This window comes from Neltuma alba, unplaced genomic scaffold, assembly GCF_004799145.2.
Source record: "Neltuma alba isolate B1F8T4 unplaced genomic scaffold, ASM479914v2 tig00011897_pilon, whole genome shotgun sequence".
Taxonomy (NCBI): Eukaryota; Viridiplantae; Streptophyta; class Magnoliopsida; order Fabales; family Fabaceae; genus Neltuma; species Neltuma alba.
In genome coordinates, this window is record NW_021636495.1 from 155,322 (window position 1) to 227,410 (window position 72,089).

At 34.7% G+C, this 72,089-nt stretch overlaps 6 protein-coding genes across 6 annotated transcripts in view; 2 read left to right on the forward strand and 4 right to left on the reverse strand.

Moving 5' to 3' along the window:
• Positions 1-8,168: 8,168 nt before the first annotated feature.
• Positions 8,169-9,701, forward strand: LOC114719186 (cyclin-dependent kinase inhibitor 7-like). The gene is made up of 4 exons (XM_028904646.1): positions 8,169-8,587; positions 8,776-8,825; positions 9,020-9,166; positions 9,301-9,701. The coding sequence occupies exons 1-4, from the start codon at positions 8,243-8,245 to the stop codon at positions 9,368-9,370; spliced, it is 612 nt and encodes a 203-aa protein (XP_028760479.1). The 5' UTR covers positions 8,169-8,242; the 3' UTR covers positions 9,371-9,701.
• Positions 9,702-18,091: 8,390 nt separating this feature from the next.
• LOC114719198 (uncharacterized) lies at positions 18,092-19,040 on the reverse strand. The gene is made up of 2 exons (XM_028904655.1): positions 18,451-19,040; positions 18,092-18,365 (listed from the first exon to the last, which is right to left on the reverse strand). The coding sequence occupies exons 1-2, from the start codon at positions 18,946-18,948 to the stop codon at positions 18,324-18,326; spliced, it is 540 nt and encodes a 179-aa protein (XP_028760488.1). The 5' UTR covers positions 18,949-19,040; the 3' UTR covers positions 18,092-18,323.
• Positions 19,041-23,546: 4,506 nt separating this feature from the next.
• On the reverse strand, positions 23,547-26,434 carry LOC114719192 (caltractin). The gene is made up of 7 exons (XM_028904651.1): positions 26,310-26,434; positions 25,469-25,589; positions 25,344-25,380; positions 25,233-25,260; positions 24,980-25,132; positions 24,795-24,897; positions 23,547-23,783 (listed from the first exon to the last, which is right to left on the reverse strand). The coding sequence occupies exons 1-7, from the start codon at positions 26,310-26,312 to the stop codon at positions 23,719-23,721; spliced, it is 510 nt and encodes a 169-aa protein (XP_028760484.1). The 5' UTR covers positions 26,313-26,434; the 3' UTR covers positions 23,547-23,718.
• Positions 26,435-30,790: 4,356 nt separating this feature from the next.
• Positions 30,791-33,907, reverse strand: LOC114719189 (heat shock factor protein HSF24). The gene is made up of 2 exons (XM_028904649.1): positions 33,299-33,907; positions 30,791-31,743 (listed from the first exon to the last, which is right to left on the reverse strand). Exons 1-2 carry the CDS (start codon positions 33,500-33,502, stop codon positions 31,045-31,047), a joined length of 903 nt encoding a protein of 300 aa, XP_028760482.1. The 5' UTR covers positions 33,503-33,907; the 3' UTR covers positions 30,791-31,044.
• Positions 33,908-38,960: 5,053 nt separating this feature from the next.
• LOC114719188 (uncharacterized) lies at positions 38,961-53,195 on the reverse strand. The gene is made up of 3 exons (XM_028904648.1): positions 53,144-53,195; positions 39,765-40,223; positions 38,961-39,711 (listed from the first exon to the last, which is right to left on the reverse strand). The coding sequence occupies exons 1-3, from the start codon at positions 53,193-53,195 to the stop codon at positions 39,566-39,568; spliced, it is 657 nt and encodes a 218-aa protein (XP_028760481.1). The 3' UTR covers positions 38,961-39,565.
• A 17,947-nt stretch (positions 53,196-71,142) lies between these two features.
• LOC114719191 (uncharacterized) overlaps positions 71,143-72,089 on the forward strand; it is a 1,624-nt gene continuing 677 nt past the window's right edge. Inside the window, exon 1 of the mRNA XM_028904650.1 lies at positions 71,143-72,089. This exon is cut by the window's right edge and continues 677 nt beyond it. Coding sequence (XP_028760483.1) covers positions 71,351-72,089 — 739 coding nt within the window. The 5' untranslated portion in view covers positions 71,143-71,350.

Here is a 72,089-nt window from a genome sequence, read left to right on the forward strand (position 1 = left end):
GGTAGCCGGGCCAGGGCTCAACCTTCAACCCCTCTTTAGGCTTTCCATTAGCCTAAACTCCTAAAGCCAACTTAGTGAAGGAAGTAATATTAGATTGGAATTGGAACATCTCCCCGGGCATGGTGATTCTATTAGTTTGAAATAGAGTACTCTTCTAACTCTTAATATAGAATCTATTTAAATAATTTGATTAGATTAAAGAAGTTAGGTGAGTTAATTAATTACAAGAAACATGATATGTTTTTCCTAAAACACCATAATCATCTTTTTTAATATCCTTCCTCCCTCATTTACTTGATTATGGTTGTGGGAGTATTTATAAGAGTAATTTAGAATTGATAAATATGAAAAATAAGTCTTATATTTAGGATAAAAATTAACTTAGTAATTATACCTTATATTAAGGACTGGAGGAGTATGATATTATTAATTACTTTTACAAGGATTTCGTTATTTCTCATTAGATTTCTTTTTCCTCATGCAATGCACCCGAAAGAATAGCTCGATAGAAATTTTTTTACTAAGCATTGATTTGATCATAATTTTGGCGAAAATTTCAAAATTCAAATGGTAGAAAATAAAATAAAAAACAGCTAGATGTTTCTTCTTTGTAATACATAAGAAACGTAAAATAACTTAAGAAGTTAAAGACCGTACTAGTTCCTCCTTTTGGTAATACTCCTCCGGTTCTAATTATAAGACCCAATTGACTTATTTAAGGAGATTAAGGAAGTAAGTTAAGTTGGTTATTTATAATAAATAAGTGTTGTCATTCCTAAAATATCCTTACTAATTAAGTATATTGGCTAAAACTATCATTATTAGAAGGATTATCTTGGAAAAAAATGCATAAATATAAGAGACAAAATGGATTGGATCTTATAATTAGGACCAAATAAAAAGTCAAATTGGGTCTTATAATAAGGACCGGAGGAGTATTATATTTACATTAATAATTTATATTAATCGATATTGATAATCATATCCTACAAAAAAGGCACCAAATTCAATAAAATTACATTGTATGAAAATATAGCACTATTTATGACTTAGGAATAGTATCACTTAGAAAGTACTTGACGTGAAATGCGAAACTCATAATAAAACTACTTCCTCTCTAACCTTATATAAAAGGTTTTTTTTTTTTAAAAAAAAAAGGGAGATTGAAGATCCATTTACAAGTCACTTTATATAAAATGATCCACTCTTGATTACTTTCTTTCATTTTTTTTGTTGTTGCAATTTTCATCGGATAGTATAAAATGCGGCATATGAAAGAGATAAATGTTTTCAAAAAATAATACATTTGAAGGAAAGTTAAAAAAATTAGACAATATCAATCATTTAATCATCTCTTTCAGTAAAATAGTTATAAATAACTTGGTTGGAGGACAGGGGGAGTGCATCATAGCACAATGGTGGAGATGGGCAATAGTTATGATCCTCAAATATGCATGAGGCATACGAGCTATTTAAAGAAAGATGCTTTTGTCCAATCGCCTAAGAGTTTGTTTGGATTCACGATTAATATATAAGCATGTTCACATAAATCGAGATAAAACTCCTTTTACATGTTTAACTCGTATTCTGTAAATTACAATTGAAAAACTGTTTATAAATTATAAGTACATATAAATAGTTCACGTAAGTCAAGATAAAACTCTCATCATATATTTACCTTGTATTTTGTAAATCACAATTGAAAAGCTGCTTATAAACTATTCTAGATAAACCCTAAGTGCAATATTGTAAATTCGATTTTATTTATGATTTCAAACAATTACTGAGTATTTTTTATTTTTTGAAAAAAAAAAACAAAGAGATGCTTTTGGAAAGTCCAAAACGATGGATAATGGTTTGACTTGTACAACAGCCGACTAGAGATTCTGAACTTGCTTTTGCAAATATAATTCACTTTCCTTTATGCATGTTTCCCTCGCTTTCTCTCTGATCTCTTCTAATTTCTCATTAACAGTAATATAACAAGCAAAGTCTTTGAAGCATCACAAGCTGATGAGAGGGCACCACACTTTAATTGAAGTCGGTAGGGCTTGACCCATTTTGATTGCGACAATGCTAAAGTGTTCGTCAATTAATCTTTTCAGTATATTTGGTTTTCTTTTCCCATTACGTTGTTGGATCCAATCCACTTACCATCCATTTGATGCTAACTAAAGTTGCGGGTTTTCGCCTAAATCCAAGAGCCATCCATTCCTCATTGATTTCCTCGAAATATTCCTCTAATCATATCTTTACATTATTGTCGCATCCCCCCTCCTCAACCCCACTCCTCCTGCTTATTCAAATTAAGCCTCTAGGTCTTTTGATCATACAAAAGTGCAGAACAGAAAATTATATTTATGTATATATATTAAATGCTCTGAACTGAATTAATACTTTGAAACCAAACTATTAAATTAATAAACCAACCAAATTAGAATAATTAAGATCACTGAACTTGCAAAGTAAAAGAGATCATATATATTCTCTCATCTATAAATGCTAGACAATATAATACTCCCTCCGTTCCTTATTATAAGAGACAAATAACCAAATTACGTTGATAAAAAAACAGTTAAAATTAGTTGAGGACAATTAATATGTAAAAAGTATAATGTTTTTTTTCCAACAATGCCCCCATTAATAAGGAGAGAGAGTATGAGAGAGAACAATTAAATTATTAAAAGAAAAAGAAGTGGAAGGGAGAGAGAGTATAAGTTGGAGACAAAATAAATAGGGATAAAATAGGAAATCAATATAAAAAAATAGAGACAGCTTTTAAGTGTTTTTTATATATGGGAACATGCCATAGCATTAAATATCTCTTATGATAAGGAACGGAGGGAGTACTATCTCTATCTCTAAATTTAAATATAAAATTTAATTTGTAGTACAATTTACAATACAAATTAGATATTATATTTACGAGAAACAGACGTAAGAAACATTTACGATGAATCATATATCATCATTAATAAGAATATATCTGCGCACACTTATTTGCCTCCATGAACATGTGCCATCTTAGTTTTCCAACTTATTCACATCATTAGCATCATTTCACATGTTCATGACACTAGTAACCTATATATACTTTGTTTTTTTTGGCGTCTCTAATGCGACATATAACACAAAATTTGTTACATATTAATATTCTATTCATAACACGAATATATATTATTATCTAATTCATTAGTTCCAAACGCTTTGCAAAGCATACGTTTTCATCAAAGCTGTGACTTTGACATATAGTTTCCTCTTAATGAAGAGCTCCATTGTGTCAGAAGTCAGAAATAGTGCCATTTGCCGTTGCTGCTACGCTTGTATATATAATTATATACATGTATTATTCACTCTCTTTGGGAACCTCTCAAAAACAAGACAGTAGTGTTTTTAAAATAGACATCACTCTCTCTCTCTCTCTCTCTCTCTCTCTGTATATATATATATATATGTATATTAAAAGGGAGGCTAAAGAATCTTACTGTTCATTCACATCACTTTGCCCGCCAAACAGCCGCATAAGTGGCTTTCATGTTGGACTTCGTGTCTTTTCTTTTGTTTCTTTAATCTGTTTTTGTTTTCATACACAGCTCACTTTTGGCTTTTGGGATAAACACTAGCGATTTCTGCCATTATGATTATTTTAATTACACATCGAGAAAAGAATATATCTTTTGAGGTTTGCACGATAAACAATTTAACTATGCATGTTAGGAGTGTTATTGTCTAGCTTATTATGGATTTTAGATGTGTGCTACTTTAATTATTTTTACATTTAGTTGTTTTAACTAAAACTGAGTACTGAACTATTCATTATATTCATATGGTAAAGTAGATATATGTTCTTTTCGAAATTTAAATGGAGATAAAAGTAGAAACACTTAAAGTTCTTTTTTGTGTGTATAAAGTTCTTTGATTGATGCTATACCTTTATTTTGCCAAAAATTTATGTTGATGTATTCAAAGGAATAAATAAATTTTAAATATTTGATGTATATCTGATAGTATATAGATCAACCATTTACAAACTACTCGTTCATTATTTATAAATGAACAATGTGAAGCGGCAGAAAAAGAAACTAATTCCCTGCGAACCGGACACACTCTGGTTATCGCAAAAGGGACTGAAATTGTAAAGAAAAACCAGTAAAGAATGCAAAAGCGCGGGGCACTAAAAGCCTGCAGGAAAAATGGCATTTCTTTTGTTGGAAAATATTTATTTTTCCTTTTTTAAAAAAATTAATAATATTGAATCCAAAAAATTATATTAAAAATATTAATTTCAATAGCTGATAAAAATCACGAGATTTTGATTTAAAGTTTTCATTTTCTAACCTTCTGAATTGAATATTTTGATTTTTTAGCGACATGAATATTTTTAGTTATGAAAATATTGGATAATTAAGAATGCAATTTTTTTTCAAGACTTAAAATAACGAACTGGCACTAGGGTGGCTTCAATCATTCAACCACTTTCTTTCGTGATTATAGAAGCACACAAGAGCTCAAGTAGTAAAGTGTAACAAAAGCATCACTTGGCCATAATGACTATAATAGTGACTACTTACCCAAAAACCCGAGCCTCGTTCTGTGCCAAAATTCCGATCTAGTTTTCTGTGTCCAATCTTTATATTAAAACTAAGGTTGGTTACTCATGACATGCACGTACCCCTTTTTCTTTAAATTCATTTTACTTTCATCGATCCTCATGGGAATATTTACTTTCCCCTTTTTACTCAGATTTGATTTAAAGGCTTTGTAACCATGTCGTCATGTCACCTTTAGTTTTTGAACCAAAATTGTACTATAACATTCACTAAAGCTGTTGTATATATAAAGTTAATAACTTGTCCCCTCTCACCTGGGAATTGATCAAAGTGAGATGATTCCTCTTTCTCTTTTACCAATTCCTTGTTTGGATATAATATTTGAAATTCACTACTCCTTTACTAGGTCCTAAGGGATCAACCAAATAACTATTCAGCGTTATACGTACACACACATAAAAGTTCATATGGGTTGGATTTTGCAGCACATGTCAAGACCGTAATACATTTTATGACTACAACAAGTGCTTATAAAATCAGATCAAGCGGCGGCATTCAACATTCTAATGTTATTTTTCATATGTATCTAACACACTAATTTTATTTATGATGTTTTTAGCACCTTCATGCCTAATATTATTTATAATGCATATGGCACTCTAAATCGTAAATTCAATAATATCATGGAACATCAGATGGTGTTGGTGTTCGCACCGCAAGTGCATAGATCGTGACAAGTAATAAAATGATGAGTAAAGTATTATTTCCATAAGGTTTTGGTTTCAAAACCCGGTCAAATATTAATTATCATACTTTCGCTTAATTTGAGTAATACAAATATCAAGAGTGAAAGCAACTATTTATAAAATTAGAAATTAATAAAAAAAAAAGTGATTCTTCAATTCCAAAGATTCAAAGGGACCTAGGATTATTTATCCCTCTTATATTTCAAAGGTACTCAATTAAATCCCCATTGTATTTGCTTCTTAATTATAGATTATGCTAGCTAAGGAAACTAAATTACCTATAAGTGCTCTTTCAACTCTTCCAACAAGTGTTCAACTCAATTAATTCCTTAATCTCTTAGTTAATTAATTATACCGTTAATAAGTATATCTCTGTCTTATTAACAAAACCATCCATTCAACTTGCAAACTTCAAGTTCTCACACAATTTTACTCAAGTTCTACACTCAACCTAACCCTCTCAAGCATTAATAAAGTGAACTCAATAATCTCATTGGTGGCCAATCCACAAGAAGCATCAAGCATAGAGCAAAATCAACATATATAGGGAAAATGAGTATTTAATCTATACAAGAGTTCAAAACAATCCTAGAATCAAAGTATTTAGCCACATCATACACTCAAAAAATCCATATAAGAATATATATCTATGTCAGGACAAAATGGAACAAGAGTAGAGAAAGCAAAATGGAGAGGAAAAACCAAGGAAATAAGCCCAAATCTCTTCAAAACTCCAACTCCTCTAAGAAGCAAGCCCTAGAATAGCCTAATGCTCCAAAGAACCACCCAGAACCGAAGAATGGCGACCAAGGTCGAGTTGAGACCTTAAAACCTAGAATTTTCTGACTCAGTACTGCTGTGAGTTTTACTATTAGTGACTTTGTTGCAGCCCAAAATTTTGCTTTGCAGCCTAGTTTGCCTCTATTTAAGTTGGGCTACGGTCAGGACAGAGTGCACTGTAGCTCAATTTGCCTCTGAAAAATTTTGTTCTTCTAACTCAATTGAGGAGTTTTACCCATAATTTGGAGTCTATTTATTCTTCTTTAATCACCATAGTGTGATTCTAAAGCAACCTTGATTCTCAAATACTTCCAAAAGCTTTCGAAGTGGCTTGACATAATTAATCTTAATGCCAAAATATACCTTGCGAAAGTAACAAACTTTATAAGCTCAAAAATAACAAGGATAAAAGTCAAAAGATAAACAAATACATCTAAAAGTGCATAAAACTAAAGAAAAAAGTGCTAAAATGGCATCAAATTCTAGTGATTAACATTTGGATATATCATAAATAAGATTATAGTATTGGATATATACATATGAAAAATAACATCAAGGTTACGATGCTGAATGCTATTTACCTTGTAAAAGCTCTTACAAATTATCAACGAAATGAAAGTGTCATATTATGCTCAGATACAAATATTTGATCAGATGATTCGAACTTACACTCTAGCGGATGGCTTCTCTCATTTTAACCAACTAGATGGATATAATATTTGTTGATAGATTCGGATGCTTTTAATACTGATTAAATGATAATAAGGTATCTTGTCTCGCTCAATTAATAACATGCAAAACAAATCTCGCATTGAAGGTTGCATGCACAACATGGTAATCTGTGCTTGTCCACACAAGAGAATACAAACAATGGAATGCAGCATTAAACAACTAAAACAAGGTTCACGTGAAAGCTTTTAGGGAATACATTAACCACAAATATACAGATGACACTAAATTATCATTAAAATCTATGTGGAAAATTAAAACAACACATCAATTGTGCTATATATAAAGGTAATAAAATTATTACAGTCTCTTCCCAATCAGGAAAAAAAATTAACCGCAGCTTCAGTATTATTTGAGCGAGCTTGCATGAAACGTGTAAAGAAAGTACGTGGGGGGTGTTCATAACATAACTGAGAAACAAACCGTGACTTTAATGGAAGGGGTCCGTATATTGTCTATGTATGGATTAATCCCAAACCCCACGTGTAATCTTATATATATAAAAATATGTCAGATTCGTGTAACTTTGTTTTCTACATTTATTTCCTCCACTTACCTAACAGTTAAGTCGTTATGACCCCATTTTCAATGATCATGTTCCCTCTCCTACCCCTATACTTAGCTTAATTCTTTTCATAATATTCCATTTCATCCTTTCTAAATTCAAACCTCTTTAAGTTTTTCAACTAATAAAAGTATCAATTGCAAGCACCATGCAAGGGAAACACACACACGCACACGTATTTTAATTCACAAATAATTTTATTTTTCAAAATTATAATTTAAGATTGTAGGAAAAGAATTCGACGAAATCCGTTGAATATAGTTGGGAGGATGGAAAAAGTCTCCGGGGGTGAAGTGATGACTGACTGATGATGATGAAACGCCAAACACTCGTGGGCTTCGTGGCAATCATGTAGCAAGGTGATATGGGGCTTTGATGAAGGGTATATTAGTAATTACGCAGTTGGTTTACGGAAGACCAGTTCTTTCCCGAACGGAATTCCAATCCCTAAAATAGGATTCTTTCGATTCCGCTTCTATTAATCAGCGTCACTTGTGGTGTAATCCCTTCGCAAATCGTTTTCCGTTTGAAATTTCTCCCGTAAGCGCCCGAGTCACTAAACCGTTTGTTTGCACATGTGGCAATCGTCCATTGGTCTACGGTTCGGCGCAGCTCTCAATTACCCGATCTGCATAACGGCGCCGTCAATTTGCCCGTTTTCAGATTCCCCCGTCACTGTTAACGGATCCAGGACCACTACCCCTCACCAGCCACACCACTATTACCCTATCTCAACCGTTGAAATGTTTCGTCATGATCACAATTTCTTCGTGCCACTTACACGCGCCCACAAATATACGCCTCCTCTCTCTCTCTCTTCTTACAGTGACAAAATCAGAAGAGCGCACTGCACCTGAATCTTGAAGGGAGAGATGGTGAGCAAGTGCAGAAGAATTGCAGAGGTTGTTGCAGTAATGGAAATGGCTCAGGTTGGCGTCACGACAAGAGCTCGAGCAGCGTTGGCCATGGGAGGAGCTGCTGCAGCAGCTTCAGCCGAAAGAAAACCCAAGAGACGGAGGATCAACAACGAAGAACTCAAATTCTCAGCATCTTCATCTCTCGTTCAGATTAAGGGAATAAGGCGGCCTGATGTCATTCGACCGGAGGCGCAGGAACGATGCTCTAGTCCTCCCTCCGATGAACTCCCCTCCTCATGTTGTTCCAGCAATGGATCCATCGGACTTGATGAAGAGAGAATCGAATTCGTAGATCTGGAGGTATAATTGTGTTCACAAATTTCGTAAAAAATTCGTATACATCGCGGAACCTGAAATCAAATATATTAATTGTCTCTCGGAGAGCTTTGGTTAAGTTTGATCTCTTTGAATATTCCTCGTCATCGTGTTTTATATTCTTATTTTTTTTCCCCACTGAATTTAAGGCTTTGTGTTGAACATGCTTACAGGTAGATAGCGCGCAAGTTGAAACATCGACGTGTAACTGCGGTGACGAAAGGTTATAACTCCCCCTCTCTTTTCAAATTTTCAAAAAACGGAATCAGCATTTGAGTTCGAAAAAAGTATGAAATAAATGATCCGTCATAATTTCTTCCCTTTAAAATCCCAAGTAATTCAAAAGCACACAAACTCTTGCTCTCTTGCGGATACTTTCTTAAATTCTGAACTGTGTTGGCCCTTGTCGCGCTGTAGAGAGATGAGGCCAAATTCAGAAGAAGCGAGACCAACGGAGGCCAACAGTCGTTGTATATCAACAGTGCAAAAGATGCCGACGGAGCAAGAGCTCGAAGAATTCTTTGCTGCTGCGGAGAGTGACATTCAGAAACGCTTCGCAGAGAAGTAAGCAAATCTTAATTAAGGCCTACCGAATTATATCCAACTCCTTTTGATGTGAAAATTGGCATGTATCGCCTATTTTCTGATACCACCTTCCAATTTCTGGGTAACCAAGCGCTGCGGGTAATTATCTGCAGATATAGTTACGACATCGTGAAGGACGTGCCGTTGGAAGGACGTTACGAGTGGGTTCAAATAAAGCCATGAACCCCCCTTTCCTCCCAAGCCAATCTGCTTCAAGAATTAAAGAAGAAAACGACCTGAACATGCGTTCCGGTCATTGGGATTATCGGTGGGTTTAGCTAAGGTAATTCAATTCTCTTGCATTCTCTTTATGCAGGAGTCTTTTGTATGATGTATAGCATTCTTTATCGTTCACGAAAGGGAGAAATTAGCAGCGTTTGTTCTTTGTACGGGTTAATCCTACCGAGAAGCCAGTGGATAAATATGTATGTTAATTACTAAGTTGTTGAACAAACGGCTCAAATAACGTAAATTTAGTGGCACCCGAAATTTCGCGTTTGTTTCTCTGTTGTTATTTTGCAGGGTCCTTTTGAGTTTTACTTCTACCTGGACTGTGCCTGGGTACAGGCAGCGCCAGTGTCTGTATCTTCTTTTATTTCTTCTGCTTTCCCTTCTTTTTTTTTTTTTTGGGGGCATTGGTTATTATTGCATGACGTTAATTGCCTTTCTCATCCATGTCCTTCTCTTCCCTTTACGCTATGTTTGGCTCGACGGAGGGAAGGGGAGGGGAGGGATTTTAATCAAAGGAAGGGGAGGGGAGGAAAGGGGAGGGTAACTACAAAGGGAAGGGGAGGGAGGGGGAGGGGAGGGGAGGGGAGGGATTTCAATGATCTCCTGTTTGGATTGATTGGAGGGGAAGGGAGGAAGCAATTTTAATAATACCTTATTTTGTTCTAATAAAAAATTGACTACTTTAGCCTCATAAAATTTAAATTAATTTTCTCACTTTTTATTTTGTTAAGATATAACTATATATATAATACAATTCACTAATTTTGATTTACAAGATACAGTCACACACTTATAGAATATCAAGACAAAAACTCACAAGTGATAGATTTCAATAAGAGAAAAGACCTTGAAGGTGAAAGAAAATACCAACGGCCTCTTAGAATTAGAAGAAGAGAAAAAAGTTTACAAATGCTTATTAATTTTGGAGATAATTATCTTAATAACCTCTTATTAGATGCTCGAAAAAACTCTCTTATGTAGAAATGTTTATGACTGATTAGAAGTTAACAAATCAAAAGGGCATATAAGGAATTAAAATATCATCTCTCGTCTCCCCTCCAAAAAACCCCACTTTTGGAGGGGAGGCTAGAAGGGAAGGGGAGGGGAGAAAAACCCCTCCCCTCTTTAAAAAACATCTTAACCAAACGAGGGGAGGGGAGGAGCTCCCCTTCCCTTGTAAAAAATTATACCAGCCAAACAAGGGGAGGGGAGCAACTTCCCTCCCCTCCCTTCCGAAAACCCCGTACCAAACATAGCGTTAGGGTGTGTTTGGTTGGAGGGGAGGGGAGGGGAGGGAAAATGAGCCCCTCCCCTCATTTGGTTGAAAATTTTGGAGGGGAGAGGAGCTAAAATGTCCCCTCCCCTCCCCTCCCTCCCCCCATTTTGGCTCCCCTCCAAATTGGGGGTTTTTGAAGGGGAGCCAAAATTTTGGACCATTATACCCTTATGGTTTTTTTAATATTCCACTTCTACCCATAAAATATATTATTATAATATTTATTTCAAATAAAAATATATTATCCTAAGTAAAAAAAATAAAAAATATATACATTATTATAATTAAAAATATATTATAAAAATTATTTAAAAATAAAAAATTATTTAAATAAAAATTATAATATTATAAAATTAATTGTTTTTTAAATATATTATTTATTAAATATATTTTAAAGCTGGAAAAAAAGATAGCCTAAAGAAAATAAATTTCATTTTTCTTAGAGTATATAAAATTTGTTAATTTAATTATTTTAAATATATTATTATATTAATTAGAATAAAAAATTACTATACCAATTTTTTAATACACATATTAATATGATAAGACTGAATTTTTATTAAATTATATAATTTAAATTAAGATGTAAATTAATTTATATAATATATCAATAAAAAACATAAACTAATATGTAAGGATAAAATGGTAAATTGATTATTACTATCCCTCCCATCCCCTCCCCTCCTTGAACCAAACAAGGGATCATTAAATACCCTCCCCTCCCCTCCTTTTTAATCAAACCAAACAAGGTAAGGATGAAACCTCCCCTCCCCCTCCCTACCCCTCCCTCCCCTTCCCTCCCCTCAAACCAAACAGGCCCTTAAATTCTGAAATGACTTTTCCTTATTTCAAGTTTTAACTGTAGAAAATCTGTTCCTTTTCTTCCGAACTTTTATGATGATCTGGGTATACGTCGATTGTGAAATTTGGATGAGAGGTATAATGACGGAGGACGAGGAAGTGTCGGTCACATTTAGTATTCAATAGAAGATTATTTATGCTCGATTAAAAAAAAAAGAAAAAAGAGCAGCTGTGGTTTTTTTAAATTTTTTTTTGACATATTTATATTTATGTTAAAAAATAGTATTCTCGACCTTTTTAATTTTGAAATATTTAAATTATGCTTCTTCTTTTTAAAGAAAAGAAGCTCTCATGTACCATCGGAGGGGTCGGTGGAGTACCATAGCGTGCAAGCCACGGACTCGGGTTAGATGGGTGAAGAAGCTGATGTGAGCTTAGCATCCATGTGAGACGGGTTTTGCAGCATTCATTTAAACCTAATCCAATATCCTTTGCCCAAGGACAGCAAAATTTTTACTCCCATAACTGTTAACAGTCTTTGTTTTTTCCAGAAAAACAAAAACTAAACTTGCAGAAATTTTCAAATTGTGTGGAACTGCTCTTATGTATCAAAATTTTGTGCTTGATTAATAAATCATACTACTCATAATTAAACCATAATCAATTATATGACCCATCCCTCAACTTATAGAACATGGAAGACACTAGTTAAATGGAAAAGTAATAGGACAGTAATAATGTAAGGATGTTTAAACATGTGTGATGGAGAAATAATGTAGCGGCCAACACAAGCATTTTTTTTTTATTTGGTTCAATTAATAATAACCTTTTTTTAAACTTAAATAAGAATAAGAATTTTGTTCATGTATCTCACAAAAGTGAGCTTACATTTTATTATTCATGGCAGGCTTTAATCAATGGATAATATATAATCAAGAGCGTGTGTGACTCGTTATTCGCTTGTCTTGTTCGTCGTGTTTTATGCTCAAGCTTAAAAATATGAGAATGAATTAAAGAAACGAGAATAAATGTTGTATTTCTTAAAATGTGCTTATTAATCAAGTGTATTGATTAGAATTATCATTATTACAAGAACTACTTTGAAGAAAAAAGAATAAATATATCATAAGTAAAGTGGATTGGAATCTTATATTTAGAATCAAAATAAAAGTCAACGAGCTCTTATATTAAGGACCGAAAATAGTATATACACCGATATGAACATCTTTTTCCGTGGCACATCACAGGTGAATGATGCCAAATTTCAGAGAGGGAATATTAGACTAGGGAAAAAAATTTTGTGGCGTTTCTCTACCAAAGGCTGCAACACGTACACATCTATCCATATAAAATAACCGAGATTCGCATGCACGCACAGGCAGTGCTTAATTTTCAATTTGAACATTTCAGCCCCCCAAACCAATTATCATGATGTAGTGATCAAAATGGGGTGACCAAAATGGGCATAATGAAATTAATTAATTATACTATTGGGGGAGGGGATAATAAAAAACAAGTAGAAAACATAGGATCCTATATAGATTTGGTTTAATTTAATGAATAATAATAAGTACGAATGAGATTGAAAGTCGAAACTGAAGAGAAGAATGGGGTGGTGGTAGGACCAGAACAGTAAAAGCAAATGTTAAAAATGGTAATCGTACCTAAAACCAAAACCCACGTACAAGTGCGTCCACCATGCCATATAAGTGAAGAAAATAAAAAAGCAAATCAAACTTCAACTAATATACTCTGTATCATTAATGACAGATCGGTGCCACTTTGATTTTGTGGGGAAGATAATATTAGCTTGAAGTGATACACCTTTTTAGAGAGGAATTAAGTGCTGCCATTTTTGATCACATGCTTTCTTTTTCTTTTCAGAAAATGTTATACTAAACAAACATCTCTGAACTTGGTAGTTAGTACGTACCTCCTGCTCACAAATATAACATTAATTTAATGTGGCCCAAAGTACTATATAGACTTTATAATGGTTAATTCTATCCCATATTTTAGAATTTGCAGTTTAGGAATAAAGACAGTTCTGAAATTATATGGCTACATATTTTTTTTCTGAATTAATTAAATGGTATTTGTCTTCTTTGAACCGTGAGGCCGGTCATCGTTGTTTTCCCCTGCGAATGGATAAATCAATTTCCGACTTGGAAACGGAAAGATATATGGGGTTTTCCTATAAAGGAGCCAATATTTCGGATAGCCAGAATAATTGCTTTTTAGAGGGGTCAAGTAATTATGATTTGGTGTTGTTTGAACAGCTGAGAGCTAGTTACGTGAACAGACCTCTGGTGTTATGTCATTTCGACGAGACATTAAGAATGGACGTGCGCTTCCCACAGTCCATTCATAAACGGCGTCGTTTGAAAATGGGTTAGATCAATTATGAACAGCGGTTGACAAATGCTTTGTTTATCAAAATTTCCACTTGCCTCCTTTTTACTTTTCTTTCTCAAATTTCTTCATAATTCCATCTCATCCCTTCTTGACCCTGCTGTCTTTCTTTCTGGGGATATATATTTTAGAATATGGACAGATATAAAACTATGGATTATTTTCCCTCCTGCCGCACCATTTGATGCAGAAGACTCAGATCAGCATCAGATGATTAATCAGAAACCATTTTCTTTTGGATTCTGGGGCCTGCCGTACAATTTTGACGGTGCTTATCTGTTTCCATTTTATCATACAAAAATATCCAATTGGGTTACACTAGATCTTACCGTACCGTTCCATGGCAAATCCAGACATCAATTCATCGGCCTGAGATTGAACACCACAGCCGGCAAGTAGCCATGATTGACTTCAATCATGCGTATGACATAAATTAATTAGCCGCACAAGAAATTTTGGGGATATTAATCATAATATGGGCAAGTGATTATGATATCAAAGAAGCCAATCATAGGAGTTTCAAACAGGCAATTTTACTCCTATGATTTTTTTTTTTTTGGGTGCAATCATGCGCATATGTTTGGCAATGGATGAGATTTTACCAAAATAAAAATACCATGAGTAAATTAAAATTGTACAAAAACATAAGAATTATGGATAAAATTGTACCATTTAAAAAGTGGGGATTTGATTGCATCTTATAAATAAGATTAAGGTTAAAATTGCACTTTTATTCATTTTCAAGCCTAAGTTTTTTTTTTGGCCCGGGGGGGGGGGGAGGGAAACCCGAGGCTCCTTTTAAGTAACCATGGTCTCTCTCTGTGTATTCATCCTCATCACTTCAAGATTCCTAGCACGGTTAATATTTTGTCATTTTCCTCCATTGATTCATATTTTTTGTTAGTTGGGGAACACAGAATTTACAGGATTCTCTCTGTAATTGGCACTTTCTTTTTAGATCTTAATTTTCCAAATCCGTGTGGAGCAGTTGTATGCCAGTAACGTCACATTTTTTGCAGCACAAACAAAACAAGAAGGTGGATAATAAACACCAGCTTTTTAAGCTCAAGGAAGAAACCAAAGCATTTGGATGCTATAACTAAGAAAGTAAGAGTCAGCTTAAGAAATTAAGTTTCATGTTCATGGCTCATATGACATTGGCTCAAGCAAAAGTGGTTTTGGCTGTACATGTTTATGTTCTCAAGTAGAATCTGACTGTTTGGCCCTTGTGGATGCGGTGCCCAGGTTGGAGGGTAGACTCCTTTGGTTAGATTTTTCTGTTGTTGTTGGTCATTATTTTGCTATTGTTTGTGGTGACTTGGCTGGTGGCAAAATGGGTGTAAGCTGAACTCTGTTCTTGACGAAATGAATGTCTCTTTGTTTTGTTGTTGACCTAAATGAGGGAAGAAAGAAAGTTTCGGCATTGTGTCATTAATCTTTTGATTGATCACACCTGAAATTCTTAGCAAGAATAACCACATGAATCAAGTGGAGTCATTCTTTAATGTCTTTAGTATCTGCTTTGATATGATCTGAGCAGAGGGGTTGTTGGATCAAATTTAGAACCCTGAATTCCCTGGTTTTGTGAAAGTCATTAGTCAGATAAAATGTTGCTAGCTGTTACTGGATGTTAAGCATACTAACAGACAGGATAAAATTTTTTTCAAAAAGTTACTTTGATCAAGCGTTCGTTGGAGAGAGTTTCTGTTGTGCATGAATTGCAGGAGGGAGATACTATGTTCTTCCAATTACTTAATCTGGAGCATATTTTCTTAGATGTTCTTTTGGTGTGTGGGGGTTATATATTTTAGTGGTAACAAGAGGTTATATTCATGGAAATAAGGAAATGCTTATCCCTAACTCTTTTTCATGCTTATTTTTGCTTCATATCGGTGTAAAATATACCAATGAGAAACAAATTCAGTGCAAGCCAAGCTCACAGGCTACAACTTTTAGCTTTTAGACCTAGATAGAGAAGATGTATCATCGGTTGGTTTCCTGGAATGGCCTTCGGATCAATCATTGAGGAAGGAATTCCTGACAAGGATCCCATTATTTTGGGAACATCATTGTATCATTATGAGTAACAAAATAGGGGAGGGAATGTCATTTACAAGACCTTTTTGTCTGCCCAAAAAGGTGTGAATGTGTTCCAACAGAATTATAGTGCTATGCATCGCCATTTTACCGTTGATATTCTTTCTTGTTCTCCCAATTTTAGTCATAGCTTGAAGGCATATTTGAGCAAAATTTACCAAGGACTCGTTGCAAGGGGAGGTTATCCATGAGTTTTTGATTTGGTAAGGTTGACCAATGTCACAGCAAGAGGAACAAGAAGCTGCCCCAGTGCAAGAAATGTGAAGGTAATTTGGTGGTACTGCTATGCAATCAGACTGATCAATTGCAAATGACAGTGAGCCTTTAGTGCTTCAGAGATTGTTGAAGTATGAAAAGGTGAATGAGTGGGATGTACATCTTCTCCCTTGACCAATAATCACATGGCATGCCTTAGACTCTTAGGTGCCATTAGTTGAGGACTACGACTGACGGGGTTTCTTGACGATAAACAAATTCGTATGCTGTTATGCCTTGAGTGTTTCCATATTATTCAAGTGATTTGAGGAAGAGCTACCATTGGCATCTAAAAAGGAAGTTTAGGAGTTCATATAGCAACAATGCTGGTGGTTAAGTGCTGACATTCTATTTGTTCTGCTCCTTGATCTTCTCAGCTGGAGAAAATGCGCATACTCATCATGCTGTAGCTTCTAATAGCTTAGATATGCCATAATTTAAAAAAAAAAAAACAACAACAACAACAACAGCAACAAAACAAGAAGAACAAGAATCTTTTACAGATCAGAGAGAAAACCAGTGCTGCAGCTGCTGTCCCATAGAAGAAAAGACTGATGTTTTAAGATTGGCTTTGAAGGTTATGCAATCTGCTAAACAATCTGAACATGATAGTGAGGAAGTTCATTCAGAAGTATTGGAAGCCAATGCTTAAATTAAAAGATGTGAAAAGGTCAGCATCATAATTAATGGAAAGCCTATATATGCTGGCAATCTCATCCAGGGCTTGAACAAGAAGCTGCTCATTGGATTTATCTTGGGAACCGTTTGTTAATGCTATATAATATAGCTTGCCAAGTTACACATCGATTTTGCCAAACGGGACAAAACGCTACGAGCCTTTGAGCATCAACTTGAACTTTTAAGACCAAAACAGCTTATCATTAGCTATGAAACTGGTGCATCGCAAACCGTATGGTACTTGGAGTGTAGAAGATAGACAAAGCTGGAAGAGCTGAAAGGAAAAGGAGCCTGTAATGGTTTTGATGCTTATCAATAGGGTTTGAATTACAAATCAGAATGCTGCTTGTTAAAACCTTAGCTTTGTGATGTAAATACATCTGATGTGTACAATATTTTGGTCTGTTTATTACCATTGAAAACATCAAATCTCCCTGCAAATCTGGATATGGGGTGATGTGCTGCTAGTGATCAAACACTCATAAATGCGCAGAATACTCCCAGTCTCCCACAAAGACCAGAGTAGCGTTTATGTTAAACTATTCATGCTTTCATTTTGAAAGGAGAGAGGCAAGTTGTGATCCAATTGAAAAAGTTCACAGATTTTAGGAAATGATTTGAAGTTTGGGCAAACATTCAAAACCATAGTTTGAAAAATATTTTTCATGACAATTTAGCATGGGAGTTTCTGCCCAATATTCTGTCACAAGAGGTAGGCGTACGTCATATAAATTAAAATGACCCCTACTGTATAAAGTGATATAATCACAATGACCAAGTATTTTGCACAATATGAGCACTCCAATTAATTTAAACTCTAGTTTGAAGAATTGATAGCACCACGAGCGGACAAAAAAAGACTGAAAATTAGTATAAGATAAAGCCTTCTTCATTAGGATTTTAGGACTGTCAAGTAGATCTGATGTAGGATTGCAGGCAATATTTTTCATCCATATATAAACGTTTTAGATCACAATTACCTTTTACCCAATTCTGTTTCTCTCTAGTAGAGACTCCGTTTTTTCAGTGTTGGGGGAAAAATTCTGAACACCGGAAACGCTTCACTAAAGTAATTGCCAAAAAAGATAAAAAGAAAAGCTAAAGTGAAGCTCGTCAATTGCAAATAATTTGTACAAGAAACAGACAAGTCCTAACTCGGAGAAAATAAATAGAGATCAGAGGAGAAGGAGGATAAATCAAATTGGAAAAAGCAAAATGATCAGTCCTAACCCAAACCCACTACCTTAAATAACCCCAAGCTGCTAGAGCAGACAAAGGAAGAAAAAACAGACCCTCATCATCCGATACTGTCACTCCTTAAAAAACAAAGGAAACTTTAAAAATTCGATTCAACCATCTACAAATTTAACATCTTCACCAATCACTCTATATCCCAATCTCCACGTCTCTGCAGCCAGATCCTCCTTCCTGAAACACGAAAATATATAAATATATAGAAATTATACAGAAAATTTAGAAAGAGATACAGCATAAAAAGACTCTGGTATTTAACCTGTGAAGTCACAGTAACACGAGCTCCTTCATTAACTAATCTAGACCTTCTTGGTCCATCAACTTCTTTATCAATAGATCCTTCACTCTTATCAGCTTTCTTGGATCCAATGTGACTTTTTCTGAGACCCAGAAATCCCTTCCAGCTGGTGGAAGGACCCTTTGGAGGCCTTAGCGAGAAATGTTCATATTCATCATCATCATCCACGAGAAGCTCTTCCCTCAGAGTGGTGGTGGTCCTCTGCATCTGAGTGTCCTTAAAGGGCAAGATCCTACCTTTGGAGAAAAGCTCATCGGCACTCATCATGGAATAACTTGAGACAGAGAATTCAAAGTCAGAGGAAACAGGGGCATCCCTGGAGCTTCTTTCCTGATGAATAATGGAGGCATGTTGGGAATCCACAAAATCATTTGAGAAAGAGATCCTGGGGCTGATTGGAGGACAATGAAGATGATGATGACCCTTGTGCTCTGAGTTGTACATTTCTAAGCATGCCATGGGGTTTCAGAACAACATGGGGATTAAAAGAAGAAAACAATATGAATAAGAAAGAAGAAGAAGAGGAAGAAGAAAGAAACAAAGAGGCTAATAATTTCTACTAGGACCCTCTCTAGCTTCCTTTCTGTTACTATACAACCCACCCTCGGTAGATGTTTGTATTTATATGGCAAAAGGGATCTGCATGCGGATTTTTTTTTTTAACTTTCTTTTAAAATTAATATTAAAATCATGCATGGCATGCCATGACATGACTTTTTGTCATGACATGTTAATTTGGCATTCAGTAATGGTCAAGACCTTCAGGTTGAGGATATACTATACTGCTGTCCCTGAGTTACTCTGTAAAAAAGTGAAGCCATGAAACTGCCAGGAAACTCTTTAAAAAAAAAAAATTAATGGTATTGATTAAAAAAAAAAAAAGAAGCTCTACTTTTTAGGCCAATCCCTTATGTTTCATGTTTATTACATGGTAAAAAAGAGTTTTGGGAAGATTCTAAGAATTTGCACTTTTAACTATGTCATCTCAACATCCCATGCATACAAACAAAACATGCATTACCCCTCATTTTATTTTTTATTTCCCTCTTCCTTGTTGTTTTCTGTGAAACGTGGATAACCCCAACAGTAGGGTGGTGGACCAAAGAAGTTTACAGTCTACGCAGTCTAAAAGATCAAATGGTCAAAATTGTGAGCCCAGCTAGCAGGGTTTCAAGATAGTAATAAGTTGATGCTATCTGTTGCCATTTGTGGTGCAGAATGCAACAGCAGCGACACATTAATAAGGGAAGCACATTACTTACCTAAAGTTTTAAAAGACTCATTTTTTTCACATCTAGTTTTTTTAATTTAGCATACAGTCATTTTGATAGGCAAAAATAATTACTGAATGGGGTTTGTATAAGAGAGTGTTAAATGCATTAGAGGCAGAATGACATAGGGAGAATGGTAGCAGAGTAACAGAGAGGGGTCTGGCATGCATGCACAGCACAGCACTGGTAACTGACCAAAAAGCCATTGAGTTTGACCCTCTAAAAGTGAAATGAGCTGGCGATGCTGACGGATCAATCTGACCACGTGAGTCCAAAACTTAAAAAACCCATATCATCAAAACAAGTTTTTTATATATATATATATAACTCCACAACAGTTCAATTTGGGAGAAGATGGCTCAATAAAAATTTGCTATTTTTGTTTTCAGAAAATGGGGTGGCATTAGCATTAAGTGGCCATAATGAGGATTGAATCACTCTTCCCTCTGGAAGCAATCACGTGGCCTCTCTTTATTATGCAAATTTGCTTTTGATTTTATAATTCTGCTTTTGTTTAGTACTTATATTGTTGGCCATAGTTATTCACAATTGGCCTGTGATTCACTTGACTTTAACTCACTCAACCTATTCCCGGCCTCAGCTGGCTGTCACCTTGGAGGATATATGGAGTGAGAGAGAGTGAGGGAGGGGAAATGTTTTTGTCGTTTTGTTTTACAGAAAAAGTTAATTATTGTTTGTCATTTATTGTGTTATGACAACAGAGTAATTGCATACTTACATTTAATATCTAAATTCAACCTATTCCTGTCTGGCTGTGGCTGGCACCTCAGAGGATATATGCGGTGGGAGAGAGTGGGAAGGAGGGCAATGTTTTGTCATTTATGTTATGGAAACAGTAATTTTTATCATTATTTAAAACAAAATTATCATCTTCCTAAAATGATTAACATTTACCCTTACATTAATGACTGAATAATACAAAAACTATATTATAATATTGTTTTGGAGTGGTTAGAGAAGGGGATGGAGTACACATAAAACTCAATCATATGCAATCATATGTTATAAGAAAATTTGTTTGTTTATGGATTTCGTATCTTATAATTGTACCCTTTTTCCCCCTTTTTTCTTTCCATATCTCTCTCTAAGTACATAATAAACAGTCAATTTTTATGAACTCATACTGGTTTAGTTTGCAGGCAGCACAGGAAGGGAAGGGGTAAGATGCAGGAAAGGACGAGGGAGTGAGAGAGTACTTAAGGCAATGGACTTGGACATGGTTGTCACTCACGTGGTGAAGCTAATGGGGTGTTGACACGTGGCCGATACCTACAAAAGAAAGCAATGTCGAACATGGACTAGTCAAACACTATATCAAAGGCTGCTTCCTGATTTTGGTCTCCCATCTTGTTAGCAACAACTTGATTCCTATTGGCTCTCTTCTTCTTTAAATCCCCTCTTATTTCTTATTCATTTTTCTGTATCTTAAGCTCGTTCTTCAATGTCAGATCACAACAAAGAGACAAGAGTAAGGAAGAAAGAAGTCTCTAGCTAGCCACCAAGTAATTCTTCTGCAGTGAGTAGATTTTTAATTAAGATAGTAAAAACTCCTCCTGTTCTATATAGCTGTAATCTACTGTCATAAAATGCAAATACTGGACTTGATACCAAGTGTAATAGCTCCTTCTGGGAAGTTTAATTGTGGAAATGATTCAAATGAATGTAGTTTCTATTGATGGATGATCTCACAGCCATATATGAAACTATATGGAGCTGAGCCTCTCTCTTTCTATTAGCCAGTACTCTCACTGAGGTGTAAATATATCTAGAGAGAGGGATTAAAAATAGGCAAACTCAAAGTTTACTTCACATTCTAATTTATTGGAATAGCCCAGTTGTTTATTTTGTGTTCTCTGCTAATTTCTTCTTCATTTGATTGATCCTTTCCCAAGGCCTGATGATCGAGAGACCGACAAGCATAAGACATATCAAATTCTCTGACAGGTTTAAGTATGATTGGTTTGATTGTTCATTTGTTGATCATGAGCTTATGTAAACTATATGAACTGATCTCTCGTTGCAAATACAAGGGATGTAGTAGATATAGGTGAGGAGATTTTGCTTCGCTTTATTGGGATGTCAGATACAGTATATACCTCATTGTACAGGTCAGTCAGGCTAGCAGGGAAAACCATTGATGAACAGAATCTAGTGGCTGAAACCAGGCCCACAATTCAATATCCAGTTGTCAATGACCAAAAAAAAAAAAAAAGTAACCTGGTTAGTTTACAAATGCCAATCTAATAAATCTTGTTTAGTGGGAGTTGAAACAAAAAGGAATAAACTAAAATAGCAGAGTCCGTTTCTTTCATTAAGCTCATCAGCCTCCTCAAAAAGGACCTTGATAACCAACGGAGACTAGTTTTAAGGGAAGAAGGTTAATTTTTTGCATCGTGACGAACCAAGTTCGAATACCTATTAAGAGAAGTGCTTATATTTAGTGTCCGACAATATCTCAAACAAAATTGCCTCTAATAAAAAAATACCTGTTATTAGGGGGGAAAAAAAAATACAAGAACCTTGATAGTTGATATTATAAAATTTAACTTTATGATTTACAGTCTTTTATGTTCTTAAATAAAAAGGAAATTCATTGTTTCGATTTATCTTTTTTCCAATGGAGTTCAATGTAAAATTGTGCAAGATCTTTTATTATCACGCTAACTGGTTAAAGTCAAAATCTTGTGCTATGCAGAAGTAGTTAATTTCACTAGGAAAAAAAGCTACATGGAAAGTAGCAGTAGTAGTAATGTATGAACTCACCAATCTTGAAAGGTGTTAATCTAATGACATTTTTAAAAATTAATATAGGGCAGAAACATTGCGAACGTAATCTATCCATATATGAAATAGCGTAAGCAATATTAATATACAGTATAATAGAGTATCATTTATAAACATAAGGAGAATACGTATTGTTGTAAATGATGATCCGGATGCAGGAGGGAGGGAGGTGAGGTGGAGAAACAGGATGGCTCATTAGTGATATGAGAAGAGGTACGTTGGGCTGCCCCTTTTGCCCTTTGGGAGATGAAGAAGAGATAAGGAAGGGGAAGAGGAGAGGGTATTAAAGCCAAGAGAAAGAGGCACAGCGTGTTAATTACTACAGAATTATCTATCCACGCTTCCAGAAAATGAAAGTAGAGAATCAGGGAGCGGTGTTCACGGATATCAAAATCCGTATACACGGAGGATGAAAGTGCATGGATAGAATAAAGCGCCTCAATTAGCGATGAGATGAATCAAATATAATACCTATCTATCATTCCAATATGTAAACCATTTTATCTTCTCAACAACAATACCCTGCTTCAAGCAATGTGCTGGAAGTGCGGTCATATTATTCATTCACTATAATATGTTATCTTTCTGTTTGTTAATTGCATGCCTCTGAATCTGCTGCGAAATCAAGTTGGGGGAATTGCAAATAGGGGCCAAATAATTAACTTAATTATTCACAGGCCCAAAATTCTTTAATAATAACACAAGCATAAAGTCAAGGTACCCAATGACACCACCGAGATGCTCTTCTCTTGGAAGAGTTGAATCAAGCGCCTCTTAACTTGTGTTGGGTCCAAACCTGCCTAAAATTTTTGTACAAAAAAAAAAAAAAAAAGGCAAGTACATAATTTTCATGAAGAAATATATGCTTATTACAATTTAGCATGATATGATTAGACTTTTTGTTGAAAAAAATATTTTTATCAGGCACCATCCACTGAACTTGAGTTTAATTCGTTCAAATTTCTCCGAAATATATCACAGTAACAGCAGAAAAAACTATCTCGGATTCACAATAGATACAAATACAGAGCAGTCACATACAGAAAATCAAGTATTCAAGTCACAGCCGTAGCTAGTTTTCCTCCACATACAACTAAAAAATCATCAATACAACAGCAAAACCTAAGTAAAAGAACATTCCACATAGATGTAACTAGTAACCGTAGCTAGTTTTCCTCATCATCTTGATGAACTCATCTGCGTTAACTTCTCCATCACCTGCATAGTTAAAAGATATTCAAAATCATGAAAACATCCATACTGTAAGAAATCAAAACTAATGGGACGTCAAATTAAATGCATAAAGTTTACTGGCCTCAGCGAACCGAACAATTGAAATGCCAAAAAATATCATGTCGATTCTGACAAAGGAAACCAACATTCTAATATCTTAAATCCAACAAAGTGAAACTAGATAAATATCAGAATTAATTAACAAGCCTTTAATTATAAGTCAGGCAACCATTTAAGAATATACTCCAACTTTAGCACCAATAAATCACTGAAAGATCAATGTTTGATCCTTTATTGTTTCGACTTCATAGCTCACATACGTATACACCCAGTGGGATTCAAATCAACGATCCTCAACTTTGATGGGAAAGAGCAAAAGAACAGATACAATTCCATTTGAAGTGAAATACAAAGGCAGGAAGTTCACAAATCCAAGGATGAAAGCATGATAACTATGAATAATATTACTATAATTTTGATATTTCGACCGTGATCTGCCATTACAGTGTTTCCTTCATATTATGCATATAAAATATCAAAATGACAAATCAACTATGACCATACATCCCTAATACAAACAAATGAACATGTAGGTGTTCTTTGATGCAGAAACAGCCAACAAAATTTCTAGCACTACGTTATCCCGACCATGAGAAGCACCCTGTCAGCATCATCTCAGATGCAAGAGTATGAAAGTAACAGATGCTCGAGAAGGTACACTTCATAATAAATTTATTTAAGACAATAGAGGCGTTTTCCGGTAAGATTCATTTCATGGCATAAACCATGACATGGTAAGAACCGAAGAGCAATCAGATGAGACTCAACATTTCGATTAAACTTAGAAGGTGCAGCCAGCATATTATATATAATTGATATAGTAGTATGCGATCACAATTTGCTTCATCATAGTAAACAACCGTACAATAGATGACAATCATCAGTTTTCTAGTAAACTTTCAAAATTAAAAACAAGAGATTATTTATATAACTTACGATCTCGGTCAGCTTCATCAATCATCTCCTGGATATCTCTGTCAGAAAAACTTTCGCCTAGTTCTGCTGCAATGCGTTTGATGTCTGCTGCAGATATCTTTCCCTACATTGATACCAAACAATGAGAATCGAGAATGTATAACAGAGTCAAACTTCACATTTTTCTTGATTGGAAAGAACTTCACATTTTTATCCCCATCAATAATCTGAAAAGCTTTCAAGAGCTCGTCCCTTGTGTCCCTTTCTCCTATTTTGGCAGTCATCATATGCTCAAATTCTTTATAATCAATTGATCCACTGCCATCCTTATCCACATCTGCTATCATTTGATTAATTTGCTGGAATGACACAACAGATCATCTGTCAAAGATGCTAGCATAAAATTTAACAAGTAGAGTTGAATCCCTAAAGCCCAGATGATATTAATCAGATAAATACCTCATCTGTCATCTCAAAGCCAAGGGCCCTGCCAGGAGAAGATGTCCGTCATAGAAATTACATATTTATTTAAGATGACAAAGCTTTAAAATCATGACATGAAAACCATACCTCATGGCAACATTTAGCTCCTTGGCATCGATAGTGCCTAAAATACATTAAAAAGTGTCAACAATTCAACGAAAAAGAAAATGTCATAGATAACTGAGACATGAAGATATTAAAATTTCCAAAACCTGAGCCGTCAGTGTCAAATAATTCGAATGCTTCCTGAATCTCCTGCTTCTTCTGCTGAGTCAATCCATGGCGTCCTTTTCCTCTGTTTTGTCTTCCGAACTCCCCACTATATAGAGTTGACTGATAAGGAAATTGCAAACCAAGAAAATAGTCAATGGCTGATTGATCAAGGATAATCATCTTCCTATTCATTCATGTGTGCATGCTTGAAGAGTCTCCAATCTCGCAGCTATCTAGACAGGCAGAGATTTATGTGGCTAAAATAAGAGAAGCAGAGATTTGCAAGTATTCGTACGGGATGTTAGAGATGCCACCGTATTTTAACCCGCCACTTTTCTTCTTCCTTTTTTCTTTTTATATGACAATCGATGGTCCAGTATAGCAATGTGCCATTTCGAGTGAGACAAACGTACAGTAAACTTGGAATCTATATTCATAGCATACCAATTGTTGCAGCAAGTTAAACAGTCCAACTAAGAATTGTTGAGCATAATGTCCATTTTCAAAACTAAAGAATGAGGTTAAGGCAGGAAAAAGAGGGGGGGGGGGCATAACCCACCACAGGAAACACGACATTGTTCGAGAAACATTAAATCGTAAAATTCACACACATAAGTAGCCCAGCCTCAAACGTGAAGGGGTTAGTATAGTTAGTCGATTAAAAGAAAATTGGCAAATTTCCCGGGAAAGAAGTATCAAAGAGAATCAGGTAAGAATATTAACAGGCGAAGGTACAGATTCCCCGAATTTCAGAGGGAAAGGGTAGGAATCGGCAGCCACGGTGCTGGCAAAGAGCCCAACAAACAGCTTGACAGAGAAGGAGAGGGATGAGAAGCTTACCATTATTACGGACCAATTTGACCGGTGTCAGATTCGGAGGATGGGGGCGATGATGAGAAAACTTGCCTGCTAATCCTTCGGGAAGAATGGAGAGCAAAACAGGCCGGTTTCCGTTTCTCCTTCCTTTATAAAATGACGCGTTTAAAATCAATTTTTTTAGTCTCCATCTTAGTTAAATTTCATACAATTGAAATTATGGTGAAATCAACATATTTTATCCTTGCATAACAATTTCATTAATATATCAATGAATATGATATTAAAAATATTAAAAAAAATTATTTTGTTCCTAAATTATGAATAATTTGATTGACCTTAAACTAAATAAGAACAAACATCCCAATTCTGGCATCAATATCATGTAATGGTATAGTATGCTGATGGAATAGAGTTATGAATAAAAATTTTATTGATGAAAGAGTAAATGGAGAAATATTCATACGGAGAATATCAGAATAATCAGCTGTAATACTGAAGTGAAATATTAAGTGGATGACAACACCTATAAGGGTCATCATATGACAATACTATATGGATAAATGTGATACTGTTTCTAAATAAAATACTAGTTCCGGTACTTAATATAAGAGTTTGTTTGACTTTTATTTTATTCTGAAATATAAGATCCCAATACATTTTTTTTCTTATATTTATTTATTTTTTTCAAAATATTTTTTATAATAATAATAATTTTAATTAACACACTTGATTAGTAAAAATATTTTAAGAAAAATAACAGATATTTATTATAAATAATTAACTTAATTAATTTTTTTAATCTATTAAAATTAGTTAACTAGTTTTTATATTAAAGACCGAATGTAGTATTTATTTTGTATCGTAAGATCGGAGCTACTAATCTTATAATAGGGTGAATCCACCAATATGATACCAATAAATTGCAGATGCCTACTTTTTTTGGGTTTTTGGAATGGCGTGGGATTGTATTGGGCCATAATTCGGAATGGAGGTGGGGTGTTGAGTTCTATGGGTTGTTGATGGGCCTACGTCACCCTTGGGCTTTCATGTTGTAGCACGAAAATGACATCAGGAAGAGAACCCTTGACTCTTGAAAGTGTATTGTAGATATGATGCTTTTTGTCTGGTCAAAAAAAAAAAAAAGGTACGTGCTTTTTGCTTTTTTTTTTTTTTTTGGAAATACAAGGTCACGGCAAACAATTTGTGAGGAGGGATATAGTCGCCCTAGACTAATAACTATTACCTCTGGTTCTAAATATAAGAGTTAGTTGATTAATTTGAGAAGATTAAAGAAATAAGTTAAATTAGTTATTTGTAATAAATAGGTATTGTCTTTCTTAAAATATCATTGTTAATAAAGTTTATTGACTAGAACTATCATTATTAAAAGGACTACCTTGAAAAAAAAGTATAAACATAAGAGATAAAGTGAATTAAAATCTTATATTTAGAATTAAAATAAAAATTAAATGAGATTTTATATTAAGAACTGGAGGTAATATTAGAATGTGAAGGCTATCACTGCACAGGAGGCCCGGTTTGGTTGAGAGGGAAGATTTGTCATTGAATGGACATGAACATGGATAGATGCACATAGTATCGGTTGGTATAGAAGGAAAATACTTTACTAAGTGGTATTTGGAAGTAAGATAAGAGAATATATATATATATATATATATATATATATTAAAAATAAAAAAGATTAATTGCCCTCCTCCCAATCGACCTCCTTGAATCACAAAGTAATATGATAATAAAGGCACTTTTGACTTTTTCTTTTCTTTCTTTTCTTGTTTTTTCCAATTCCAAAGCAAAATTCAAAAGTACTCACCGGCATTCCATCCCTTCGACTACGGAAACCATAAAAGCCTCTTGCTTTTTTCTTTTTTTCCGGAAATACAAGGTCATGGCAAACAGTTTGTGAGGAGGGATATAGTTGTCTAGAATAGCTATTACCTCTGGTTCTAAATATAAAAATTAGTTGATTAATTTGAGAAGATTAAAAAATAAGTTAAATTAGTTATTTGTAATAAATAGATATTATTTTTCTTAAAATATCCTTGTTAATTAAGTTTATTAACTAGAACTATCATCATTAAAAGGATTACCTTAAAAAAAGTATAAATATGAGAGATAAAGTGAATTAAAATCTTATATTTAGAACTAAAATAAAAATTAAATGAGATCTTATATTAAGAACAGGAGATAATATTAGATCGTGAAGACTATCACAGCACAAGAGGCCCAGTTTGGTTGAGAGGGAAGATTTGTAATTGAATGGACATGAACATGGATAAATGCACATAGTATCGGTTGGTATAAAAGCAAAATACTTTACTAAGTGGTATTTGGAAGTAAGATAAGAGAATATATATATATATATATTAAAAGTAAAAAAGATTAATTGCCCTCCTCCCAATCGACCTCCTTGAAGCGGAAAGTAATATGATAATAAAGGCACTTTTGACTGTTTCTTTTCTTTCTTTTCTTGTTTTTTTCCAATAAGCAAAATTCAAAAGTACTCAACAGCATTCCATCCCTTCGACTACGGAAACCATGAAAGCCTCAAAAACTAAGCAGGAATTCTACCTTCTTTGCTTTTCTTTCCAGCACATCAAATTATGAAAACATTGCTTTCTTCTCACACCTTTCCTTTTCCTTTTTGCCTTGTATACCAAACACTCGGTCCTCATTAGATTAAGGGTGTGTTTAGATGAAACCAAACCATGGTTTGAAGAATAGCTTTTGGAAAATAGATTCTGAAAAAAATAGATTTTGAAAAGAATAGATTTTGTGAAAAAGTGATTTTGAGAAGTGTGAGTGTTTAGATAGTTGTTATTAGAAGTACTTTTTATATATACAAATTGGCATAAATTAATATGATAATTATAAAAAAAATATATTTTATGATATATTTTAATTGGAAGGAATAAAATTGTTAATAATATATTTTTTATTAACATATATTAATAATATATAAGATAATATAATTAATAAATAATTAATATTTATATATATTTATAAGATATAAGATTAAATATATTTATAAAAAATATGTTTATAAAAAAAACAACAAGATACATATCCTATAGGCTCTCACACTCTCCCCCTTTTCCTCCAAAAGTAAAAAAATTTTGCTTTTCTCAAAACCATGGTTTTGATTTTTTTAAGGGTGTTTGGCTAACATTTTTCCCAAACCATGGTTTGGGATGCTTACCAAACACACCCTAAGACGTGCATATTTCATCGCTATGCAAACAATTTCACTCATCGTATTTATATAAATTACTTTTTAACATTTTTCACACAAATTTCAAAAAAAATCTTAAATTTCATTAATAATTATGTTTTAAAATTCAATAAATTTTTAACTTTATCTTTATTTAATATACATTATACTACCTCTTATTCTTATCATAAGATCCCTTCTAGAATAATTTTTAAGTTTTATATATAAGACCCTATAACAGTTTCGATAAACATTAAATATTTTTTCATACATGCCCAAACTTAATATTGGTAGTAGGAAAGTATGAATTAACAAGATGTTGAAACTTAGCATAATTAATTAGGGTAATATTGGCCGGCCAAAAAAATGATGGTAATATTAGAAATTACTTAAATTTTATGACAAATTTAATATTTTTAAATGTTTTGATTGGTATTTGTGAATTAGTTGGTCGTCTCTTATATTAAGCATAAGAGAGAGCACGTAAGAACAGAATCAACATGATAATAAATAAAAATAAAATTATATATTTATATAAAATATTTTAATGATGCGAGTCTGATATGTAAATAGGACTAAAAATTTTCTCCCTCTCCTCTGTAAATAGAACCAGATGAGTATTTATTAGTATAATCTTATAAACAGCATTGTATGTTCATTTTTACAAATTAAATATTAATATATTTCATTCAGTTTGAAACAACGGAACCATGCTGTTGCAATAACACGATTCAATAAAAATAAAATCACATACCAAATTCAACTTCAATAGTACTTCAATTGTTTGCGAGAACAATAGGGAAGATACGTCATTCTATACGGATGTGCGTCAATTGTGGGTGTGGGAGAGATTTCTTAAAATATTGATTTATTGCGACCATTATATTTGGGAATTGAATTAGTAGTTAATTTTTTTCAAGGTTCATCCTCGGACTATATAGTTGTCGTTTGCATTAGTGGGCTGATGAATCACATCATTTTTTTTTTTTGGGTTTGCCGGTTACTCTTCAATTATTAAAATCCTAATTAATGAGCACATCCACTTTCTCCTCCGTCATTATTATCTCCTTACTTTTTTCTCTCCGGATCGGAGTCCTGACTCCTGACCATACCATATCCACACAACTCATTTTCCTACAACATTTGATTAAACACACTGAGAAGGCTGTTTTTCGTTTTTAAAACTTCTAATAATTGAATTATTGATCGGAACGATCTCCACTTGATCTGCATCGCCAAGCTACCAAGTAAATACACTGAACAAGCTACTTTTGTGCAAAAGCCATCCATTGCGTGCTGACCAACAATCATTTGTTTTCCATGGGAACACGTATGTTATTGAATTTAAACATAGAAAAACCCGAAACATTGACATTCGCTAATTACTAATTGCTGAAGAGTGGTATATTGCAGCTATAGTACATACCCCGTCTCACACTATGCTTTGGCTTTATCTTTTCTTTGAGAAGACAAACATAGAAAAGGGACGGGACGATAGTAATTCTGCAGATTCAACAGGCGTGGGCTTCAGTTGATCATGACCTTCACAGGGGATGCACCAAAATGCACGGTCTTCAGCCCCTTCGATGGGAGGGCCCCAGCAAAGGCCATCTGGTCTTCTCGCCCTCTCTTCTTATGGTCGTTGCTCCTCATTTTCTCCTCCTCCTCCTTCGTCGTTTCTTTCTCACCTCTCAACCAAACCCCAAATAGTTTCAGACTTTCTCCGCCTTCACCTACCGCCTTTGTCTCGTCCTCATCTTCTTGTCCTTCTTCTTCTTCTTCTTCGCGGCTGGACCCACTTGTTCCTTGCCGCATTAGGCGATTGATCTGATCGGGCCCCACTTTGAGGTACTTCGTCAGAAAACCCACCAGCTCCTCGCACTGCCTCTTCGCTTCCGCTAGCTCCGAGCTCAGCATCTCATTATCTTTTCTCAGCTTCTCATTCTCTCCTGATAGCTCTGCGTATTCTGCACCCGTTTTCGTCTCCGCCGACCCCGGCTTATTCTTCGAATCAGTCGATGAAGTGGAGGTGGACCCCACGTCGTCGCCGGCTCCGGAGTTCGACGCGGAATTCCCGCCCCCGCCGCTTCCGGACTTCCCGGAGGCCTGCGCCGATGGTTGCGAGGGATTCTTCCGGCGTTTGATCTCGGAGAGGAGCTCCTTGCGTCCTCGCTTGAAATGTTCGTTCGCGAATTCCCATTTGTCGGGGACTATCTTTCGGAATCCCTGAGAAACACCCCCATCAACCAATTTTATTGTATTTAATCAACCAAATATATCATCAGCACAAAACATATAAACCTTATAATAACTCTCCATGATTGCCTGATTTTTTTTTTTTTTGGGTCTTCTTAGATCATAGGCTTTTTAAATTAGCTTAGTGGTCCCTCAAATTGGAGACTTTTTCGATGGGGGCGGACAACTTCGAGAGAGTTTGAATTATATTGCCGAAAAACGACGCGTGAGCTTACCCGTGCACGTGCTTGTGCGAGTTAGGTACGAAACGAGCAACTACCTCTAGAAATATGGCATCCATCATGGAAAATGAGAACACGAAGGTTCTAATGAACACGGAGAGAGTGACATTAATCGGTATCTGCTTATACTTTCTTGTTCACATTTGGCAGTATTAGTTATCTAGCTTGAGAGTGACGTGGGAGATGGCTCACAATCAAAGCAAACTCATTTAATATGATTTAGACAAATATCGTCTCCTACTTAATTAAGACAACAATAAAAACATATTAATCATTCATTATTTATTTAATTTTTGGATATACATTTCTTGTATTTTTTTTTTAAATTGGTGAATAAGGCATGCTGTCCTCTTACCAGAAAAACAAGATGATTAAAATTATCTCATCTAATTAATATATTAACATATAATATAGTACGATGGCAAAATATATATAAAGGGTACCATCTATAATCCGTTGAGTAAAATAAACATTCGGATGAAACCACCGATAATGTAGAAGATTTTTAAAGTCTTTTGGTTATTTTTTTGGGCCATATGAGAAAATAAAAAAAAAGGTTGACAGATACCAACTACACTTTTTCAAACATGCAAACAAAAAAAATTCCAGCCCCACCACCTAACAGAACAGAACGCCGTAACGACGCGTGTTTCTCCACTAACACATAAGGTTACAGAGAATTTCCTTTTTTCTCGTTACTTAATCAATTTTACTTTGACTAGCTGGTCCAAAACGGGAACCGAGACCCAGAACATCGAGGATGCCAGAGGCAAAGAAGCCTCCTTCTCTAACCCCAAATTCGGATGAAACAAACTTTTACAGTTATACTACCCCCGGCCACCTCGTTTAATTTTTATTTTAATTATAAATATAAGACTTTAATTTATTTTGTCTCTCATGTGTATATATTTTTCTAAGGTGGTCCTTATTAAAATAGTAATTATAACTAATATACTTGATTAACAAGGATATTTTAGAAAAGACGACACCTATTTATTATAAATAAATAATTTAATTTATTTTTTTAATCTATTCAAATTAATTAACTAAATCTTGTATTTATATTTGGAAGAGAAAATAGTATGAGTGGCATAGTTAAATCTTTTGGTTAATTAAATAGCATCTTTTGTAACCATAGTTCATGGTTCTGCAGTACGTTTCAGAAACTCGACGTCATCTTGTTTATCGTATAACAACTTATTAATCATCTAAATGTAGTAAATTATATATACGCCTAAGCATTCAATCCCAATAATATGTAAAGAAGGGGAGAATCCTATTAAGAGGAGGGAAGAGGAACATACATAAGTGTTGAGCTGACGAACAAAGCTGGAGAAATTGTTGTGCTTGAAATAATTGGGAAGCAAATCCTTGGCAAAATCCGCTTGCTTCCACACCACGAACGTGTCGCCGCTTTCGTTCCACGATATCACGTCGTTGGTCAGCTCATCGTCCACCAAATGGTATGTTTTCGTCAGAAACGGCGCCGGCACCGACCGCTGCGTCATTTCCCTCCTCGATCGGCGTTTCTCTCTCAGGGAAGAACTCTTTCGAAACAAATAACAAATTCCTATCTGAAATTCCGGACTATATTGATCCGACGCGGTACAGGAAAAATAGAATAAACAAACGGCCAGAGAATCGCGATTGATTAGGAAGAACAACTAAAGAGGAGAAGAGCCGTCAAGAATTCCCAATCCCAGCAATAGAAGCCAAAGAGGAAGAATCGAGAGTGAACTAAGTGATCGGAAGGCTTTCTGCGATGATCAGAATCCATGGATCCAAACCGCAACCAGAATTTGAGATGAAGGGACAAAATATACCATAACTCCGACAACGGAATCAAAGAGTCGTCGTAGCTAGAAAGAGGTACGAGTAAATATCGTCCTTCTCCTATCTTGCACGAGACTACTCTGTTATATATACCAACGGATCCAAACGGGGCAAGGTGACGTAGGTTCTAGAAATATTGAGCAACTCTAAAATTAATAATAATAATAAAAAGGAATTAATAAACTATAGAGGGGGGCCTCCACTGGGACTTGCTAGTGCATTATGTTGTTTGGAAGAGGAAGCTTCGCAGGGTTTGAGAAAAATGGAAATGTGGTGTACGCACGAGAAGGACGCGTGGAGTTTTGAGAAAGTCGCAGGGAAAGGATAGAATTTGAGAAGGGGAAGAGTGGGTAAAGAGGGTTTTTCCTTGCTTCTTCCACCTACCACTCCCATTTGCCCCTTTCTTCTTTATATTGCTTCTATTCGTCGTTATCCTTCCATCCTCTTTTATTCTTTTATTTCTTCCATTCTAATATTCCCCCCTTCTTATCTTTCTTTAACTGCCACTAGCCTTCCTTAACTCTTCCCAACAATGCCCCTTTCTTGAACTAGAGGTAATCTGAGGTTATAAGCGATATTAAACTTACGATCTTCTGTTTAGAGGAAAACATTCATATTATTAGGCTGCGTAATTATATTAGCTTTCTACCACTTTTCTACTCTTTTCATTTCTCTCATTCTATTTACGCCAGTGGACATTGAATTAGACAAGTCATTGTAGCAAAAGTGGAAGATGCCACTCACGTTCTAAATGTTTTCCACTTCACTATCTTTTATCTTTTTCCTTCCCATATGCTAGTACCTCTTCTAATATGTATTTAATATTTAATTCATTAGGGTGGGGGTTGGCTATTGCAAGGTGAGCGCCGGCCAATACGGATTAAAATAATTTTCAATCGATAAATTTAGTGATTTTAATGTTTAGGGTTTCTTTTTTGTTTCTAAACAAAGCATAATATATTTTAAATCCGAAAACTTAATAAAGTTATATACAAATTAAAAAAGCTAATATGGGCCTGCACATATAGCACGAGAAGTTGGTAAACGTGAAGATTTATACAACCTATCAATATTATTCCATGTTTCAAATTTAACAATTTATGTTTCTATTACAATAAATGGAATTGAGTCATTTATAAATTAATCTCGCAATCGAATGCTTTACGATATCTATCTCTTCATTCAATCTTTTTACTTGAGACATGGTAATTTTTTTAAAAAAATAAATGAGTTTCATGTGTTTCTTTTTTCTTTTTTTTTTTTGCCAACATTTTTGAGTGTTACACGTTCTGCTTCAAGCGTATTTTGCAAAGACTGGAGAGGCTTGTTTATGTTATCCACTTTCTCTGTTGATATATTTTTCAAAAAAAAAATTCATTTAAATCTCTTATGCGCTCCGACATGTTTAAAAAAAAAAATGGTCATGATGGAGGACGGTGGAAACAGGGGAAGTGGGAATACATGGAATGTCATTGTCAAGTGTCTTGAATTGTATTGCGGGCAATATAATAATATTAGCTCTGATACTTAAAATAAGAGTTAGTTTATTAATTTGAGTAGATTAAAAATTTTTTGTTAAGTTTGTTATTTATAATAAATATATTTTATCTTTCCTAGCTAAAATACCTACAGCTGATCATGTGTATTAGTTAAAACTATCATTTAATGGAACATTTAACATGTAAAACTATTTCAAGGATTACTTTAAGAAAAAAATGGATAAATTTGAGAGACAAGGTAGATTGAAATATTATATTTATAACTAAATTAGATGTTAAACTAGCTTTTATATGAAATATCATAGGTAGTATATGTTATCATTGTAAACACTTTAAGAACGAACCGTTTAGATAATGTCCGCTCTAATTCACAATGGAAACTGTGATGCCAATATAATAAAGCCAATTAGATTGCCTCCATTGAACTTTCCACACCAATAAGATTATTGACCTAATTCCAACCACCAGGGTCTAGCCATATATGCTTATTATACTTGTATACATTATATCATATTTTTCAAAGATGACAATTATTTCCAGGAATGTACATTATACAGTATACTGATTCGTTCCATGCACCAAGCAAACACACAGGTGATGAGTTTGTTGAATTATCCAAATTTAACTTCTCGGATATCGTAAATAAGCAATGCAATTGTTTTCGTTTTTTATTTTATTTTAGTTTACCATATTATCGACTTCTCTTTTTTTTCGTTGGAAAATATTATATATTATCAAATGTGTAATCCTGTTTCGCTACTCATCAACTTAATGCGAAAGTTCCTTCTTAAATTAAGCCATGATCGAGCCCTTCCACCATCATGCTTTCTCACTTCTCTCCACCGCCGAAATATTGTTGTTCATTCACTTGCCTTATCTAAAATGACAAGTGCTTTAACATTTTTTTTTTAATGAATAGATTTTAAAAATTTTAATGTAAACAATTTTAACCTTTTTCCTTCAAAAACAGTTTTAACAAAGATATTTTTGTTCGTGTCAGTGCTAAATATTAATTTTTTTAATCAGTCATAAATACATAAGACCTATTTTAAATCACGATATGTCACTTATGATGTGTTACACCAAAGATACTTGCACGCAATTTATTCCAGAGTGTTTTGGAAAACAAAACCCGCCTGCTCTTTAAAAGTGATGATTTCGAAATGATGTCGTCTTTTTCTGGGGAAAAAATTAAGGTTTTTAGCTAATTATAATCCATGCGATTCAATTAAATTAATCTTATATTAAGAATTAGTGGTGGGAATAATTAATACTCATCCAATCCTTAATATAAGACCTATTTAACTAATTTGATTAGATTAAGGAAGTTAGGTAAGTTAGTTAATTATAAGAAAAATGACACATTTTTCCTAAAACACCATAATCATCTTTCTTAATACCCTATCTCCTTCTTCTATTTGATTATGGTTAAGGGAGTATCCATAGGGGTAATTTAGAGAAAATTGATAAATATGAGAAATAGATCTTATATTTAGGATCAAAACCAACTCAAGAATTAGGTCCTATATTAAGGACCGGAGGAGTACTATGTGAATAACCAATAATCATAAAGTAAGCTAAATAATAGTAATTCCTTTCTTACCAGCATCCACTTGCCTATCAAGTATCAAGTTAAAGTTGTGCGACTTGGTGAGAACTAACGCTACAGTGACGATTTTGTCAGTGAGCAATCTAAGTGTAGTCATATGCCATCCGATTCAATCTCTGATTAACAAAACAGTTAGACAATGAAATTTTAAATTTACATTATAAATTAAATCTTATATTTTAGGATTTAGGATGGGACGTAGTATTTAAAACGAGTGTGTGAACAATGAGATTGTTCCGATGAATGAAAGAGTTGTATAATTGGCAAATGATAAAGAGAAGGAGAGTTGTATGAAGTTGACAATTACAAAATATTAATATGTTAAGGATGCTTACAGTTACAATTCAATAGTGACGACCACAGGAACGTTGAAACTTCCTAACAAAGTTCGTACCCAATTTGAACACACAAACCACTTGTTCTTTGCCTTGCGGCGCCTTTCTCCAACTACGCCAATCCAAATTTAAGCTTAAAAAAATTCTCCCAAGTTTCTATTTTTTTTCCTTTTGTTTTTCTTTTTTTGGCTTCTCGTAGTCAAATCCTTAACAATTGTCGGTTTCTTTAACGTAATTATTTTATAGGATAATCATTGGTTTAAATATCCTTACCAATAATTAAGTTGTAAGTAATTTTATTCGTTATCTGAGCATGAAGCCTTCCTAAACCCCAGTCAGTCCCAAGACCGACTAAACTAAACTTTTTTTAATAAAAAATAAATGGCTAAATATATATTTAATTTGATCTTTTAATTTTATACGGAGTTTTGTTTTGGTCATTAACTTTAAAAAGTATACTCTTAGTCCTTTAACTCTAAAATTATTAGGCATTAATAATATTTTTTTGTAACAATCATAGTTGTTTTGAAATTTAAACTTAATATATTAGCATTTGAAAATGTTTTATCAATATTTAAGATCTCAATGTTATTTTTTTATAGTAATTTTATAGTTAAAAAACTAAAAGTACACTTTTTAAAGTTAAAAGACTAAATTAGAATCCTGTATAATATTAAAGGATTGATGTGTACTTTAGCCAAAATAAATTGTGAGATATTTAGGAAAATCAACATCCCTTTAATATAATTCACACAGACACACACACATATATCAATCCCTCATTCTCGTCTTTTTCTTTCTCTTAATTACCTGTTGATTTGTTTTTATGTTAGTTATTTGAAACAAAACATTTCGATTAGCTTCTCTGAAATAAAAATTGCGGCTAAGCTAAAGAGTAAACACGTTAAAAATAATACTAATTATTGTACTGAAAATATTACTTATTAAAAGTTTAAATTTTTAAAATGTTATTTTTATGCAGCCACCTACTGGAGCTTGAACACCGCCGGTCAATTTCAGTTCCTTTCTGGATGATGGCACTTATTTTGTATTGAAAATATCAGTTACTTAATTGGCTCTGAATTTTGGAAATTGAGTATTTTATAAGTAAATGCATGAGCGATATTTATTAGGAAAAATTATAAATAAAGACCTCATAATATGTAAAATTATGATTTGGAACTCTCAATTTGGAAAATACCAAATAAAGACCCGGGAAATAACAAGTTCATTTAAGCGAATGACAACTTTAATAGACCAAATCACAATTTGACTGAGGGGCATTTCAGATATTTTACCCACATTTTATATTTGCAAAAGTAAGACCAGATCCTTATTTGCTATTTTTCAAATTCAAGGTCCCAAATCACAATTTTACATATTGTGAGATAGTTATTTGCAATTTTCCCTTTTTATTATGCCAATTGTTTTTTTTTTTAACAAAAGAAAGAATTTTTAATAACTAGTCTATTCCAACACGGCCCATAGTAGTGGATCTGCAACTATTACTAGTAGAGAGTACAGCAGTAATATTCACAGCATCCTTCTCCAAAATCCAAAGTAAATGAGACGCCATAATTGTTCTTGGTTGTTGTAAACGATGCCATGCTAGTGAAGCATGTATGTATATCTTATGTAATTTTTTCCTTTCACATAAATCCTATTCTGTCAAGGTGTAATCCGAGAGAAATGATTTTATCTATTTAACTTTATTAAATAAAAGCAGAGAATATAAGAATACTTGTAGCATCATTAACATGTGTTATTCTAGAGACTCGTGATGAAGCAAAGTCGCAATATATATTCTCTACTTGAGTAGCAATGGCCCAACTTTTCAAAGCTGCGCGCCTAAAATATAATGTCAAGTCCCCACTTTCTGGTACGAAACAGATGGAGAATAAAAGCTCTTGCTCCAGAATTCTTCATTTATTTCCCACTTAACTGCAAACCCTCATCTCATCAAAAGCAGCCATCGGCCAGCCCAGAAGTGATACACAAAAGAAAAAAAGGGTCATAAACAGTCCATTATGCCTTAATGAAGCCTACCTTGAACCCCACACGCATATGGAACACAGTGATGAAAGAAAGACGCCCACAAACAGAGACAAAGCTCGTAAAGTAGAAACTGCCGACAGCTCCACGTTGACATACAACTAATTAAAAGGTTGCCTTAGACAACTGGGTAGTTAATATCAGCCCCGTGATTGGTGGAGGATCATTGTCAAAAGAGGTTTAATTTATGTCTGGCCAATTCATATATGTAATTATTGGCTGCTTCATTATTATTCATTTATATCAGCCTGAAGAACTTTGACGCACCGCACAAGCAACCACCTGAGCCCACTGCTTCAACCTTGACTTCACCGTTTGTGGATTTTCCCCTTCGTCACAGTCCCAACCAGATACACAATTATCAGATTCATTATTATATATTGCCCACTCTGCCAAATTGAAGAATAAAAACTAAGATATATATATGTACAATGTTGTGTACCTCGAGCGTATATGGTGGTGTGGGGACTGCCGAGGGGAGAGGGACTATCGGAATCAGAAGACGGCGTCGTTGTCATCGTTGACCTGTAGTTCTCGCTGACAACGTAGTAGAGTTCAAGAGCTGGCAGGGTATCGGAAAGACGCTGATCCAGTTCAACTTCCCGTGATGACCCGAATCCGAAGCCCAGTTCAATGCAGGCCTTGAGCTCGTCCACGTCCTCGTCGGTCACGCTCTTGCTCCTCCTATTCTTCCAGTTCCCTTTACGTCGAAGCCATGCCTCGTCGCGGAACGCATCGGGCGACCACGATCGCTGCTTGTACAGAGGCTCAGCACCAATCCGCGGTGGCGCGTGCGGTTCACACAAGGGTGTGGGCGTTAGAGACCCCGAGCACAGCCCCTGAATGTTGGGGTTGTGCGGGGGTCGAGAGACCTCGCACGGTGGGTTAGGGGACGCTATGGCTTATTAGGTTTGTTTGGTCGCTCTTGAATAGTGGCGAGGCCTGAGGCTTTTAAGGATGTGAGGTGGTGAGGTGCTGGGCCCAGGAGTGCCCTCTACGCCTGCTTCATTGGTCCACGTCATCATGACCTGTACTCGCCCTCCTCCGATCTGCGTGCCCTCGCAATGCAAAGCAGGGGGCTCTGTTAGCCTACGGCCCAAGCAAGAGGCCTCAGCTGGGGGACACACGGGATAATTGTTATATATATGGATTATACGCAAAGTTATTAGCTCACCCCAAAATCATCCTTTTTATTGCTTACAAGATATTATATATGTCCTCGTACATACAATGTCTTGATCCTGATTCACTTCTAAACAACATTATAAAATTTTAATATTTTACTAACTAATTAAACATAATAATTATAAAATTGTATAAATAATTAACCAAATTCATCTAAATAATAATCTTTGTTGAAGCTAATTTTAATATTTTACTAGAAATAACTAATTTAAATTAATCTTATTAATTTACGTAAAATTATTTTTATGTGCTTATAATAAAGACCAGTGGAGGGAACAATAACGTTAGCACTTAGCACAGCAAATTAAAAACCGAGTTGCTTATGTGGGCAAAGCATCTATCATAATAGATAGGGTCACTTGGGATATAATTGCTGGCAAAATGAGTATACAAGAACTAGCTTTTGTTTTCAAATGATATATATATATATATATGTATATATCAAATGAAGGGGAATATGTGCATGCCAAAGATTTGATCTTAAGCTTATAATAATGAGCAGAGGATATAGCCCTCGAATGAGTGAGCAGGTTAATTAGTTAGAAAAATGAAAATTAATTATTATATGTAACTCAGCTCCACAAAATAATATCATAATGCCTTGGCGATTAAGGAAGGGGTCAACTCAAATTAAAGGAGTGGAGCGGTGGTGTGTTCCCGTCATTTTCCCACTCATCAAACAGCAGCAATATAATTAATTATACTGCGCTGTATATATTCTATATATGCGCGCGCGCGCGCGCGAGAGAGAGGGAATGACCCACACACACATATATAATTACTAATTTTCATATGGATGTGAGGGTTGGCTTAACATATGCATGATGAAGCTCACTTATTAATGAGCGATTGGCTCTCTTAGTCATTTAATTAAGCACTGCTAGCTTGAGAGAATAAAGTCAATTGAAGAGGAATCAACTCTTTCTAAAGACTGGTATTTTAAACAAAAGGGTTTCATCATATCAACCTGTTCCACTGTAAAGGCATGCATCTCAAATTTTTCTCATCAAATAACACTGCTTCGTTTAATTATAGGGACGACATTACAAATTGCTGAATTTGAATCCGATCATTTGACCTTCTTTTACTTTATTCTGTGTTTTAAAATTTTTAATCATCAATATTACCTCCGATCCTTAATATAAGAGTCAGTTTGACTTTTAATTTGGTTCTAAATACAAGAACTTAATTTACTTTGTCTTTCATATTTATATATATTTTTTAAATAGTCCTTGTAATATTTGCACACATTAAAAATTCTATCAAATAGTAGTTCTAGCTAACACATATTATTAGTAAGGATATTTTAAGGAAGACAACACTTAGACCGTATTAAGGATTAATAAGTAGTTCTAGCTAACTTAATAAGTTTTCTTAATCTACTCAAATTAGTCAGCTAATTCTTATATTAAGGATCATAGGTTGTATGTAAAAGTAAAACTGTATGACAAAGAGAGCGCACTATAGAGTATAGATTCAGTATCTTGTCTTGATTTATGGGCGTAATACTTCCATATCCAAGGGTCGGGTTAAGCTTCATTAAGCCAAAAATGTGTTCAATACAATGTTGTAGCCCTTTAATTTCGTAATAAATCTGTTTTAGTTGTCAGTATTTGTTTGACCATGACATTACACCCAGCTACTCAAAATAGTAGTCATATCAATCTCTCACTTGGATTGTTAATCTCATAATATTAATTAAAAAAATATTAGAGTGACTTTTAATTAAGACTGAGAATACACAATTAGCCTTGCCTTTGTTGCAAGACAAGGTATCAATATACGTACCTTACGCAGAAGATTACTACTGAGACCATGTGTGCGCGTGCATATAATGCTGAAAATCGAACCACGCATTAAAGATAATTTAAGTAATCAAAATGGAAGATCCTTAAAAAAAATCTTTTTTTTTTTAAGATCATCAATTGATTTTTGAAAGTCACATTTAAGCTTGTTAATTTTAATCCAGTTGCGTTAGACCATATAAATGTAAAACTCTTTTAGTAACAAGTTTTTCATTCATAAGGCTCGAACTCAAAAACTTACTAAAAATGAAACAAGCGGGAAATGACGTGAATTAGGTGTGGTTGACAACGATATTGACATGCATCATCATCACTACTACTACTACTACTACAAAAAAAAGAAGACATATAACGTCGGGAAAAAACAGTAGTTAAAAAAAAACACCGTTAAAAAAAAGGACCATAGCAGTTTTGTAAACAAATAGCTTGACGGTTAACTTTATACAACAATTATTAAGACAACCGTCGTGAGAAGTGTTTTTAATGCCAGTTGAATTAAATACCTCCATTAAAAGTACTTTCCACGGTAGTTATCTTAATAACCACTATGGAAAGTTTTAAACATAACCCTATCACGCGTTCTCTTTTTGTAGTTTCATAGTCCAGTGCACCATGGCCCACCTTTGTCCCACCACCCAAATTGCTATACTAGCAAATCCCTACTGTTTTCTGCCGTGTTTGGTCCTCTATTGGCATTGTGGTTGATTTTCGCCGTATTCTACCGTCTTCCATCATGATTGTTGCCTCTTCTCACGTTTTAATCGTCTTATACTGAGTGAGGTTTCTCTTCTTTCATTCTTTTCATTTTTTCTTAGTGTCTTGGATGTTTTGATAATAGAAATCTATTGTATTTCAAATAGGTTAATTGGTTTTACATTTTGGATATCTTGCATTGTTTATTTTGCATATCTTATGTGCTTGAGGGGTTGGTTGGTGACATTTAGAGTTAGAAAACCTTAGTTACTTTCTATACATGGCATCAGAAACATGTTTAAATGTTCAAAGTTGATTAGTACTTAAGTTTTTAATTTTTTTAATAATTTTTTGATAATTTTATTTCGATTTTTTTTCAAATTTTTGTAATAAACTTGAGAATTTACCAATAAATAATTTGTTAAGTGTTTTAGCCAATTTTTTTTCCGTTATAAACTTTGATTAATGATAAAGTATTGTTTAAAATTTTATGACAAATGGATATCGTTTGTATTCTCGTTTTGGATTTAGAAGTTTTAGCTTTAAGAATCTTTATTCATTGAATTGATTTGAGATTAAATTGTTATTTTTGTTTTGTTAGTTACAGTTCTTCAAATTTATCTTGTATTTGTTTATTATATTATTAGTTTGTTGATCGATTGATTTGTCCATTGTTTAAATAATTTGAAACTTATTATATTTAAAGGGAAATTCTGTAAAAAAAATTATAAAATAAAAAGGCATTCCTTTTAATTTATAATTAAGTGTTAGTCAATTTTAATTTATTGACTAACACTTGATTACTTTATTTATTTGAATATTTGAATTAAGCAGCTAGAATTGAGTTGACAGTGCAATTATGCTCATTGACTCTGTAAAATAATAGATCGTAGTTGGGTGAAAATTAAAAGAATTAGTAAAGAATATGAAGATGGGTTTGAAAGGTTTCTTGAACTTGCTCAGAGAAATGCCCCTAGTAAAAAAGATGGCTTGTATTGTTGTTTTTGTGTCAAATGCTTAAACAATAGTCCGTAGAGTATTCCTGAGATAAAAGAGTATCTTATTTGTGATAAAATAAATTTGAGATATACAAATTGTATATGGCATGACGAAATTAGAAAGACTACACTGTCTGAAAAAGAGAAGGTTATGAATGATAACCTTGGTAATAGAATTTCCGATATGTTCCGTGACATAAGCTCTGAGTCCTTTGCATAGTTCTCTCCCACATGTGGAAGCTTGTGTAGTGATAAAGAGACGCCTTTGTACCCAGGGTGCAAAGATGACTATACAAGGTTGACAACTATGTTGAAGTTGATGAACTTGAAAGCAAAAAATAGTTGGATCGATACTAGTTTCACAGAATTGCTCGAACTGTTAAATGATATTCTTTCAAAGGGAAATTTGCTTCCAAAAGGAATGTATGAGGCAAAAAAATTGTGTTCAATGGGTTTGGAATATGAGAAGATACACAGATGCCCTAATGACTGTATATTGTTCAAAAATAAGTATGGAGGGTTGAATAAGTGCCCTAAATGTGGCACTTCAAGATACAATGTAAAGAAAGATGGTGGTGATTATAATGAGATGACCAAAGTCCTCCTTTAAAAGTATTGTGATATATTCTAATAATACTACAGTTTAAGTGTTTATTTGCTAATGCCACAGAAGCAAAGAACTTGAGATAGTATTCTGATGAGAAAATATGTCATGAAAAACTTCGTCACCCTACAGATTCTCCTCAATGGAAAGCAATAGATCATAAATTTTCTCAATTCGGTGGTGAGGCAAGAAATCTGGTAATCTTAGTAGCACACACAGTGCTTGGCCAGTTCTTTGGTAATTTACAGCTTACCTCTTTGGTTATGTATGAAAATAAAGTATATCATGTTATCTTTGATGATCTCGGGGCCAAAACAGTCAGGAAACAATATCAATGTATATTTGGCACCTTTAACTGAGTACTTAAGGAAGGTGTTGATGTATTTGATGCATATAAACAAGAGACCTTTAATTTACGTGTCATGATCTTCACCTGATAAATGACTTTCTAGCATATGAAAATTTGTCAAGATATAATGTTAATGGGCATAGCATGTTCGATATGCAAAGAAGGCACTCACTACATGCAACTCAAATATGGAAGGAAGACGATCTACCTTAGTCATAGAAGGTTTTTTAGTCGGCACCACCATTATCGTAGGTTGAAGAAGGCATTTAATGGCTCACAAGAATATCAAATGGCTCCAATAACATTAACTGGAGAAGAAGTTTATCAATAGATGGAGAGAGTTAATGTGATCTTTCGCAAAAAGAAAAAGAAGACTGCCGATGAGAAGAATATATTGGGAAAAAAAACTATCTTTTTCGATCTTCCATATTAGCGAAGTCTTAATGTGAGGCATAGTCTAGATGTAATGCATGTGGAGAAAAACATATATGAGAGCCTTGTTGGTACACTTTTACACGTAAGTAGAAAAACTAAGGATAGAATTAATGCAAGATGGGACTTAGTCAAAATTGGAATAAGAAAACTCTTCTACCCACAAGAAAAAGAGGGTACGAGGGCTTATTTACATGCAGCTGTGCACACATTATCAAAGGAAGAGAAAATGAGTTTCTGTGGTTTTTTGAATAGCATTAAGGTGCCACAAGGTTATTCTTCTAATTTGAGGAAGCTTGTTTCAATGTAAGATTTGAAGATAATGAGAATGAAGTCTCACAATTGTTACATGTTGATATAATAATTACTTCTAGTTGCTATTCGAGGTATTATGAAAAACGATGTGAGAATCACTATTACGAAAGTTTGTATGTTTTTTAATGCTATTTGTAGCAAAGTTATTGATCCTACTAAGTTAGATGAATTAGAGCATGAAGGTTATGTGATCCTCTCCTAATTAGAAACGCACTTTCTTCCATCATTTTTTGACATTATGGTCCATTTGATAGCTCATCTTTGCAAGAGATAAGACTTTATGGCCCTGTGTGTTTAAGGTGAATGTACCTATTTGAGAGATATATAAAAATCCTAAAACAGTACTCTAAGAATTCTTATCAGCTTGAGGCATCAATTGTTGAGAGATATGTAGCTGAGGAGGCAATTGAGTTTTGTAACGTATCTCTTGATAGGGTAAAGGCAATTGGACTTTCTGAAACTCGATATAATATGGGGAGAAGCAAGGGAACACGGGGTGTCATAGTTAGGTCCATGTTTCATGAAGTTGTAATGCAGCACATCTATATATTTTAAACAATACGGATAAAGTTTTGCCTTACTTAGATGCTCACAAGAATATGTTGAAAAACTTGAATCCAAGAAAGAATGATATGCAAACAGCTAATAAGCATAATAAGTCATCTGCAAAGTGTTTCAAACAAAAAGTGTTAAAGAATGACAATCCTTCTGAGACAATACAAAGATTAGCCGCAAGGTCTCGTTTTGAGGTTTTGTGTTGGGACGGATATGACATAAATAGTTATTTATTTTACACAAAAATGCAAGATGATAAGAGTACTATGTAGAATAGTGGGGTGATGGTAGTAACCGAAACTATGCATTTTTCCAGTTCAAAAGATAAAAACCCAACATTGGAGTTAATATCCTATTATGGAGTAATAGAAGAGATATGAGAGATTAGTTATACCAAGTTTAAAGTTTTCATCTTCAAATATAATAGGGTTAATAGTAATGATGTGCAAGTAAATGTGTAACATTCCAATTTTTCCTTTATTTTATTTTAGGATTTAAGTTATATGGGTATAAAATTAATTAATAATATTTAAAATTAAATCTTATTGAATAAATTGTAAATCATAATTTTTGTGGTATACATATAAATTATGAAAAGAATAAATAAATGAAAATTTTAAAAAATATATATTTAAAAAAATTATTATATATATAAATTTTTAAAAATTAATTAAAATAAGAAAATAATAAAAAGGCAAATGGGCCACCCATTTGGGGGGTTAATCCCCCTGGGCCGTGGCTCTTTTATTAATATATATATATATATATATATATATATATATATATATCTATATGTATTTTATAGCAAAGCATTTTATTAGTGGGGGTCACATGTACCCCTACTTTCAAACACTTCCCCCTTTTTGCTTCATTCGTATTCCTCTGGTGCGTCGTCTCTTCGCCGTAATAGTAGGTGAGTGAGTATGAGAGGAAGGTAGAGGATGTGAGCAAGAAGAGATTTTCTTGGGTCTCATCTAAATTACTTAGGTAAGCTATTTTCTTCCTATTTTTCCTATTTAGCTTCTTTTTATTTTTTTATTTTTTGGCAGAAAAATAAAATTTGTTAGGGTTTTTTAATTTTTAATTTTTGAGGCTTCTAACTTATTTTTATGATATTAATGGAGCTTATAAGTTAGAATAGGAGTCTTATGACCTAGATTTTTATTTAAATGGTTGATTTGAAGAAATGTAAATTACGGTTTGGTTGGAAAATCTTGATTTGTGATAATGATGATATTAATTTCGAAAATGATCTCTTAGTTTAGTTCATTGGAGGTTATATTGAAGATTCAATGCTTGAACTTTGAGGATTTTTGCTAGAATAAGAATGTTGATGATTGTTGGAGAGACTTTAACTTGTGGAAGTTGGGTGTTTGGAATAAATTGGGAAAAATGCTAAAATTTAATGATCCTAGTGAGTGAGAGGTGATTAATGGATATTAATTTCAAAATTGATCTCTTAATTTAGTTTATTAGAGGTTATATTGAAGATTCAATACTTGAACTTTAAGGATTTTTGCTGGAATAAAAATGTTGATGATTTTTGGAGAGACTTTAACTTGTGAAAGTTGGGTGTTTGGAATAAATTGAAAAAAATGCTAAAATTTAATGATTCTAGTGAGTGAGAGGTGATTAATGGAAGAAGGAAATAGCATTGTAATGATGAAATGAGGAATGGTTAATATATGGCTATTTTTTTAGAATTAAAGTAAGCACTTTTGGAAGATTTTTGGATTAGTTGGAAGGAATCACCTTATTAATAATTTTGATAAATGGAATAGAGTTAAGAAGTTTTAGGATTTGTTATTTGGAAGGATGTTTGGAGGAATAGATGAATTATTCTTTTTTTCTGAAAAATATTTTCTTTAAGTGAGCCAATTATGGGGATTTAATTAATAAACTATTTCAATGCTATATTAATTATTTTTTATTAATATATGTTTATAAATTTATTATTATAGAGTGAGTTTGGTTTGGGCTCTTGAGTCTTGAATCCTCCTATTTTAGTTCTTGTGTCAAGAACTTGAGGTAATCACTTTCTAATTTCCCTTGTATACTTGTTGATGTGATTATAAGCATGTGTTGGTATTAAAAATGTTATCATTATATATTATGGTGATTTACGTATAAAAAGTGAACAATATATATAAATTTATGTTTTATAAATTTATTAGTTAAGTGGGCATGAATTATTATATCTTGTGACTATCTTGTTGATGTTGAATAAAAGTTGATTATTGAATTTGAGAATACTTTATGAATATTAGATTATGTGGAATTGGATGGGTGAAATGCTTATAAAGCTGTATTGGATTGTGCTGAAATATAATTGTGGGAGGTTTGATTATTTTATACCAAGTGGTATAGCTGTCACTTGGTGCCTAGTGGCTGGCTTTAATATTCTTAGGGCCCTCGGTATCACCCTTTCTTTGGTTGGTTAAGGGTCAGTCCAAGGACATGACACCTTTCCGTATTCTAAGGAAAGAGAACTCATGGTCCAATATGAGCTCTGTAACTTTTGGCTAAGTTATACCTCATTATTGGAGAGCTTGGTGCAGTCTTGTTAAAGAGACGAATCCTGTTATGTGTGAATAGCCCATGGGTTTTGTCAAATGTTACAAGGAGGTTATAAGGACAGTTGATGAAATTTTGTGCATGCAAGTTACTTTTGAATTATTATATATTGTTTTTGTAAAGATGTTTACTCTATCTATTATTTGAGATTGTACTTTACCTGCTTAATTATCTTGGAATCACTCTATGTATACTTGTTGAATTGGAATTGTGGTTACTAGGTCAATTTGTCTCACCACGTGGTTATTTAATATTTTTCAGGCAAGGGTTCAAGTGTTGGTCCCAAGGGGAAGTTGTCCGAGTCTTGATTTTTTCTTTCCTCTCTGTATTGCTTCTGTTTTGTCATACATGCTTTGATTGATGTATATTGCCAAACTTTAGGGTCCTTTTGTTATACTTAACATATTTTGAGTTTTTCTTGCTGTATTCTAGGGTTATACTGTTGGGCGAAGTCCTTTTTGGATATATGTGACTTTTATTCTAGTTGCGATTGATATGGGCAATAGTGGTACTTATTTTGACAGACTTCAAATGCCCTAGCCTATTTATGACTTGTTTCAGTTGTATTTTGAGATCCCAGAGTATTGTTAATGGATTTGGCATATCCATGAAAATCAAGTGTTGGTTATTTCTTGTTATATTAATCATTTTGGCTATTATGAAATAGTGACTACTGCTTTATAATAGATGCGAATTGTTGATAACTATGATAGACTTCTACTTGATTAGTTTTGTTCTTTTTACTATGGTTGACCTTTCAAGTAATTAATGGAGTCTTTTATGACTATGGTAGTTTTTTTTAATTATATGATTTATTCTTCCTCCATAGTTACTACCTAAATATTTTTGGTTAACCCTTTCGATTATATTGGTTATTAAAGAATTAATTATTATTTTGGAATTAAGTAATTGTGTATTTGTTACGGGGGCTATTATAAGATGAAGAACTTGGATTTGTTTCGATTGATCTTGGGAGGGTTAGATATAGAAATGAGCCATTTATTTTAGCAAGTCAAGCGAAATAAGTATTTTATGTCATTAATTTAGCAAAGAAAAAATTGTCCATCATGCTCTAAGGTAAGAGGCAAGGAGTTAGTGGAAATGATAGTAACTCAAAGTCCAATCTTGACAAAACCCTACCTTTCACAGCCACTCAACCTAAAACAGCTAAATTAGATTTGGTAGATGATGACTATATTATTAGGAATGATCATTGTGAAGGAATTTGGGATGATAATCATTGTAAGGCCTAAATAAATTATTTGATGTTTCTTATTAAATTTATTTGATATTTATCATTTATTATCTTTTCATTATTTATTCATAATATGATGTTTTTTATTAAATTTACTTGATGTTTCTTATTCTTACATTTGTTGGTTGTTATGTGAACAGGAAATGGACAGATCCGATCAACAAGATTCTGGCGACTAATGATGCCTCTGTCGTCAAAGCACTCAATTAAACTAGGCCCTAATTAATTTGTAGTTTAGGATCGACCTAGGTCATTACTTTCAAGGAGCAAGTTATGGGTTTCTCTAGGTAAAAATTTAGGTGATAAAAAAAATGCAATAAATTGGACCTAAACTAAAATGTAAAATTCTAATTCTAAATGAAAGATGCAAATGTCCTAAAATCTATATGAAAATAAATTAAACTTAAATGAATGCAATGCAAATTTTGGGGGGGGATTTTTTTGGAAAAAATTAAAATGATAAATGAAGAAAATTGACTAAAAAGCAAAGAAAATTAACAAGTGAAAATTGAGAAGTTCTCTTCAGTAAGGCAGAGGGGACAACTTAGGATTCGCATGGATTTAACTTTCATAACCTTAATCAGTTAATTAGACTAAAGGGAGGTGATAAGAGAGAGGAATTAATAAACTTAATTGCCTACTTGAAATAAAGGAAACTCTCAATTTCAAAACCCTTAAACCATTAGAGAACTCATAACAGTGTAAGGATGGCTAATTAAGCTTATTAAAACCAATGAAATTAATTCAAATTAATTCTGGAAATTATGTTTGAAATTATCCAATTAAACAATCAGACAATTAACCAACTTAATTAAACAATTAAGAGGCAAAAGAACCCAAATTTTGCAATTCAAACCACATTGATAATTAAACTCATAATGAAAACTCAGTTATAAATTCAATTAACAATGCAATGGTTCATAAATATAAATTCCAACAAGTATCTCAGCACAAATAAGATCCAAATATCAATCCAATCTAAGAATAAAAGTGACAATCTAGAACTAAATTGTCTCAACAAAAATACAACTTAAAATTATTTAAAACTAAATAATTTCAAGTCCTTGAATTAAAAGGATAAATGGAATATCACTCCCCGTGGTCTTCAAGTGCTAGCCGAATACTCAAGTTTCATCTATGCTCCTCCCAAGTTGCCTCCCTAGCAAGCTTAAGCCTCCATGAAAATTATCTTCCCTCCAAAGTCATTAGATGCCGCAACCATGAGGAGTAAAGAAGAGAAGATGATTATTATGTGGATTGTACGTGGATTAAGAAAGAAGAGGATGTGAATTAATGATGGTGAGAGAGGACGGTGATTTTTTTTTGAACATGGAACGAAGGAAATATGGTGCAAGGCGTCAGACTAGAGGGATCGGTGAAGGAAGAGAGATCTTGGCATTGAATTTTGTTCGTGCGTGTCTGAATGGAGAAGGAGAGAGTGATGCTAGGCGTAGGCTGGAGGGATTATTTTAATGGAAGAAAAGGAAATTCTCTTGGATCCAAAACTCAAGCCCATTAGTAATTAATTGACCCATTTGATATTAGCCATTGGATTGTGTTTAAATCCCAAGAAACAATCTTGCACCATTAGATTTCCTATGTACCCTTTCTTGACCTACAAGAATTTAAGTGCATCCATTAATGTAGATTATATCCAAATATAATCAAAAATTAAATATAAGATATGCACAAAAATTAGGCAAGAAATTGCAAAACTTTCTAGAAATAATCTTTCTAAAAACATGAGACTTATTTCCATAGAAATAGAAAAATTAATTATAAGTCAAAAATAGGAAATCACAAAATATTCATATTTTCAATCCAAAATCTCAGTTTTTATGCAAAATCCAAAAATCAACCAATTTATCCAATAATGCATAAAAATCCAATTAAGCTCAAAATTATCATTTAAATCCTAAATTAATGTGAGACAAAATATATAAAAATTGGGCTTTATCAGTGACGACAACTCTTTTGGTAGTAAGAAAAGGGGTAGAAGGCCGACATGTATGAAGAAGTTGGCTTTGCATGATGAGACTACACAGCCCACAAGGATAACAACAGAGTTTGATAATAATTTGAAGGCTGTAGGTCCTGAAAGGACTCAGTTTAATAGTTATGTGGGTTATCTAACACGTAGTAAGATTGGAATTGACATTCCTAATTAGAGGATGATAGAGGAAAATATGAAGAACAAGCTTTGGGAGGATATTTTGGTACATTAAGAATTTTTTTCTCTATTTATTTCAATTATAATTGATTATTTACTTCTAACTCTATTGTATTTTATTATAGCTTACATTTGATATTCTCGCAACAAAGGAGATGAAACATCGTGTGTTAAAGTAACTTGATAAACGGTGGAGAGATTTTAAATATATGCTTATAAGAGAGTATCTCCGTAGAAAAAAAAAAGGGCAAGTATCCTAAGGATCGATACTCTTTTATTAGTGATGAGGCATGGGAGAGGTTTGCAAAGCAACGGGAAGTCCTTACATTTCAGGTTTGGTTTCTTCAAACTTAGTTATAAATGAATTTATATTTTATTTAACTAAACTAACTATGTTAAATTTGTTTCATTGTCATAGGTACTGAGTAGGAAGAATAAACAAATATCTGAGTTGAATGTGTACCCACATACCATGTATTGTGGAGGGTATAATGGGTTAGAAAGAAGTATGATGGAGGAGCAGTTGCAAGCTGCACATATGGCTACTACTTCAGACCCTATTAGAGTTATTCCACCCATCCAGCGTCCTTCTCACCAAGAAAAATAAAAGACGACGAGGGTTAAAAAAGGTCAATATATCACTCCAAAGACTGCTGCTGTTGCTAAGAGAATTGTAAGTAATATCAAATATTATGCTTCATTAACTGCTTTTTTCCATTATCTTAAATTAAATTTGCTGCTTTAATGTTACGGGATACATTTGAGGAGTAAGTATCCCAAGGTACGTTTGTTCCTCATGGATGGATGAATATCTTAGCCACTGTGATTGTAAAGGTCGACTGTCCCAATTAAGTTAGAGGGGGCCCTAAAGGGATTAGCATTAAACAGTTCTTTGGCCCTGCTTCATGAAGAAGTACTAGTTCATTCTCCGCAGACATGGTATCTAAAAAGGAGCTTGACTAGCAATTACAAGAAGAAATGGAGAGAGTTCGAGCTCAACTTAGTCAAGAACACAAGGCAGAGATACAAACGATGCGTGAGGAGTTTGATGCCAAGTTTCAACAGGTGATGATGATAATGAGAACAACTGGATTCCAGATGCCTTGAGTGTCTGAACCGTCATAGGTAACAATCACATATCTTTTCAAATCTTCTCAAAGTTCATTTCATCCATTTAAACTTATTTACTGTGCCTTAAGTAATTTCTTTCTATGTTTCAAGGTTTACCTATGATTAAAAGTGGGAAGGGCAATAATAATCAAACACAATAACTAACAATGTTTGATCCTAACCCTAGCCCTGACCCTATCAAAGACAATGGATTGTCGTGTGCTCTCTATGTGGACTTTGAAGGTTCATCTCGTCATGTTGCTAATGGTCGAGCATTCTTGGGCATAACGATCCACAACAAGAAAGTTTCGAATGATCAAGTGAGGGTGACAGTGGATAAGGTTCATAATGGTCAAGGTGGTACACCAGTGCCAACCCTACTGATAAGGTTCGATTACTGGCTTAGGTTAAAAGAAATTTCATTTTGTGGCTAAAAAGGCTTGTTCGAAAATCAGTAGCAGCGGCAAAAAAAGCGACAGCAAAAAAGATGACAAAGAGCGCAAATCTTGCCTTCCAGCCTCTTCTTGCTCACATTAGGGTTATGTATGGAAGTTTGGGGCTTCTTCATTCTATGGTGAAAAAATATGGAGAACGCCCTTACTTTCAACATGCTGGTGGGGATTGTGGGTTCAGATTTAATATATGACTTCACCATTGACAAGAAGGACTTTGTTCAATTCCTGAATTTTGAGGACCAAGATATAGTCTTCATACAACTGGTTATTTAGTAAGTTACAATATCATTTTCTTATTTCATGTTATACTTGTGCATATCCTAATATTTCTTATTTGAATAACAGACATTTTACTTGCGTCTGTCGGGATAGAGGACTTGAGGGCACATATGGCTTTATGTGTCCTCAAAAGATGTAGAAAATAATAAGTACTATAGAAACGAGGTCGATCTACATGATGACCACAATAACTCAAACAAGAAAGAAATTATATTTTACACCTTACGTGGAAGGGTAAGTATATTATTGTATTTGAGATACATAAGTATATATATAAGATTATAATTAACATGGTTTGTATTCTATATTTATTATTAGGCTCTCATTGTTTTTACGCCTTTGATAACAAAGTCTACTGGCTCGATCTCCTTCGTGGAGGTCCACAAGAGAAACCAAAGATGTTATTGACATGTGAGTTTATGTTTATATATTTATTACGCGTCAAGTTTACAAAAATGTGCTCTAATATCATTTTCTTCTGATTGCTGATAGGGCTTTTTATAGTTTCAATGTTGTGGCCAAGGAGAAAAATAAGCCACCACCAACATGGATTCTCCCACAAGTATGTTGTTTTGAGCCAAGTATATGCTTATAAAATCATCGTAGAAAGCTATTTTAACCGCCCTTAAAGGCCTTTTTTCTAATAGTGCATGGTCTTTAAGTGAGCTGAGAAAAATACTACCTCCAATACTTGATACTCCTCGAGTGTTTAATCTAAGACCTAACTAACTAATTTAAGTAGATTAAGAATGTTAGTTAAATTAGTTAATAAGGTTTTTTTCCCAAACATTCTAATCATTTTCCTTAATTCCTTCTCTACCAAATTAGGTCATATATTAAGGATTGGAGGGGCATATAAAAGCTATATAACTAATGTATACATATTAAGAAAATTATTTATGTTACTTATTTTTAATAAATGACCGTTGTTTTTTCTAAATTACCTTTATCAATTATGTGCATTTAGATTATCTTTTTATGAAATTTCTTAACATGTACAATCTCCATAAGAATTATTTATGAGCAAAATGGATAAATATTGAAAGATAAATAGATTTTAATCTTTTATTTAGAACCATATTGAATTTTTGACTAGTTTTTAAATTAATGATAAGAGATAGTATTGGCTTGTGATTGTTGTGACGTTTCCTAGAAAAGAAGCAAAAATGTTAGCCATAGGCTCTAAGTTTGAAAGGGCAATACCTCTTTTTTTTTGGTATAATTTCAAACGGTAGTACTAGTAATCAAGAAATTGACATGCATGACCTATTAATTTTGGACCTGTTATAGTTGTTCTAAGCGAGTGGAATGGCTCTCGTTCCTGCTGAGAGAAGCTTGACACTTATTCCTCCGTTTACCAAGGAAAATGATCTACTCAAGAGGAGCTCTAAAAAGATTAAACATCTTAACATGGAGAAAGGTGATTGCTCAAATTTGAATCAATGGCCAAAGCTTGAGGCGACCCCTGTCTCGGCTAAGACGTTTGGTTTGACATTTGCGGAGACTTTGAAAGGTGTCAATCATCAGGATGATCAATCTGATGATGAAGATGAAAAAGATGATGCTATATCCGATGATATTATGTCTGAAGATTCGCACTCAGAATCCGAAACTAACAAGAAAGAACCCTTGGTGCGAATAAGGGAAGATCCAAAGAGAAATTTTCCTACATTTCATTTCTCGAGTAGGATGAAAAAGAGGCTATACCAAGCATGGAAAAAGGCAGTGATTGTGAAGCTGTTAGATCACAGTATTGGCTATAAAGCATTAGAAACTAGACTCTAGACGTTATGGGCGAAACGTGGAATCATCAGTTTGATCAACATTGGCTATGGCTATTTTGTAGTCAAACTATCAAATAGGGAGGATTATTTCAATGCTTTAACAGGAGGTCCATGGATGATCTATGATCACTATTTGACAATGAGACCATGGGAACCTAAGTTCAATCCCGCCAAAGCAAAAATAAATAAAGTGGCGGTTTGGGTACACCTGCCAAGGGTGTCTTTAGAGTCTTATGATGAGGAGGCTCTCACTTGCATTGGGAACAGGATTGGAGAGACTATTAAAGTTGATGTTAACACGTCCTCACAACTTAGAGGACACTATGCTCGAATATGCGTTATGATTGATTTGGGTAAACAGTTGATGTCTGGTTTTTCTTTAGATGGTGAGGATTACTATCTGGAATATGAAGGCCTCCATTCTCTTTGTCTAAACTGTGGGTTTTATGGGCACCGTAATGAGACTTGTCCTTTAAGAAAACAAGCCACAGATCAGCATGGAGGGAACCAGAGTGGCAATGACTTGGGTGTACAGAACACAGGGACGGATGTTGAAGATAAAAGAGGCAATGATCAAGAAGTATGGAGAGTTGTTCAAAAACCCCGGTGACAGAGGAGGGGAAAGGAGAAAGCAAGGGAGAGTCTCTGGCAACCGAGCTCAAGGACGAGGTTCGAGGTTTTGGCTAACGTGGAAAATAATAATTTTGATTTAACTAAAGAAATAGAAGATAATGCCATACTTGCAGTATCGGATATGGAGAACGTACCATTTGCAAATGCTACCACTACTAATGTACGTTATGCGTGGGGGAAAAAGGCTGCGCAGAGCAAGAGGCCCACCAAGCAAAACGGTTTGCCTACAGAGGTGGTCCCAGCAAGAATTTCTGAACGAGCCGTTAAATGAGTTGAGCAGGGGAAGAGAGAAAAGAGATCTCACAAGATGTTTGTGAACCACAAAGGAACAAACAAGATTTTAATGCTGATAATGGATGACACGAAGGAAGAGAACTCAGTTAAGAGGAAGTTGGGTGCCGATGGGGATAATAATATCGCGCATGAAAATTTTAGGGAAGAGCAGATGGACTATATTAGTAGTTTTGCTCCTTTTCCTCATGATCCTGGTGATAATTGAGGAAGGGATGGAGGAACTAGGCCTGAGCATAATAGGCCGAATATATCTAATCTATTGAGCGATGAGGTCGAGAGAGCCCAAAGTGAAGTGTCCGTGGTGCCCGAAACACAATTTTAATTAGTGTGTGGGTCGTGCTTATCTGGACTTTTCCAAACCCATTTTATGTTTATGGATCAAATATTATATTGGAACACTAGAGGGAATGTGGTAAAGGCCTCACTAGGAATTTAAGGGTTATTTTTGGCAACTCAACGCCGGCAGTCCTGATACTATCAGAAACAATGTGTGAAAGTGAATCAAAGTTACACCGCCTTTACTCCTTGGGTTTTGCTAGCCTTTTCTCTGTTCCGAGCACTGGATGTTCAGGTGGATTGGTTGTGGCCTGGAAGAGTGATGCTGTCAACATTTCAATTCTCAGCAGCAACAAACAAGTGTTGCACCTAAGATGCGAGGTTACAAGGAAACCGTCTTTTCTTCTAACTGCTATTCATGCAATTCCACATTTGCGCCTTTGTCAGACTCTTTGGGAGGAACTTAAAGTTTTGTCCCAAAGTATCGCCGAGTCTTGGGCTATGAGTAGGGATTTTGATGACATTGCTGAAAATTCAAAACGTGTGGGTGGAGGACATGCGAATGGAAACAGAATCCATTGGTTGAGTGACCAAATAAAGGATTGCAGTTTGATAGGTTTGGGATTTAATGGTCCTAAATTTACTTAGAAAGGGCCAAAGTTGATGAGATGCTTTATAATGTATAAGAGATTAGACCAAGTCCTGGGTAACGCTCTGTTCATGTCTACTTTCCAGAATTACTTAGTAAAGGTATGCTCTTGTACAAATTTTTCTGATCACAACCCCCTGGTTTTGTATTTGGATGCTGCGAGTTTACAATTTAGAGGCACTAAACCTTTTCATTTTAAAGCTATGTGGATTGAGCATGAGAGCTTCCAAAGCTTTATGGAAAAATCCTGGACGTTTGATGATGATATTAACAAAAGTCTGCTTCATTTTAAAAATTTGATTCTTGTTTGGAATAGGGAAGTCTTTGGTTTTATAGGGAAAAAAAAGAAGAAAAATATCCTTGCCAGATTGGAAGGAATTTAGAAGTCCCAGGCTTACCCTGGCTTTTCGTTCTTGTGTGATTTGGAAATCAATTTGCAGTTGGAATTAGAGGAGGTCAAATGGTTTCAAAAATCTAGATCTGAGTGGATAACAAAAGGGGATAGAAATACCCGATATTATCATCTTAAAACTTATAGGAGACGGAAATGGAATAAAATTCTTTCCCTGAAGAATGAACAGGGTTTGTGGCTCGATAATGAAACTGCATGGAAAGGGATGGTTGTCAATTATTTCAAAAGGCTGCTCTCTTCAAATGAGACTAGTTGCAATGTTCTGGAAACTACAGCTAATTTTCCTAGAGTGGATGAAACTTTGCTAGCTTCTATGAGCTCTTTGCCTACGAATGAGGGGACTAAATCTGCAGTTTTTGCTATGGGTCCCTATAAAGCCCTGGGATTTGATGGTTTCTCCCCTATCTTTTTTCAACACAATTGGAAGGTAGTGGGTCCTTCTATTTGTAGGTTTGTCAAGGGTATTTTTCAGGGATCTCTGGAAGTGGAAGATTGTAACATCCTAAGTCTTATCGGGTTTTAATAGCCTCTTTTGGTTGATTTTGAGGATAGATTAGCAATTTAATCTTGATCTTGGTATTTGGGTTGGATTTAAGGTATGTTGGAGGAATAGGTGAACGTACCCTTCTCAGGGTATATTCGCCGCGGCGAAGTTCACCGGGAGTTTCAGAGGGGAGTGTCTTCTCGGGCAGGTTTCGCCGCGGCGAAGTTGTTCAGGTGAGCGAGGCTTCCCTTTCGGGAAGGTTTCGCCGCGGCGAAGTTTTCTGGGCGAGCGAGAGTTTCCTCTCGTGAAGCTTTCGCCGCGGCGAAAGGTCGCGAATCTATATAGTCGCAGGAGGGGTTCAGTGTGCGAAAATTAGAAAATCTGAAGGAGGAGAGGGGAGCTCTGCCAGGGTTTCGAATTTCTGGCTTGGAGGGGACATTTCTAAGGATCCATTACCTCAAGTAAGTGATTTTAACCTCTAATCTACTTTCTTTCTTGGAATTTCTGAGGATTTTTGGTGGAACCCTAGGATTTTCTAGGTTGTGATGGAACTGAGGTTTTTGACCGATTGTTTTGAGTTTAATTGATTGCTTTGGGTTAGTTTAAGTATTTAATCGGTGTAGTTTTCTTGGATTTAAAGAATCTTGAATTTTTGGAGTTAGGGTTTATGGAAATAGGTGATTTGGGATTGAGGATGACAATGTAGAGATTGATTTTGAGTTTTGTAAATTGGGTTATGTTAAGGAGGGTTAAATTGGATGTTTAATCGGTTTAGATTTGTTGTTGGAACCTTAATTGCTCAAATGGGATGTTTGGGTGTAGAATTCCTATAGTGGGTCCTTGAGGTTATGAATTTTAATTGATATTTGGAAAGGAAATAAGGTTTTAATGGATTGGTATGATCATGGAGTGTTGCCTTGATAGTTATACCCTTTGAGTTGGGTAGAGTTTGGTGGGAGATAGGAATTTTGTGTCCCCAAGTGTTGTTTTGGCCACATTATTAGTTTGAAAGCTAATATATGATGGTTGTGTGTTTGTGTGCTTGTGTAGACCGATTGTGAGTCTTGGTGGTGCACGGGGCCACATTGTCGGTTTGTTATTCCTTGCTTAGGTGAGAGGTAACCACTTTCCAATCCTTAGTACTTGCTTCTGTGGTATTGTGAGTAGATTTATGTTTTGTGCTCTAAGTAGTAATTATGTTCAAACTATATGTTGTATATAAAAAGGAAAAACCGTCTTGTGGGGTTTTGATTGACGATGAATGAAATCTTGAAATTATGAAGGATATGCCACTGAATGAAGTTACTTATGAGATGTTCAATTACTATTTGATTATGATTTGAGCATGATGCATGATTTGGGAATTGGTAAGAGTTTTTGATAGTTACTACCACGTGGTAAGGCCTCCATTAATGCATGATGGTTGGCTTAGTACGTCCCCCATAGTGAGGGATAGGCCTTTTGGCTCCTACGTCCCCCAGAGTGAGGGATAGGCCTTTTATGGCTCCTTACGTCCCCCATAATGAGGGATAGGCCGAGTTCGGCTCTTGAAAATCCCCCAAAGTGAGGGATATGGTTGATGGGAATTGCATCATTTCACTCGCATGAATTGTTGTGGCTATCTTGTTATCATATTATTTGTGAACTGCCCCACTTGACACCTCACGAGCACCTATTTAGTAGTACCTAGTATTGGAAGGGTTGGTTACTGAGACTTTGTCTCACCCCGTGGTTTACAATGTTTTCAGGTGAAGGTTCCGGGCGTGGGCCATCAGGAAGAGACGCAAAGGCTTGAGCTTAGTTAGCTTTAGGCCTCTAGGATTTGTATATGTATGGCTAGTATATATTGCCACATTTAGGACTGCTTTTGAAATATTTGATTACCCGGCCTTATTGTAAACTGGAGAGAATGTATCTCCTTATTTTGGTTGGTCGGAGGCCATTGTTAATGTCTTATGAAACTCTGGATTAATTTGTTGAGAATCTTTTAGATGGACTAATGTGATGTGTTTTGTTACCCGGGCCGGAGGCTCGGAGGCCTAGTAGATGTAAATGAATGATTTCAGTTGCATGCAACGGATTACGGGTTGACCCGAGTTTGAAAGTCAATTTCTAAAAATATGAAATTTTCCTTCTACTATGGTAGTTCATTTTAACGGATTTCCTTTTCTACCATAGTAGTGATTTTATGGCCAGGTTATAATGTTTTGAGGTTAAAGAGTTTTACAAAGATTCTAATAAGACTCTAATTTCTCTTATACCGAAAAGAGAAAATCCACAACTAGTTGAGCACTTTCAACCCATTTCCCTTTGTTCTATTCATTATAAGTGTTTTAAATAAAGTCATTACCCAGAGACTCAAAGCTATAATGAATGACTTGATCTCTCCTTTCCAATCTAGTTTCATTAAAGGAAGGCATATACAAGATAATATTGTGATTGGTCAAGAGATCATGCATATGATGAGTAAGGCTAAAGGAAAAAGAGGGCATGTAGCAATGAAAATTGATCTTGAAAAGGCTTATGATAGGCTCAGCTGGAATTTCATTCGCACTGTTCTTTATAATGCTGGTTTTGAGGATAGGTTCGTGAGTCTTGTAATGGCCTGTGTAACTTCTGTAACATATAATGTTTTGTGGAATGGATCAACAACTGAGTTTTTCACTCCCAAGAGAGGTCTTAGACAAGGAGATCCCATTTCTCCCCTTCTTTTTGTCTTGTGCATGGATAGATTATCCCATCTCATTTGTGATGCTGTTGCTACTGGTCACTGGAAAGCTATTTCCATCTCCAAGAATGGCCTTGCTATATCTCACTTAATGTTTGCTGATGATTTGTTGCTTTTTGGAGTTTTTTCTGAGAAACAAATAACTTGTATGATGGAAGTTCTGGATCAATTCTCTCAAGCTTTAGGAGAGAGAGTTAATAGAAGTAAATCCTCCTTATATTTCTCACCTAAGGCTGATGCAAGTGTTAGGAGGAAAATTAAAGAGATGACACAAATGAAAGTTTCATCAGAAATAGGGAAGTATATTGGCTTTCCACTGTCAAATAATATAAGAAATACTGAAAAGTTTCAATATATAGTTGTTCAGGTCAGAACCAAATTAGCTAATTGGAAAATGGATTGCTTGTCCACTGCAAGTCGTATTACTTTGGCTAAGTCTGTTCTGAGCTCAATCCCCCTTGTATCCAATGCAAGTGTCCCAAATTCCAAAGAAGATCTGTGATAAAGTGGAATGTCAGCAAAGAGATTTCATATGGGGCCATAACCAGGGTAAGCATACTTATCATCCTATAGGATGGCAAAATGTCACTTTACCTAAATCCTATAGAGGTCTCGGTTTCAAAAAATTAGCTTCGGTCAATTCAGCCTATGGTGCAAAGTTAGCCTGGAGATTAATGATAGGGGAGAAGGGTCTTTGGGCCGAGGTGCTGAATCAAAAATATATGATGCACAATGAAGAAAATTTGTTTGATGCTGGTCCTGGAGACTTAAGTCTGTGAAAGTTTATTTGTAAGCAGAAAGATGTGATTGATAGAGGCTCGAAGTAGTAGCTGAGAAACAAAAAGTCAATTAATTTCTTCAATGATTATTGGCTATTTCATGAAAAGAAAATTAAAGACTTTTGTCTAAGACCTTTATTTGTTGAAGAGGAAAACAGTATGGTGGCAGATTGGGTAGAACATGGCACTTGGAACTTCAATAAGCTGGAAAATCTAGTTCAACCAGAGGTTTTATCTAGACTTATTGGAGTGATGCCTCCTTTTGATGCTGCTGGAGAGGATTGTTTAGTGTGGAAAGCCTCAAACTCTGGTATGTTTGCTATTAAGAGCGCCTATTATATGACTGAGGAGAACCCAAAATCTCTCTATAGTCCAACTTATAAACTTATTTGGAAATGGAGAGGTGCTGAAAGAATTCGCATCTTTCTTTGGAAGATTTTTCTTGGCAGACTTCCCACTAATTTATGGAGAAGTAGATGGTCTCAATGTTCCCCTATGTGTTCTTACTGTCTTAATGAAGTTGAAAGTATTTTACATGTTCTTGGAGATTGTGATTATGCAAAATCTGTGTGGAATACTTTTGTGGATGGGAAGTATGTGAACAAGTTTTATTCTGTTTCCTTAAGAGATTGGATTTCTATCAATCTCAAAGACAATATGAGTGCTGATGGGAATGAGGACTGGGATTTGATCTGGGGATTTATAGTTTGGAAGCTGTGGATTTGGAGAAATGAAGTAACTTTTGATGTTAATGCTGAAAGGCCTGTTAATCCCATCGCAGTGATTAAATATAGTTGGAAGAATTTTATTGCCACTAATTCAAATGTGAACTGTGGTGTCAGGATACAAACTTCAGAGAGTTCAAACATTTGGGAAAAACCTCCAGAAGGCTGGGTAAAGGTTAATGTAGATGGTGCTGTGTTAAGAAACTCACAAAAAGCTGGATGTGGGGAAAGTATTAGAGATCATCTGGGGAACTGGATAGTGGGTTTCTCTCATCAACTAGGTTCATGCAGTGTTGTGGAAGCCGAGACTTGGGCTATTTACAAGGGTGTGAAATTGGCTTGGGATTTTGGATTCAAACATATTGTTCTGGAATCTGATGCAAGAAGTCTGATTGATGAGCTTACTCAGGAAAATTCCAATCAATATAGTAGTCTTATAATGTTGCAGATTATTGAGATACTGAAGTTTGACTGGGAAGTTAAGCTCTGCCATATCTCTAGGAGTACTAATGGAGTTGCTGATAAACTAGCAAAACAAGGAATCTCCGTCTCTTCTTATTTCGATACTTGTCCGGGTAGCCTGAGAAGGCTTTTGGACAACGCTCGTTTGGGATCTACTTCCAATCCAGGCTAGTTAGCTTTTGGGCTAAGCCTCGTACTGTACCCAAAAGAAATTTTGGACCGTTTGGATCCAATGATGTATAATAAAAATTGCTATCCATCTCTTTCTTTGGGCTTACAGTCTGGGTCAAGTACTAAGGGACGTATCCATTACTCAATGCAGGTCTCGTTGATTCGTGACAACTCACACAGAACTGAAAAATATTCGTAGCATAGAGATTCTTTAGGCCAGGACACATGCAGATTCGGATGTGACCAAATTACCAATCATACTGAAAATACTGACTATAACGTTGGAGTCGGATTTGACAGCGTCTAAAGCAAAGAACACCTTTTTTTTTGGGGGGGGGGGGATATCTTTACTCAAACAATATATACATAATCCTTTTGATTTGTATAGAGAGACAAAAATGCAAGCAAAACGTACGACTACGCAACTTTGTTTGCTTTCAGATTCCACAGCCAGTGGCATAAGGTCACTCGATTTAATTTCTATCTTTAATCACTTTATCGATCACTCTCACGCTTTTGTATGTTAATTAGGAATTCTGATCTGCTCCGATTGTAACCTTAATTAATGCTAAGTAAGTTCAAATGTTTATGATTGAAAGCACACATAAATATCTTTGACAATTTTAAATGATCCCGTCCTCTCATGTCACTCACACATCATCTTCTCTTTATCTGGGTGGACCAGTTTCAGAGCGCCTACAATAACAAAAGCACGGATTTTTTCTAGTGACTATAAAGTGATTGCTTGTTGGTGTTAAAATTTTATACGACCTTCAATCTATTTGAGCTGATTATATATAACGTGCAAACGGTCCTAAGGGCTGTTGATTTTGTTCCACCTCTTTCATGAGCAGCCACGCATATCTGTGTGTCGAAAAGGACACCGTGATTAAAAAAGAAAAAGGAAAAGGAAAAAGAAAAAGAAAATAGATATTATAAATTAAATGAACCTATCTATATATCACCGAAAGCTATTGGTGGACAATCTCAAGTTGCCGTATTAGACAACTTGAGGTTCTTTCTGTGAGCCATCTTTTTGGTAGGGAGCAATAACATCCTTGAGCCGCACTGAGTTGAAGCGTGGATCGAGTAGTTTCTGATCCTTAAAGCAAACCTAAGCTATCAAGAAATTCTAAAATCTAAAACTTCACTTTATTCTCTCATTAGCGTCGTCTTCAGTGGAATGATTGATTCTCATTGATCTCTTCGTCTATATAGCCTTTAGCCTTCTATTTATTTATATATTCTCGGCTTTACTTGATGCCCTGATCCATCTCCACTTTATTTTGACGAGTAAAGCCCTGAGAATAATAAAATATATGCCCCCTGATCGATCGATCTCCACTTTATTATTAGCCTAAGAATATTAAAATATCCGAGTCTCGCACGAGTGCCCTGTAATCTACTTTAAATTCATAACGTCAAGCAAGATAAGGTTCGAGCTAACATAGGCAGCTAGCCAGCTATTTGTGGGTAGCATCAAGAAATGTCTTATTGGCAGGCAACATGTAGCCTACCTTTCTCTCGCTAGGTCTTAAAAATTCATGTAACATATATGTGTGTGTGTGTGTATTAATGATACATAGAAAAATTAAACATTGTGATTCGTATAAAATTTAAATTTATTAATTATGTGTGTCTCTTTTAAGCATAAATTTCAAATATTTTTATAATAATCAAGAGGCCATGCGAGGCGAAAAAATTCAATATATATATAATAGAATCCCAATTATTATACAAACACTGCTGCCCTTGAAATTTTGAAATTTGTACATTATTTAAATCTCAAACCCTGGATAAATATTGTGGAGTTTTTTTCCTTTAAACAATACATTTGAATCTGCATGGGGAAAATGCTAGTTAATGATAATTTTTAAAAATTCTCAATGATAACTTTAATCTTTCATGAGAATTTTGATCTTTAAGGTTATTGATCTGCCATGTAAACTTTTCAATATTATTGGACGATATTGCTTTTCCATGAACTTGGAAAATAATTAGCTTTAATTGTTATCATATTTTATGTGAAGGTTGTAAACAAATTACTTAAGAGTATAACTTTTTTTTTAAACTTGCAAAACTTTTCATAAATTTTGATGATAATTTTGATTAAAAAATAATTAAAAATTTTAAGCTATTCAACTTTAAGATATGAGTCTTTTAGATGAATTTCCCCAAATATAATTTTCCAATTAGAAATGATTAAGCCTTTTTTCTGGGCTGTATATAAAAGTACAACGAGGAAATGAATGAACCACAGCTCTATAATTATCTATCAGAAGAAAGATCGTTTAAATAATAATTCTTTCTCCTCATCGTCAATTGGGTCGACCCATATGTACTTAAAATAATAATCTGGGTTTAAAGTTAAATAAGTGAAGCACATGGGGTGGCGCATCTTTTCTTGGACAGATTAATGTATTCATTATATTCTAAATTAAATTACAAAATCTCAAGTGGTGTTTTATTTAACAAAAATACTTAGAAATGGTGGGCAGTGACGCTTACCCCACATGTTATTCTAGACCTGAATTCACATCTGAGACATATGTCACATGCTATATATTGTTTAACTATGATAAATATTTATCTAACCTTCAATTCAAATTTTTATTTGTTTCCATTATTAATTGTCAAGAAAGCTAGAGGAGGTTGCTGCCGCAAATGCCTACATTTGAGGATGCAGATCTCAAGTTGTTAATATTCGCTGGATCAATAAATAATTAGAGTGAAACTTCTAAGGAAAGCGTTTTAGGATTGGGATCTTCTACACTTCAGATGATCTCAACCGTTTATTTTGTAAATAATTTAAATCTAAATATAACATAATATTTGGCTTAATAATATATTAAAACTAAATAAACCCAATATGTTATGCAACGTTGTTTGAATTTCTTGGCAGACAGTACCAACTGCATACAGATATATCGATTCACTTGATTGAAGTGACGAAGTCCGCAATGAACATGGATGGACAAGAACCAACATAATGGAAAGTGAGAGGAGACGTTGTCTGTGTATTATTTATATATGTGGGCATGTAAATGACAAATTAGAGGATTCGTTTGTTGACAATGTGGTTGATTGATGAGAAGGAAAATCAACGAGTAGGTTTGAGAAAGACAAGAAAGCGATGTAGCCCATGAGCCTGCATTTGGAAACAAGATCAATTTAGACGATTCGCTTGTTTGAGATGGACCCTCACACAGTGCTGAACAAAACAATGAAACTTCTCTTCATTCACATAAACCATATAGTGTTGTTGACACTTCGTCCGACATTTCCTCATTTCGTAGCCTCCGATGTGGTTACTGACCATACTTGCCGGTCCATAAGCTTTCCCTAAAAGTCCTACAGATCTTATCCTCTATGTGCTAAAGTGATCGATCGATCACTTACGTCAATCACAAGACCATAAATACAACTTGTTCGACAGTTAACAGTTTTCCCTTCACATCGATCCTCATACCAGCCAACAATAATATCGGAACCTTAATTCTGCACTAAGTAAATCTACTGTTGTACATTTCTGGTATCGAAGTCCCCACAGAGACGTAGGGCCAGATTAGTTTTAATCAAACGTTTGAAAATTGTGCGTCGATGCCGAAGAAGAAAGATCAGGGAATTAATTATATATAAAGATGATGAAAAAGTCTAACTTGGAAAAAGACAGAGAGATATAACAAAACAAGAACAGAAACGGGTGTTATGGAAAGGAGGGGCTTTGTTGAAAAAGCAGTGTGAAAATATGGGCCATGCAAACTCTATAAAAGTTGAACAAAGTCAGATTCTTCACACAAAGAGGGTATGAGTGGTCTTCAATTAAGTTGCTTCCAGGCTAAGATGCTTTCAAGTGGAAACTTTACCTCATGAGGTAAACTGATTCTGTGCAGATTATACGGTTTAATTCATTAATTTATTTAAATACCGACATGTTCATATTCAAACTGTTAAAGGCTTATTAATTACATTATTAATAATCTATCTCATAAATTATGCCACGGAAGGCCGTTGACCCATTCCATCTTTACCCAGCAAATCATCATCACCACTCGTATTATTAATAGATATAGATATATATATATATATATATATGGTTGGCCTCATTTTATTTCATGGGAGCCAAAAAGAATCGAACTTTTAGCCCATCGTCACATGACATCCGAGTCCATAAGTCAAGCTTTCCTCTTGATACATCCTCACCGATTTTCCGTGAAAATCTGCGAGTAACTTGTCCGTATATATAATAATGCCGTTTGGGGAAATATCGGTGCTTCGAGGTCACGTGCTTGGACTCAGAAAGTGACCGTTGCCATGCGATTTGACATCTTAAATAAATAAATAAAATATTGAACAACCATCGGAAGTAATATTACTTTATAGGAGGATGATCGATCTTCTCAGGGGCTGATATGCCTGAGGTTAATTTGAAGGTGAACCAGCATGTGCGTATGAGGTATATTAATTAATTTACCATAACCTACGTACCCTTTCGTTGTTTAATTTCCAGCTAATTACACATAAACTGATAAATGTTTGACCAGCCGAGTGATCTGTTAGTTACGATGACGTGATCGTCGTCAAATATGATCGACGTACGGGTGATGGGAACAACCTTAAACGGGACAAAGAAGTAACGTTTTGGGACACAAATCAAAAGTAGCAGCCACTATCAAACGTTAAAATAACGTATATACAGTTGCTGGATGCGACCATGTGCATGCATCCAAATGCCTAGGAAGAGACGTTAAGAAAGATAGATATATATATATATATATATATATATATAACAATAAAGATGGAAAATTAACTGTTACAAAAGCTTGGGTTTGTGCCGGCTTTCTAACTTAACTGTAATACATAGCATCATTGGTTGCCTTTTTCAAATCGGCGCCAAATCAGCCTCATTCACTAGTCAGAGTACTTTCTAGGATTCCCCTAATCTCAATTAGTACTTGCTTATTCAGGCATAATTTCACTTTGCATGCTTTTTCAAGACTAGGCTTTGACGATGTAGTCCAAAAGAAGCTTGGAGCTAATTAAGATCGGTGTGAGAAACTTTAATGGTGTCATTTCTTGTCTTCTGTCCTTTTTAAACTTTGTTTACTAGCTTGTGGGATCTTTAATTTTATTCCTTGTGATTTGAAGCTTTGGATCTGCCAGATTTTTGCGGTGAAATGTTCTTATGATTTTAAACTGATTAAATATTGGAAAGGAAAGTGACTCTACTGCTGTGAAAATGAGGAAGAAAAATGCTGAAATTAGGGGGAAATGAGAGAAGATTAAGGAAGGCTTGAGGAGAAAGCGGTGGGCGGTGGGTATGATGACAAGTTGTAAGATGTCACAGGTGCTATTAAGTGGGGATGGTGGGAATTGGGTGGAGAAGCAGCTTCTGAAAGAAACCTTTCCTGTGAAGATATTGAAACAGAAACCTTTCATTCATTAAAAAGCCCTTTTCATTACTGTTTCTGGTGTTAGTCATTTTCATATATGGTGTGTGTGTGTTACACATATGTATATGACTATACATAAATGTATCCACAAACACCCTTCCTCTGGTACTTTTCAGAAGGTCCTTGAAAGGAAAAATTTTTGTCATTTTTATAAGGGCAAGCCACCATATGAAAATGTTTATTATAGCTTTTTCTTATTGTCTCTATTTAATATTCACTCATTTTTCTAACTTTAAAATCTTCATATTGTTGATAGTGCCTTCTAAAAAAAGAGTATGGGACATATTTCTTCAGTTGTGCTTCTAACCTATCTTTTTTCGAAACACGTCTTATATATACAATAAAATGATACTCCTCCGGTCTTTAATATAGGACCCTTTTAATTATTTTGATTAAATTAAGGATGTTAGTTAAGTTAGGTAATAATTATAGATATCCCAAAATACCCTCCGTTTACACTTCTAAAAAGAAACTGACATTTGAAAAAAAATTCAAGTCTGGTTAACTCGCCTCCTCTCCTCCAGTCCAACATCGTCCAAGTTCTCCTGGCTCACACACCGTCCGAGTTGTCGGTGTCACTCATCAACTATTTTTAATTTTCCTGTTTATAAGAAAAAAGAATAATTTTTTTTCCTTCGGGCAGGAACTTTTTCTGTTTGATTGGGTAAAATATAAATAGAAGATTATATTTTCTAGGCACAAAGAAAATAGATAGTATGATTATTATTATACTATTCCTCGGAGGTAAAAAAATCCAATTACCTTGAATGGGTATTTGTATGAAAATATTTTTTTAAAATGTTTAAATTATTTTATTAAAAATATAAAATAGTAGAATTGATGTATGTGTGGAATTAATGAGTATTCATTCACTTTATAAAATATATAGGTGTATTATTAATGAATAATGAGTATTATTGTGGTATTTAATTATCTAATAGGGGTAATTTAGGAAAGAATAAAAAAATATGAGAAATGGGCCCTATATTTAGGACCAAGATCAACCTTCTAATTGGGTCCTATATTAAGAACCAGAGGAGTATAGTAATACTCTTCTAATCTTCTTTATAGGGTAGACCTAATATTTTTTGTCTTTATATAATTATCTCGTTAAACTCATTATATGAATGTATTTAACTCCTAATTTATCGTTCCATAGAATGTTATTTTCTTGAAAATTATATATATTAAATTTTAAAACAGAGTTAACAATAAAGTTTAAATATTTTTTTTTGAATTTTGATAAAATACATTGAAATTATTTTATAAATAAAATAAGGTGATTATAAAGTTAATAATGACACTTGGGAATTGGGAAGGGAGGAGGGGTATTTAATTATGCCTTGTGTTGGAGAGACAATGGAGAATAAGTAAATTGGTAATGACCAATGATTAGGTGATTAGCTTTTGGGTGATGTTCCTTCGCAAAGATGCGCAAAGAAAGAAAGCAGACATGTTAACGTTAAGAGTACAACACCAATGTGATATTATCATTGTGTTGTTACTTTGTTATTTCATTCACTTCCTCACTCTCCAAACAAACCCAATCATTTCTTTGCTTTATTACTCTAAAACCCCCTCCTCAACACACCAAATCATGTCATGCTAGACACACCCTTTTTTTTTCCTTCTTTGTTTTCTTGTTTTCCTGTTTTAGTTCTGTGATTATTTCCTAATTAATTAATTAATTAATTAAGCCATGGGATTAGTTTCATTTAAGTTAAAATTAGCAGCGCGTGAATTGGGAAATCCCGCTGATAAAGGGACAGCCTCCCAACAAAATAACAACTCCCAATGCTCACACTTGTCCGTTGCTCCACAGCTCATCGCTTCCTTATTCACAACTGTTTCCCCCGGGATATGCATATTTAAATATTTTTTAAATAAGAAAAATTCCTGAAATGCTATTAATTTGAAAACAATAATTGTACTATCATAAATAATAGTGCATATTTAAATATATTTTCTTGACGACAATTTCACCTTGCTGCTAGCCACACAAAAAAAAAAAAAAAAAGCAATATCAGTTTTTTCACCATATAGATATCAGGGAGTCATAGTCAAAAAATGACAAGGCTATTTAGGGAAATAAGAATATCGTTATCATTATTGTTTTGGGGAAAAATTATATTACCGAAATTCTATTGTGGGCCCTAAGGCCTGCTATAAATGAGGATGCTTTCTCCACATGCTAAAGTCTCCTGCGAAAAAGCACTTCACTGCCTCCGACTCCCAAGCTTTTCTCTCTCACTTCGCTCCCACCATCTCTCTCATTTTGATTCTCTGGCTCAAAGCAGAAAACTGCCAAAAACTGTAACTTCGGTGGACACGGAAGATACGACCACTGACCCAGATCAATTTCGAACTCAAAAGCCGATCGCCTATCGCTTTAGATAACAATGGTCGACGTCGACCGGAGGATGACCGGTCTTAACCCGGCTCATGTTGCCGGCCTACGGCGACTCTCTGCCCGTGCTGCGTCCGTTCCGGCCACTTCCTCTTCCTCATCCTCCCTGCCTGCACGTAACGGCCTCCTGTCGTTCTCTTCTCTGGCAGATAAAGTCATGACTCACCTCCGCAGCTCAGGCATACAGGTTCAACCTGGTCTCTCCGATGCGGAGTTTGCTAGAGCAGAGGCTGAGTTCGGTTTCGCATTCCCACCGGACCTTCGAGCCGTTCTCGCCGCTGGCCTTCCCGTCGGCCCGGGATTCCCAGACTGGCGCTCCCCTGGTGCTCGACTCCACCTTCGTGCTTCGCTGGATTTGCCAATCGCTGCGATTTGTTTTCAAATTGCCAGGAATACTTTCTGGTCCAAGTCCTGGGGTCCGAGGCCGTGCGAACCGGAAAAGGCATTACGAGTCGCCAGGAATGCGCTCAAGCGAGCTCCTCTTTTGATTCCTATCTTCAACCATTGTTACATTCCTTGTAATCCCTCCCTGGCCGGGAATCCTATATTCTTCGTGGACGAGAATAGGATCTTCTGTTGCGGTTTGGATCTATCGGACTTCTTCGATCGCGAGTCTCTTTTCCAGAGCTCCGAATCCGATCTTATACTGAAGAAGCAGAGATCCGTTAGCGAGAAATCCGCGGGTTCGTCGACCAACTTCTCGAGGAGGAGCTTAGACACAGGAATCGTCG

Coding starts and splice junctions, on each gene's coding strand:
- LOC114719186 (XM_028904646.1), top strand. CDS start 8,243: ATGGTGAGCAAGTGCAGAAGAATTGCAGAGGTTGTTGCAGTAATGGAA. Junction 8,588..8,775: donor TCGAATTCGTAGATCTGGAG/GTATAATTGTGT, acceptor ACATGCTTACAG/GTAGATAGCGCGCAAGTTGA. Junction 9,167..9,300: donor CAGAAACGCTTCGCAGAGAA/GTAAGCAAATCT, acceptor AATTATCTGCAG/ATATAGTTACGACATCGTGA.
- LOC114719198 (XM_028904655.1), bottom strand. CDS start 18,948: ATGGCATGCTTAGAAATGTACAACTCAGAGCACAAGGGTCATCATCAT. Junction 18,366..18,450: donor GTGTTACTGTGACTTCACAG/GTTAAATACCAG, acceptor TTCGTGTTTCAG/GAAGGAGGATCTGGCTGCAG.
- LOC114719192 (XM_028904651.1), bottom strand. Junction 25,133..25,232: donor GCTTTGAGATGACAGATGAG/GTATTTATCTGA, acceptor GTGTCATTCCAG/CAAATTAATCAAATGATAGC. Junction 24,898..24,979: donor TTATTGATGGGGATAAAAAT/GTGAAGTTCTTT, acceptor GTATCAATGTAG/GGAAAGATATCTGCAGCAGA.
- LOC114719189 (XM_028904649.1), bottom strand. CDS start 33,502: ATGACGCAGCGGTCGGTGCCGGCGCCGTTTCTGACGAAAACATACCAT. Junction 31,744..33,298: donor TTCGTCAGCTCAACACTTAT/GTATGTTCCTCT, acceptor GGTGTTTCTCAG/GGATTCCGAAAGATAGTCCC.
- LOC114719188 (XM_028904648.1), bottom strand. CDS start 53,195: ATGTCTGCGGAGAATGAACTAGTACTTCTTCATGAAGCAGGGCCAAAG. Junction 40,224..53,143: donor TGAAGCAGGGCCAAAGAACT/GTTTAATGCTAA, acceptor AAACCTAATAAG/CCATAGCGTCCCCTAACCCA. Junction 39,712..39,764: donor CACCACCATATACGCTCGAG/GTACACAACATT, acceptor TCAATTTGGCAG/AGTGGGCAATATATAATAAT.